The 60,948-nt window shown below is 38.6% G+C and overlaps 2 protein-coding genes across 9 annotated transcripts; both read right to left on the bottom strand.

Moving 5' to 3' along the window:
• Nucleotides 1-632: 632 nt before the first annotated feature.
• LOC135750331 (serine/threonine-protein kinase DCLK2) lies at nucleotides 633-17,490 on the bottom strand. Of its 6 annotated transcripts, none has more exons than XM_065269129.1 (17): nucleotides 16,569-17,490; nucleotides 15,012-15,355; nucleotides 12,364-12,496; nucleotides 12,203-12,289; nucleotides 11,962-12,044; nucleotides 11,803-11,866; nucleotides 10,695-10,797; nucleotides 10,532-10,589; nucleotides 10,326-10,445; nucleotides 9,574-9,720; nucleotides 8,778-8,911; nucleotides 7,098-7,272; nucleotides 5,327-5,407; nucleotides 5,197-5,241; nucleotides 4,682-4,774; nucleotides 4,572-4,587; nucleotides 633-1,601 (listed from the first exon to the last, which is right to left on the bottom strand). In XM_065269129.1, exons 1-17 carry the CDS (start codon nucleotides 16,978-16,980, stop codon nucleotides 1,594-1,596), a joined length of 2,103 nt encoding a protein of 700 aa, XP_065125201.1. In that variant the 5' UTR covers nucleotides 16,981-17,490; the 3' UTR covers nucleotides 633-1,593. The 6 variants fall into 6 exon arrangements, with proteins under 6 accessions (XP_065125201.1, XP_065125200.1, XP_065125199.1 ...); XM_065269128.1 differs by having other exon boundaries at nucleotides 4,566-4,587; nucleotides 16,569-17,489; XM_065269127.1 differs by lacking the exon at nucleotides 4,572-4,587.
• Nucleotides 17,491-17,951: 461 nt separating this feature from the next.
• Nucleotides 17,952-28,936, bottom strand: LOC135750322 (F-box only protein 41). Of its 3 annotated transcripts, none has more exons than XR_010532690.1 (14): nucleotides 28,730-28,936; nucleotides 27,199-27,943; nucleotides 26,934-27,132; nucleotides 26,541-26,605; nucleotides 24,270-24,484; nucleotides 24,003-24,130; nucleotides 23,150-23,233; nucleotides 21,421-21,536; nucleotides 21,153-21,305; nucleotides 20,891-20,986; nucleotides 20,701-20,819; nucleotides 20,446-20,604; nucleotides 20,258-20,399; nucleotides 17,952-19,325 (listed from the first exon to the last, which is right to left on the bottom strand). XR_010532690.1 is itself a non-coding variant. In XM_065269115.1 (14 exons), exons 2-14 carry the CDS (start codon nucleotides 27,825-27,827, stop codon nucleotides 19,266-19,268), a joined length of 2,139 nt encoding a protein of 712 aa, XP_065125187.1. In that variant the 5' UTR covers nucleotides 27,828-27,943; nucleotides 28,730-28,936; the 3' UTR covers nucleotides 17,952-19,265. The 3 variants fall into 3 exon arrangements, 2 of the variants coding, with proteins under 2 accessions (XP_065125187.1, XP_065125188.1); XM_065269115.1 differs by having other exon boundaries at nucleotides 20,258-20,373; XM_065269116.1 differs by having other exon boundaries at nucleotides 20,258-20,373; nucleotides 28,734-28,936.
• Between the last annotated feature and the right edge of the window lie 32,012 nt (nucleotides 28,937-60,948).

The raw sequence follows: 60,948 nt of genomic DNA, 5'->3' as shown, positions 1-60,948 counted from the left end.
ATGAAGATAGGATGAATATTTTCCCCCGGTTTGTTTGTAAGCAGAGGGTCTGTTCTTTCATTTGATATATTTGTATGTTTATATATTTATATAAGAAAATGTTTCTGAAAGGCATTTTGTGAAACTTTTGTGGAAAATCACCAAAAATACTGGCGGGGGAATGAGTTAAGTAAAGATGTTCCATTTGTAAATTTCTTACTGTAAATATATATATTTTTTTATTAATCATTAGAAAATGTGTTGCTAAGGACTTCATTTGGACAACTTTAAAGACGCTTTTCTCAATATTTAGATTTTTATGCACCCTCAGGTTCCAGATTTTTTTATAGTTTTATCTCGAGCAAATATTGTCTTATCCTAATAAAGCCAATTTATTTAGCTCAATTTTAAAAAATTTACCTTTATGACTGGTTTTGTGGTCCAGGGTCACATTTGTACTATTTGTCTTATTTTTTTCGACAAAAACAACACATTAAAAACTATATTTGAACTGTAAAGCAGTGATTCGTAAGGAGCCCCAGTAGGTACTTAACATAAAAATAAAATAACGTCGGCCTACATTATTAGCATGTAATGTGACAGTCATGTTTACATCAAACACACACACAAACACACACACACACATACACACAGGTGTTTCTGGTCTCATCCAGTGACTCGATGTATTGTTGCAATACAAAACAATGAAAACATGAAATAAATCCAAAATAAGAATCAATAAGAGGAGCTTCTGCACTAAACAGCAACTGTACAAAAGTTAATACGACACAAGCAACCGTTCAGATCTGATGAAGTTATTTGAGCAATTCTAAAAAGAGGCATCTCATGGATAAACACACATTACAATAATTCACTGAAGGCTGAATGTTTTGGTATAAATCAACAAGACACATCAGGCTTTCCAAAATTTGGTCACACGAATCGAACTCAAGTAGCATTCAATGACACAATTTAAAACTCAGTTCTCATTCATTCATGTTCACACTTCAAATACTTTCAGGAACAAAGAGAGATAAGATACTAATAATGGATTACACACCAATGTTAACGTTATATACAGAGAGAGAGAGAGAGAGACATGATGAAAGGCAGTACAGGAGAGAGAGAGAGAGAGAGAGAGAGAGAGAGAGAGGAGCGAGCGGCAAATGGCAGTAACAGTTGAGGTCGCTGGTTTAGTTGAAGCCCCTGCATTCAAACACCGAACATTAACATACTGTATAACACAGTAAAAGATGGTGCTGGTTGCCAGGGTGTTGCTATGCAGTTCCTGATGTACTTAGGATGCTCACTTGTTTCTACGGAGTCATCAGGATGCTGTAGATGGTTGCTAGGGCGTTGCTAGGTTGCTCCTGGGCTTTCTGGTGTAAAGAGCCCCACTTCATCTCTCTCTGTGATATTCTGGTCTGTAGATGTGACTCAGGTCCCTCTTTCATTATCAGTCTATGAGCGTTTTCTTATGATGTGAGATGATTCACATGCAAGATGTTCATGGGTTTGTTCAGACGATTTAAGTATGAACTGGATGAAGTGGTATAGGTCTGGTCTGGTCTGAGTCTTGGTCAGGGGCTTTTCATCTGCTGCACGTCCACAGATTCACCAGTCTATTGACACACAAGCACACACAAACAACAGTGATGTCAAAACACATGCAAAATATCCTTAAGTTTATACTTAAGTATGTTACTCATGCATGTAATATTTATAAGTACGGCAGTATTATTCAGTCTTTGCAGTACCTTACAGCACCATTTAAAGGGCCCCTATTATGCAAAATCCACTTTTACAAGGTGTTTGGACATAAATGTGTACTGGCAGTGTGTGAACACAAAAACCCTATCATGAACGAAATTGACCTTCTCCTTCTTTTATAATTCCCATTAAACCAAAGCAGTCTCATTAGACATGCATGTTTGAATTCTTTTGTTAATGTGATGTCACACTGATAAAGCCCTGTCCACGGCCACTGACGGACTGTTCATTTTACCCAAAAGCTTTACTATACTGTGTTTGTTAGTACATTGAGCTAAAGAGACTATTGTCTCAGTATTTACAGTCTGTATGGGAGTGAGGCGCTGAAGCTTATTTGCATTTAAAGGTACACACATGCAATTTGAACATGCTATAAAAATGATCTGTGGGGTATTTGTTATATTTTATCACAGACACATTAAATTATATTACATCTCATTAAAATGGGCATACTATGTGCCCTTTAAGTAGCCCTATATATAGCACCTTATTTTCGAATGCAGAAGTAAGAGATTTGACGTATTTCCCTTTTTCGTGCGAGACGTCTGTTTCAATAGCGGGCCAGTAGAAAACAGTGTAGTGGGAGCACGTATAAAACATCATTTAAACAGTTATGGTAAATATTTACTACACCTGGCTTGTATAACCCAGTGTGAGGATGAAATTTAGAAGTGGCCTGATATATCATATGAAGATATATTTAATCAATTCATGTTGTTGCTTAGGGGCGACGGGTCTTTAATGCTCAACTATAAAAGCACAGAGGTATACCAATATCTTTACAATGGTGTTTGTACATGAAATAGACCACGACTTCATGTTTTTAACCTTTTCAGGCAATGGTTTAAATGTCACAACTGTCCCTCTGGTGTGAGGTTTTTTAAACGAAATTTTTAATGGACTTGTTTGAGTCTTTATGGCGACACATCAAGCTTCACGCGGTCCGACAGTCAGCAGCATCTTTCTCAACTTCTGGCCGATACCGATGCCGATATTAAACACTTGTATTCAATACTATGCAGTTGGTCTATTTGCTAGTTTATTTCTGCAACAAATTATTTTTACTGAACATGTATAGGATCTAATTAACATTCAACTGACCAAAATAATAAGAGAGGCACAAATGAAGCTAAAACAAATATAATAAGACAGCATGACAACCTTCAAAGGTGTTTTTTCTATTCAGCATTTCTTTTATTAACAACATTAACTCATTTTTTGCATATAATGGATTTCTTTATGCAGTTAATTAATAAACAATCGGTATCTGCCTTTCTCGTGCTATTGCCGATAGGCCGATGGTTTCAAATTCATCAAAAAATCATCCGATAAATATCGGCGGCCGATACATTGATGCATCACTAATAATAAACATATTAAACTATTACATTTATTCAGTATTGTTTTTGTTTTATGAAAATATTATTATGCCGTAGATAATACATGAGCTCATGAAAGTATTTGCTTATTTTTTTATTATTTGCTTTTTTATTTAAAACAACAAAAGTACACACAAACACATTTAGAAATGTTATGAACATTAACTAATTAGCAGTTTATGTCTCAAATATATTCTGTTTTGTAATCGCATTTTGTAATACTATATAGTAGCAGAATAAATAAATCAGCATATTTTATCAGCATAATATTCGTTTTTTTTTTTTGTAACAATTATTGTATTTATTGTTTACTAGCAGTGTCTATGAAAGGTTTTATTGGATGGATGTGTGGATACAGATTCACATTTAGTTCTTGTATTATGGTTAAAACAAATGTTTTTTGAGAGATTTACTGTGTTTGTACTAGTGCTGCACAATTAATCGCATCGCAATCGCAATGTCAGCTTGTGCAATTATATGACAGCAAAATGTTGCAATTATATTAAATAAATAAATGTGTGGACTTGTTAACACAAACTTTCTGATAACAGTTTGAAGATTTTCCTTGCTGTTTAAAAAAGAAAGAAAAACTAACAAAAAAGGCAGTGCATGTGTGGCATGCACGTGTGTGGTGTGCGTCGTCACTTGTGTGTGCGAAGCGTAGAAATACCAGAGCGAAGATGGATGCAGAGGAGGTTGACAGTGATCTGGTAGCTAAAAAAAAACTCTATGTCTGTTGTATGGCGGTATTTTGGATTTAAGATTACTGACACTAGTTTTACAAATACACATTTTAGCATTATCACTAAACTGTGTGTGTATTTTCCTTAAAACCTATCAAGTTGACTCATGATACCATTTATTATAATCGCAATCGCACATCGCAATATTACCACGAATAACCGCAATGGGAAAAATTACCCAAATCGTGCAGCCCTAGTTTGTACCAGCTATTATGGCATTATACCTCTAAACTAGCTGCACAAAATATGCCGGTCTTCCTGGATTTAAAATAAACATAAAAAAAATCGTGTCCCTCGCAATACGACTATTAGCTATAATGGCTCACCGGAAATCTTACACAAAGAAGCTCAAAGATGGCGGTGCCCACATTTACATCAAAATAAGATGGATACAATATCCCCAAAACTTTATTTAACTTTAGTCACAACAGAGTAACCACCGTAATTCATAACTCCATGAAGATGATCTACTAATGTTTGACAGCTACAAAGACTCAAATGCTTTGCTTTTTTTATGACATAACAACTGTCGTATCATTTATTTTGGTAAAATGTTTGGTGTGAAAAGTGACTTGTGCTTTTTACTAAACATTAAATATATTTTTTTAAACACTGACTGTGAGATTTGGTTTTCATTTTTTGAGACTGTAATACAGTTGTTAGGGTGCAATGAATGAGATGAGAGACATCTCACCGTTACCATGGAGATGATCCACCTGTAACAGATGGGAAGAGAGATACAATGAATCAACTGAATGTGATTATTGTATCTCACTGTGTGTGTGTGTGTGTGTTTGTGTTCTTACGTACATCCGCCTCTTCTGCTGTGTTGTTGTGTGTGATTTCTAATTCCACAGCATCTTCTGTGTCACATGGTGTGTTGGAGTCCATCAAAGCATCATCCTGCAAATACACACCGAGTGTTTGATTTTCTTCAGCACATCACATAAGAAGTGCCATGTCTGCAGTAATCTGGGCAGACTATGTGAGGTTTTTACACATAATAGGATTAAAAATTCAAAATAACTCTTATGCATTTCTAAGATGACAACTGGGACAGCGTGTGTTAAATGCAATGAAGTGAGGTCATGTGGCAACACTGAATACTGCATCAATACTTCAACAGGCGGTCCGGGGGCCATTCAATATTGTTTAGCATCCAACAAAATGCATTAATTAAAATTAAAAATGAGGGTTCCCATGTTAAAATCTATTCAGTGCATTTAAAATGTGACTATGCACAACAAAATTTTTTATTTTTATATATTTGTAACACAACCATCATCACAAAGTATGTAAGTCCAGTCTTAAATTGACTCATCTACCAGGTGTCCCTGCTCCTCCTCTCTATCCATTAAGGGTTCCCTGACCTGAAAAAAGTTAAAGACCTCTGCGGTAAGCAGTAGACTAGTATTCGTTTTGAAAATGGTGTGCGTGTGTTTTTGTGCGACTCACCAGCACCCACGGGTGTGCCAGCACCTCATCAGCTGTGTAACGCACACCAACATTCACCTGCAGCATCTTACCAATTAAATCCTGACAAACACACACAATAGATCACATTCAACATGTCTGTGTTTAACAGGTATTAGGTCTGTTTAACTTAAAGGATAATTCCGGTATTTAACACTTTGGGTCTCATTTCTGGTTTGTTTTGGATGAACTACAGTGATGGACACAGAAATTTTGACAAAGGGTCGTGTCTTGAGTTTTTGACTTGTTTAGAAGCGTCTCTTGACTGCTTCAGAATGGAAGTCAATGGCCATGCACAAACATGTCATTAAAACAACACTTAACGTTCATTTTCAAAACTGTGCTACTCACCGAGTGGTGCGTGGTGTTCGTTGTTGTTTAAAAACAAGTTGTGAAGCGAAATACAGTTTCTGTCGTGTTTTATTTGGCATTTTGTAAAATTCCATTGATCTCTCTTGTAAGACTCATTGCTCGCTGATATATCACTCCGCCACTGGGAAACAGAAAAGAGTCAGTTTACATGTGGTTGTAGTTTTTTCGCTCGGTTTCTCTCAGAAGAAATTTTTCCCATATTTGTAGGGCTGGACCAGAATATTTGAATATTTGTTCCGTGGGTTGACATTCGATTTTCAGTTTTGAGTTTCTCATATATATAGTAATATTTCACAGCGTTAATGCAGAGCTTTTGCCAAGCAGGAAGTGCGCTTCCCGCTCCCGCTCTATAGGTGGCGCAGAGAGACCAACATCCATAGCCAACAGCCACCAAACGCCACCAGTGGAAGAGATCGCCTCGAACGGAAAGCGCACTTCCTGCTATGGCATTCATGCTAATAGTGTTGTAAATAACGTTCAGTTTCTTGCAAAAACTTATTGATTTGCTTCACAAGACGTCAACATGTCACACGGAGTTATGGGGGATTACTGTTGTATTGGATATATATGCTTTAACTCTTATAGTGTGCGGATCGGTTGACTTGCATGACGGAGCACTGGGGTTTCTGCAAATATTTTCTTTATTGTTCTGCTGATGAAAAAACATATTGGATGATGTAAGTGTTATAAATAAACTTAATTTGGAAAGTATGCTACCGTTTTATTAGTTTGTTGAACTTCGTTCATTTATTTTCGTTGTTTTATTTAAATAGCCTACCCTTTACGTTGTCAGTAATTACTGTGCTGTTAATTTCTGATACGGGAGTGTTTGTTTGTTAGAAAAATGTAAGGCTACCTTATTAAAAGTATTGATCTTGTGTTTTGTTTCACTAATGCTGTTCTCGCAGGACGCGTGACAGGCATGCCGAGTGTGCTAACGCTTCTGACTCAAATATAGAGCGGAAGTATATACGCGGTTGTGAGGTATCTGAAAAAATAGTTCCACTATAGCAAATAACACGGATTGAAATCATACATTGCGCCAATATATTTGTTTTTAATCATCAACGAACACCACAAACTACTCGGTGAGTAGTACAGTTTTGAAAATGAACGTTAAGTGTTGTTTTAATGACATGTTTGTGCATGGTCATTGACTTCCATTCTAAAGCAGTTAAGAGACGCTTCTAAAACAAGTCAAAAACTCAAGACACGACCCATTGTCAAAATTTCTGTGTCCATCACTGTAGTTCATCCAAAACAAACCAGAAATGAGACTCAAAGTGTTAAATACCGGAATTATCCTTTAATGCAGTCAAACAAGGCTTTTGACATCCAACAGCGGCAAGTTAACTCTACTGTTAATGTTTATTAGTGAAACCTTAGCAGAAGGGCCAATGTTGTCCCAGTACGGTGAAGGAAACTCCAGTTTTCCCAGTAAGATCTGTTCAAACAACTCTTCCTGTTGATTCTTCTCGCTGCGGAACGGAGGAAAACCGCACAGCAGTATGTATGTGATCACACCCGCCGCCCAGATGTCCACCTTTAACCCGTACCTGCAACACAAAGACATATATCACATTACAAAACAACACAAACACACCAAAGCAGAATATGATCGTCATTTTTATTTTCGGTATTTAAGGGTTCAGCTGCTTATGGAAATGAGTCATGTGATTAAAATCCACCCTCATTCGTGTAAACTTTGATTTGAATGGTAAAGAAATCACCAAGCAGGTGTAAACGCTGAACCAACATCACATCCCCATGTAAAATAATTACTGAGAACAAAGCAACGCATTCAACAGAACCTACACTGCAAAAAAGTGATTTTCAAGAAAAAAAATTCTTAGTATTTTTTACCTGTTTTCAGTAAAAATATCTAAAAATTCTTAAATTAAGATTGCTTGAAGAGCAAAACGACCCAAGAAAATAAGTCTAGTTTAGTTAGACCAATAATATCAAATTTAAGTGATTTTTTGCATAAAAAATAAATAAATAAATAAATTCTTAAACACTAATTAAAAAAATCCAAGAAAAATTTGCTTTCCCCATTGGCAGATTTTTTTGCTCCTTTTATGCACAAAATCACTTAAATTTAATATTTTTGCTCATCAAGAAAAAGCATCTTAAATCTAAGAATTTTAGATATTTGCACTGAAAACAAGACAAAAATACTAAGAATTTTGGCCGTTGACTTCTCTTCCAAGGGGCGTGAATTCAAAATACGTGTTCGGTGTGTCATGTGCATCACGCGTCGTCAAAATAGGTACCTGCTGCACATGCATGCAAAGGCTTTATAAATAAAGAGACGCTCACGTTTACAAAATACTCGCAAGACACTTACTTAACATTAAACTCTGATTAGACATGAGATTAAGCGAGTATCTGGCAAACACGAGCATCTCTTTAAATCCTTAACCCATTCGAAGCGTATTGACAAGACGCATGATGCACATAGGTTCACATGATGCACCAAACACATATTTTGACACCGTGTGCCCTCAAAAAAGATGTCAACGCCCACCACTGTTTACACCATAGACTGTAAAAAAAGATGGACGACGCGACGTCGCCTCCCACCATTGTAATGAATTGAAGCCAAAAATGTCCGACCACGGTCGCCGCCATGTTACGTAAAAACATCAGTTTGGAGCCAAGGCATGCGCAGACGGAATCGTCCATGGAGGCGGAGCTGCGGTATCAAACTTCCGCCCAAACGCTCGCGCGACCAATTCAACCACGCCAATCATAACGACACGCCCCATTTCTATTGCATCAAATTACAAGCTAAAATGAAACTTATCACAATATTGAACACTGGAACATATATCAGCGTGATAACAACTACTTGAAAGGACCAAAAACATATTTTGGAAACTTTTATTGGATGTGTAAATATTTTTTTATTTAGAGCAGAGTCCCGTTCGTTTGAATGGAGAGGGCGGGGTTTATGACTTGTACTGCAGCCAGCCACCAGGGGGCGATCAAAGAGCCAGCGGCTTCACTTTTTAAGGCTTATGAGGCACACCCGGTTTACACACAGACAGATATATTTTACCCTGACTCAGCGATGATCTCAGGAGCGACGTAAGTCGGTGTTCCACAGACCGTATACAGCGGTCCCTCAACGACTGTAGCCAAACCAAAATCACCCAACTTCAGAGACTTGGTGCCATCTGGGTATTCACAAACCTATAGAGAAACAGACAGATGTTTAATCCAGTTCTGCTGGAAACCAGAAAACTAAAATAATAAACCCCGTGTCTCAATTCATTCCCGAGATTGTGAATCAGTATATCGTGTACACAGGTTTGGGCACGTAAGGACCCTAGCCGACTTGACATTGGGACACTGTTCACTTATTTTTCTGTCACGTGGCTGCTTAAGCGTGTTGTGATCACTCACAGCTGTTACTCATCAACATCTCTCGGACTTAATTTTAACGAGTACATTTTGAAAAACGCTGTCAATATTCTCTTACATATCCGTGCATAAAATTTGAGGAATATAATTACATTTTAAATATATTTTTTTTCAACAATTTTAAATAAATAGTATTATTTTACATATTTAGGAGATTGTGGTTCCTTACTGTGTAGCGATATAAATTAAAACAAATATTTGTCTTTAAAAAAGTTCTGTCACATTTCATAAAGTTTTTTGAGTTGGATCGTTGGATCATTGAGTGCACCGTAAGGATTTCGCGATTGAGACAGCCCTTAAAATGGCCGACTCCCTGATCAGTGTCCTGACTACTAAACAAGGGAGCTGATTGAGACACACACAAAGTTTACATAGCATACATTTCATGTAATATTATTACTTTATTGTTGTGTGTGTGCATGTGTAAATACCAGCAGATTTTCAGGTTTAATATCCCGGTGGACGATGTTCATTCTGTGCAGATATCGAAGCGCTCCGGTCAAATTGAACAGCATGGCGCTGGCGTCTCGCTCTGTGTATTTTGTTGAGCAAGTGATGGCATCAAACAGATCACCACCCTAAAAAACAAACAACAGCATACTGCCATACTACAGCCGTGTATGTTTACTGTGAATCTTCTGTATGTACTGGATAACCACACGACCAACAACATGTGCAGAAATGTGTGTATCCCACAATGCAATGTGCTTTCTAACTTCTTGACTGCCAATATTTAGGAGATTTTAACACAACACATAGTGGATGCTATTTATGAAACAAGACTTTACTTGCTGAAATAAACTTCCATGTAGTGTGGCCATGTTTTTATGGTTTCATCAAAGGTGGACACTACTTAAGTATTTTTACTTTCCACATAAAATAAAATTTTTAAGTGTTCATGTTTTATCAGTGTTTTTCTTTGGGAAAGCATATTATCATCATTTTTACTCCACATTTTTTATTACATTTTTTTCCAAAAATGGAAAATGTACTTAAAATACTCTTGTAGTGTCAAGCGCCTCAGGGTTTCATACATATACTGCATACTATTTGAAATAAGCATGCAGTATATAATGCATACTGTAATGTTGTACAGTTGTTGATGCGGTGTCATGTTAGTCTCTGTGATGTCAATCATGTTAATAATGTGTTATTTAGCTCAGATCATGTGATGTGACTCTACCTTAACAAGCTCCATGACCAGATACAGCTCAGTGGGCGTGTCCAATTCTTCAATTAGCATAATGATGCTGGGGTGTCGAACCCTGCGTAATATTGCCACCTCATTGGCTATCAGATGCTCCTGTTAATATTAAACCATCATTCAAATATCTTTCTCTCAGATATTCACCAGCTCACACACATGATGTGTTTCATGAGTAATCTTACCTTGCCGCTGCATTTTGCTTTGTCTATGATCTTGAGTGCAAACTCCTGCCCTGAAGACCTGAGACGACATCATTAAACATTTCTGTTCAATCTCACACGGTCAGTTTTAAAACACATCTAGTGAATTCATAACTTTGTGTATTGTCTGTGTGTTTGTTTTTACCTCTCCACACACTCTCTGACAACAGCAAAGTTACCATCTCCAATAACTTTTCCTACTTTATATTTCTCTGTGATGACAGGTGACTGAACTTCATTACCATTTACTGCAGAGAGAGAGAGAGAGAGAGAGAGAGAGAGAGAGAGAGAGAGAGAGAATGAACTTTTTTAAATCAATTAAATTAAATAAATTAAATTTTAATTAAAAATACTGCCATACTGTGTGTGTGTGTGTGTGTGTGTGTGTGTGTGTGTGTCTCTCTTTATGTGTGTGTGTGTGTGTGTGTGTCTGCGTGCATTTTTGTGTGTCTGTGGATGCGTTTTGTGTGTCTGTGTGTGTGCATTTTTGTGTGTCTCTTTGTGTGTCTCTTTGGGTTCCCACACCTTAGTTAACTTCAAATTCAAGGACCTTTAATGACTTTCCAGGTCCCATACCCTCAAATTCAAGGACTAAATGTGGGACACATTTCAAGTGAGAGCAAGATTACATTGTGTTACATTTTAAGATACATTGTTACAGTTCCCTTTCGAGGGAACTCGCGCTGTGTCACTGCAGTGATACTTTGGGGACGCCTCCAGGGGTAAGTGCGTCTGATTGTGTGCTTCAAATTCAACCAATGGTGAGGCTTAATGACAAAGATAGGGTGACGCGGGAGTCACGAAGTATATCACTATCTGTAATATTGCCAAAGACGGCGTTACATGGACGCAGGAAGTATGAAGACGCAGCGTCTCGTTCCCTTCTCAGGGAACAACAGTTACATACATAACCAGAGACATTTTCATGTGTCAATCACAACTATGCAAAAAAGCATTTTGGTATGAATCAGCATTCACATACAGAAGATATAAGCATTTAAAGTGAACTGTTTAGCACGTGTGCTTAAAAAGTCTAGAATTTTTATGATATTATCCTACACTACACAGGGAATAATATGGATTTTTTCCAGAAAACTTTTTGCATAAAATAGATTCAAGCACTTTCAATGACCTGTATCTATTTATGTATATTTTCAAAAACTTGTGCTTGTGTGTGTGTGTGTGTGTGTGTGTGTGTGTGTGTGTGTGTGTGTGTCTGTGTGTGTTTATATGTTTGTATGTGTGTGTTTTACCCTCTGGACTGATGTCGTCCTTTTCATTGAGGTCTTGGGTGGGAGACGGCTGATGAACAGAGCTCTGAAAAAAAAGAGACAATGTCAAAAAACACACATATAGGACAGTCATCTATCTATTTCATAACACAAACAGTACAAAAACAAACACACACTTACATTACGACTGCGTTGGGTTTCCGGGCTGCACGGGGGCTTTGATGACATCACAGGTGGAGATTGACTCCTTGGATCCTCATTGGCTGACAAATGACAATAGCATTTAAATGCTGTGATGATGCTTAACCATAACCAACTTAACATCACTTTATTTTTGTGTATTTTCCATAATAAAAAATCTTGTATTTCCATGTTACTTTATCATTGCTGTCTCATTTAAAATGTGTTTGTGTGTGATTACCAGATACAGGTGATTTGGATCTTGGTGCTCCAGGGCTTTTGGTTCCACATGTTTTCGGAGGGACTGGAGGTTTGGACTTCTTACATTCTGATAAACAGACAGGTTAGTGTCAGACAGACTGAGGGCAGATAGTGTCTGTCTCTCACACGTGTCTATCTCACCATTAACAAATGCAGCCGCCGCCCCCTTTCCAGCGTGTCCAATGGCAGCGTCGTCCTGAGCGTAACGGAATTTCTCCAAACCGCACGCCATAAACACATCATCATCACCGAAGAAATCCTGTAGACTGGTCAACTGTAGAGAGAAAGCGAGTCATTTTTATTGTTTCTACATAAAACATCCTAGATAATGTAAAGAACATTCTGTGAAAATATAACTTTGATATCTTTAACTCTTTCCCCGCCATTGACAAGGTATCTCGTCAATTAAGACAGTCCCTCCAGAAAAACGCGATTAAGTGATCGTATGATTCAATGCATAATCTGCATAATTATGCAAGGGCCGCATTTTTTAAATATGCCGCACTTTCGCCACATAAATTGCAAATTTCTGCATTTTAAATATGCGGGGCTTGCATGATTTCATAATCCCCACATTTTCGTAGCAAAAAGTCACATATATCTTAGCAGAAAGTTGAAAAATGTTGCATTTACTTCACACATGCGCAGCCATGTCCCCTGTAGTCATGAGAATGTTAGGAAGTGATGTAATTACGCTACATGACTATTAATGAAAAGCTGCAAACTATTTTTGCAAGTTTCCGCAATTTTGGCAAATTCACGCAATTTCATTGCATAAGATTGCATATATATCCCGCATATTCTATCACATTTTTTTTAGAAAACGTGGCGCAAGATCAAGGATTTTTGCCTGCAACAATCACAAAAAAACTCACTTCCCTGCCAATGCCGAGTTTTTACGGCAATGCATATTTTCGCTATTATCCACTAGGTGGCACTCTTACCCAACTTATAAAACAGTAAAGCATCCACTGATCCAAAAACAGTAAAAACTCTGTGTATGTTTAAATCATTGCTCTGAATCTGATCTGTAACAAAAGTCCTTCACAAAAATGCAATTATCTCTATTTTGTTATTTTAAAGAAACCTACCCATATTTGAGAGGTGATAAAAAGGTAGAATTACATTTTTTTGGTGGGGGGGTTCTTTTATTTGATTTATTGTATGTTTATATATTTAAAAAAGAAAATGTTCTGAAAGGCATTAAGCTTTTGTAAAAATAAATAAATAAAAAATGCTGGCGCTGGCAAAATTTTTTTAACAATGACGGGGAAAGAGTTAATATTGACTAAGATCATGTCAAATATTTGACGCTCCTCATCATTACACTATGAGACTTCAACCTGGGTTTCACAGACAGAGTCGCAAATTGTCTATCATTTCTGCATGAGGTGTCAGACGGAGCAATGCATTATGGGGAAACGAATGTACAAATGAACACTGCACTTAACAAAGACAAGAGGACTGTAACTGTGGTTTTGTTGCCATTGTCATTATCCGATTCCGGACTCCTGATCGCCATGATAACATGATTACAGTCATTAACACACACACACACACACACACACACACACACACACACACACACACACACACACACACACACACACACACACACACACACACACACACACGCACGCACGCACACACACACACACACACACACACACACACACACACGCACACACACACAGCATCACACAGTACAGGCAATGAGTCGATTTGCTATTGCCGCTGTCATCATTTGATTCCTCACTACTGATCGCCATGACAACATGATTACAGTCATTAACACACACACACACACACACACACACACACACACACACACACACACGCACGCGCACGCGCACACACACACACACACACACACACACACAGCATCACACAGTACAGACAATGAGTTGATTTGCTGTTGCCATGGGAGACCGGCCGTTTCTCTAATATCCAACACAAACACACACACACACACACACACACACACAGAGCTTTTTAAGGAAACCCCTGTGTCTCTGCAGTAAGAGGTGTGCGGCATACAAATGAACACACACACACACAGTGAGTGTACTGCTGAGACATGCATTGGGACGCACTCAAGTGAACAGGGGAGAAATGCATGTTACCATGGCAACCAGCCTGCAGCCAGACTCACTGGTTGGACAAAAGAGGTGTGGTTTCATTAAACACACACATCACTATCAGACAGCAGTGTTACTGCGCAGACAGAAAGACAGATCGGCTCTGCTCTAATAAAACACTGTGATAAATGCAAATGATTAAATGCAACTAATCATATAATCATGCATATATTATCATAATTAATTGAGTCTCTTCTGCGCAGACCTACAGGTATTTTGATCACAGAACTCAAATATCAGTTTATTTGTCTGTTGCAATAGACAAACAAATTCCTTGCATGCCTAAAATGTGTGTGTATGCCTTCAGCTTTATTATTTACCACAATTTGATGCTTTAAGCCCTAAATAAGACTGTAGTACTTTCAGCCCACTCAACACTTTCCTTAAATAAAGCTCTATGTGCACCGACTGCGCATACCAAAATCATTTCCTTTTAATAGAATGATTATTGATTTATTTCAGATGGCTGCAATCCAATAAAACCTGTCCTGAGCTGATACAGTACATACACACACGTGCAACAAAATAATCAATAAACACGACAGCATCCATTTATTAGTAATCGACTGAAATATCGATCATATCAGCAGTTTTACATTGCAAACAGTGATTTTAGGCATGCAAGGAATATATATTATAACACACACGCACCTGTTTCCCATCCAGAGTGTAAAGTCTCTTCACCACACCTGAGTCCAGTTTAATGGCCTCTGTGATGTCAGCGAGCACCTGATCAAACGAGTGTGCCGTCTTCTTGTTCAGCAGAATCCTTACGGCCTTCCGAGGCTTCACTCCGCTACGGATCACCGTCACCAGTTTGGGTTTGATGAAGTCTTTACTCTCTCTTGTTTCCCCATCCAGGCGCTGGACCCCCTGACGCGGGGCTCCGGACCCCAGCCCCATCCCCGCCATCCGAGAGCCCCAGTTCGGGTTGACATTTTTAGTGTAGTCCACCTTCCTGTAGGGTTCATTCGAGGCACAAACGTAACTCCCACCTGCAACAGTCCACAAGAAGATCAAGTTTAATGTTATCAAACGACCACCAGCTCAGATCATTGATTTTTCTAGCAAAGTTTAATGTTGCCATTTAACCCCATTCATTATTCAGAGAGTGACCACTACAATAAAACATCAGCAGATGCTGATTCCTGACATGCACAACAGATTTATTATAGAGGTCTACGGCTGTATAATATCATTTTATCCGCCTTACCCCGGCTCACCGTGACCACACGGCCCCAGGGATCAAACCAACATCAATACATGCCAGGTGTAAATGTGTCTGCACTTTAATCTGACAGATAACACAATATCCAGCTTTATAAACTAATCTCATGATTGCACCGTAAGTGTGTTTGTATAATATCAGCTACACTGAAATTGCAATGTTATCTGTAGTTTATTTTCTTATCTCAACCTCTGAAAATAAACACAGTTGAATATTTCTGAATGACTGACAGGTGTTTGACATCAGGAATGTGCTTAGGGTTAATGGTTCCCAGTGGCAGAACCAGAATATCTGCTGAAGTCTTTGAAACCTTTATCCATTTACATCTATAAAGCCTTAGGTGTGGTGCTGAGCAGTTTTTAGATATGAATATTCATGCATTTATTAATAGTGATGCAGCCTATCAATAGAGAAAGAAAGCCATCTGTTCTGACCTGACAGCAGGTTTAAACTCGTCTGTAATGCGTCTATCAATGATAACCAATATCAACAGGCATGCACATGTGCTGCATTAAGAGTAAAGTGCAAACAAGCTTTAAAGATTGATGATATTGATTGTGTGCTGCAGTTTGTCCATTTAAATGAGTAATGGAGCTCTGCAGGGTTCTGATGGACTCAGACCAGATGAGACAGACAGTCGGTACCGACCCCCAACTCAAGACTCCACCCATCAGACTAATACACTGTGACTTTAATTGATCTTCATTTACTAATTCATCATCATCATCACATAATATTCATCCATCCTGAGCATTGACTGATGGCAATATAACTAATGTACACGAATCTCACAAAAAACATGTTTGAGCAATTTAGATAATCTGGAGTAAATATAATGTAAATATGTGTATATTTAACTGGATATCAATAAATTGTAATATTGGCATTGAAAATCCCAGTATATGGGTCGACCCAAGGACACAATGGTAAAATGGTTTCCATCATTTGACCTCAGGTGGCCCTAAACTCAAGTGTCTGACCTTCCACGAGCTCATCCAGGCTCGTGATCTTCCTCGCGCCGTCCAAGGTATAGATGTTGCGCACACCTTGCGGCAGGTGCAGGTTATCCGTGAGTGAGCGCGTCAGCTCCGCATGCAGCGCGTCCAGTGAACGGAACCGGTCTTGCGATACCGCGTACACCAGACCCTTGAAGTACCGATCTCCGTTCCGGTAGAAGCGCACCTTCTTGGCACGTTTCTCGGAGCTGAGCGCTTGAAGCGTGCGCGTCCGGTAGAAGCTGCAGTTCGCGCTGTGCGCCGGACTCGGTACCAGACTGCTCGCCCGGGAACCCTGCTGAGAGCCCGAACCTCCTGAACCCGACGCCCGTTTGGAGCGGTGCACCTTGTCCCGTTCGTCAAAGTGCTCGAGCTCGATGGTTCTGCTGAGAGACATGTTTTCTGTGCTTTGGAGCGCACGGCTCCTTTATTCTTGTATGATGAGTGACGCGTCGTTCAGTATAAAATCTGCTACTGTATCACCCCGAGCGGGCGCTCCGCTCTCTCCGCTGCGCGTTTACTGGACAGACAGGGCGCGCCAGCATCATTTACATTAACACAAAAGCAGACGATTATTCTATAAAACGCGTCACGTAAAACGCAGCCGGGCACCTGCAGCCATTCAAAGAGAAAATATTCCAGACGATTCCAATAATAATCGAATTTATGTCAACGTCACTCAGTCCGGAAGCCGGTTGTTGTCTGAGATTAACGGGAAATCTCCGGTCAGATGAGGAATGCCACTGAGGCTATAATAAAAATCTCGACCCGCCTCTAAACGCGTGCGGATTTTAGGGGCGCGCCGCGCTGTAACCGGGCAGCGTGGCCACAGACGGGAGCGCGCAATCCCTTTTCTCCACCTCGCTGTAAGCGCGCCACCCCCTGCTGCAGGTGAGAGCTGCAGCGGGGACGCGCCTCGGCTGCCAGACAAACTGTTTTCCGCCGGGTCCTAATGCTTAAGGTTCAGCCACGCCAAATTGAGTCGCGTGCTGGTTCCTGGAGTATAAAACAGTATTTTTAGAGAAAGACAAATGATAAACATAAAACTATCACTAAACAGAAGAAGGTATAATGAAATATATACAAATAGAAATATAATCTTGAGTCATGTTTTTTATTTAAAATACTTAAAAAAAAGAAAACAAATAAATAAATTATAATATTATATTAATAAAAATAATGTAAATCTGACCAGACCCAATAGGAAAGATTGGAGATTTGTAAACAGGATTTTTGTATTTTTATTTTGTTATCTTTTTATCTTGGCCATGTTACTTACAGAAATGTGAAGCTCTGTGTTTCGGGTAATTTTTCTCCTTGTTAATATGTTACTCCATAAAAATGACAAAAACACAAAATGCATTTAATCTTATTTTATTATGTTCAGTGCCATTTATTATTTCAGTACAGTACATCAGATCTTGGATATGCACCATTGATAAAGGTTTTTCATAAATGAGGTAATATTGACCTGGATATCTCACATCTGTTGGTCATCGTCTCATTTGTTTGAGTTGTCATTTACTTTAATAAGCACTGTACAGAGTTTATGAGCCTCACATGTGTGCATTTGTCTTCTCTCTACAACACACAAAAGATACTAGAGAGTCAACACATATTGCTTAACATCTACACTGTTTTTAATGTGCTTCTTATTAAAAAACAAAAATGCTTTTCTTTGATATGACATTGGCATTATAATGAAGCTATTAAGGTAGATGAAAATAAAATGTAAAGTGAAAAGTGCAAGAGTTTTTATGCTCTAAAGCATTTAGCACCGCTGTTGTGTGATGATATTATGGTGTAATGCAGGATTCACCTCCACCGAAGATTGACATTTTAATAATTGTCTCTCATTTCAGACAATTAAACATTTGTTTTATTAATATGACAGTTTAAATGCCATCTAAATGTACTGCATAACTGCATCGATCATAAGCGCTCTGAGACACATTTCAAAGGTCAGAGAGACAGATTGACTAAAAGGTTTTTTGGAGGAGGCATCCAGTTTAAGGATGTTTTAGAGATTATTATTTGGATTATTAAGAATCGCTTTGGTCCACAGAAGGTCAGCCAATCATTGATGAGCAAAATCTTTCAATCTGGATTAAACAAAATGCTAAATATTAAACTTTGGCATCTCCCACAATTTGTCTTACAGAAATAACTGATACTCCAGTGCTGTTATTGGAACCAAGAAAGCTACAAACCAAAATATTAGGATATAGTGCAAATGCTTAAAAAACAACAATAGCAATAATGGTCTTAGCAGTTAAAAACACATTTATATATCATAACAGAAATTCCTGTTTTTACAGATCTGATGTGTCAGGTTATTCTAAAGCCATCAACAACTGATGGAAGACACACATATGTGTGTGTGCGTGTGTGTGTGTGCGTGTTTGTAAAAACTGTACTGAGGGAAAACATGTGTTTATATAGTTATTGCAACATCTCTACAACTTTAAATACACCGTATTACATCTCTAGTCTACACGTAAACCTAAATTTATAAACAAAGGACCTGAGGAAGATAATGTGCTGTAATTGTGCATCTGTTCACTATCACAAAACACTTAATATTAAAAAAGTGCTTCTATTGTTTCTGTGCATCTATGTGTGTTTATGTGTGCATTAGATTGTCAATGTGGTGAACTAACACCGACAGATCAGATGTCATTATCAGGGTTTGTCCACCTTGATGTGCAGGACATCAGCCAGGGCAGCTCTCTTTCTCAAACACTGACGAAATAAAACACAGTAAACACAGATTTACTTTTATCAAATGAGATTTTAAAGGGCACCTATCATGCAAAATCCAGTGTGTTTGGACATAAAAGTGCATAATGTGTAAACACAACAACCCTACAATGAATAAAATAAAGACATCCTGTTTTGATGCTGTTGTTAATGTGATGTCACACTGATAAAGCTCCGCCCACAGCCAGGGACTAATGGTGCATTCACACCAGCCGCAGTAGAGGCGACAAAAACGCGCTATTCACACGTAATTTGACACATTTGAGTTTACTCGCTAGTCGCTTCATTCGCGAGTGAAAGCCAAGCATGAAATTCTAGCCGTTTGAGACATTGACGCGGATATTTGCATCATGGGAGGGGCTTCTGCAACTCCACTGAGACTCCGCTTGCCTCCTGTAATCACGTCACTACTACAGCAAGGTCCTGATTGGTTAACATGACACGTAATTCCACCGAAGTTCAGATTTTTCAACTCGCACGTTTCCCGCAGCAACGCTCAATTCGCACGGAAAGCGCCATCCGCGCCTACCTACCTCCCGCTTGCCGCCTCTACTGCGTCTGGTGTGAACCCTGCATGACTGGTTAATTTTACCCAAATCCTTTTCGAAATGAGCTTGTTAGCACATTGCAGCGCTATTGCTGCTAAATATCTATTTTTAAGCGAAAGCGCTCACTGTCTCTTTTGGTAAAGGAGTGAGGGCAGTAGCTCATTTGCATTTAAAGGTATAGACACGAAAACAGTGCGTTATTGCTCCCACCCAAATAGGGTCATTTTGCAGATGCTATAATAAATGATCTGTGGGGTATTTTGAGCTAAAACTTTACAGACAATTTCTGGGCACACCTGAGACTTATATTACATCTTGTAATAATGGGCATAATAGGGGCCCTTTAAATGAACTGAAGTAATTTACCTGTAAGTTACAGATGATTTCTTCAAACAGCCTCTGAGCTTCTTCATTATCTACATCCTCAAAATAATCTGCTATACTCAACCGTACCACAATCCTCTTCAGATTCACACAAACACCTGCACACAGACACAAAATTTTATTACTAGATTAATTAAAATCATTCAACAACTTGAGCATGTGTGTCTCACTTTTAAAGTGCAGTATTGCTTTAGCAGTGATGGGCGTTGAGATGAAGGTCAAGGTGTGAAGTTGTTGTAGTCCATCTTTGCAGATCTCTGCCGCCCCCTCCTGGTTCAGTTCATTCATATGATTCAATTCCAGCTCACACAGATTCACACAGTTTCTCACTGCACATGAAAACATAAAACACATACTGTACATCTATAATTCAACGTTTATTACTCTGATCCTCTCTTGTCTCAAGCATCATGTGAGTCACTCACCCAAAGAGGTCAATCCCTGGATACCACATCCGGCTCCGCCCACACCCACCCTACACAGGTTTGGCCAGCATCGACCAATCGTCTGCAAGCAACGGTTACTGAACCGATTGGGCTGCAAACTGACGAAGACAAAATCACCAGACGTGACATAACACTGAACCTTAAGACGATTCATGAGATGATTTCTCACCACGGTTGCAGCGGTGCGATCCGCAGGGTGGTGATGTCTCTACATCCCGCACCCAGAGCCCAAATCACCTCCTGACCCACCGGATCTGATGCACTTCTGCCAGAACCAAAGCACAAGCGATTACACATTTAGCAGTACATTAAAGCTTTCCATTTTTTGACTATGTGTGTTGGCTGGGATCAAACCCATGACCTTTTGCATTGTGAATACCAATGGAGTATTTGTGTGTAAATGTGTGTTAGTGTGTTAGTGTTTATCTCACCTGTACGTGAGGGACTGCAGTGATCTACAGTGACAGCTGATGAGCCACAGAGACCTGTCCGTCAAAATGTTGGGACAATGGGAGATGCTCAGAGTGACGAGACTCCGCCCTGCTGACTTAAGCACCGCCTCCAGTCCCACCTCCAGACCGCCTCTGAACAAAGTAACATTCAGCATCTTATGTGTCAAAACAATTATTTTAAACAAGAAATAAAACTGGTCACAATTACAGAATAAGTGTATGTGTAAGTAATATGTGTGCGTGTTACCTTGTGGTCTTTAAATATTCATCTTTGCTTTCTTTCTTGTTGCGAGAGCGAGGTTTTAGGTTGTGAAGAGCAAGAGACTGTGTTTGACAGCACCACTGAGACAGGGTTAACAAAAACTACACAAAAACACACCACAAACACAGAGTTACATTAAGAAGTGCTGCATTACTATTAGAGTTTATTATTTATATATATATATATATATATATATATATTGACACGGGGTTGACACGGGTGGTGCAAAATTTTGTACTTAACTATTAAACAGTTAATATCTTAGTCCAAAACTAAAATAATTTTGACAAATGATACATTGTTGGAAAGCTCTAAGTGTCTATTTTTTTTGTGAAAAGTATAACGTAGTGAGAGTAATTTCTAAAATGTCACAGGACCACAAGTGGGCCCAATTTGTGATTACATATTTAAAACACTATTATTCCATTTGAAACCTAAAATAATATTGACAAACTATATATCCATGGAAAGCTCTAAAAATGTTGTTTTCATATTTTAGAACTGGTTTTATTTAGAAAGGAATGATTTGATGACAACAATTTTTAAAAATGTCAAGTTTATTTTTAAACTTTTTATTTGATTTACTTTTGTCAATGTTAGTAAACTTAACAATAAAGCTTTAAGTGTCTCCTTTAAAACGATACCAAGATTAGCTGTAATAAGGTTTTAATATGAAAAAATAAAACTTTCATTACAAATAAAAACAATGCAATTTTTTAATATCACTCTTAAACTGGTGGTCTTCTTCCTTCGCTTAGTTTTTTAGTTTACAAATTCTGCCAAAATAGGGAACTAGGATGGCGCCAGCGCAACTGGCTTTTAAAGAGGATGAGAGATGAGACTCTTATTGGTTTATTGCACATTGTGCTTAGATTGTTAAAATAGGGCCCAGACAGGCTTTTGTTCTTATTAAACGGTGATATATTGAAGCTGGTGTAGTTGTGTGTTTGTATATTTTGATAACAGATGCTTTTTCGGGTAAGCCCACCTGATTTTCTCTGGGCCCACCCTCATTGTGAATCCTGGCTACAATAGTGAACTGTATAGACAAAAGCAGTCCCAAATATCATTTTCACCTTTTCAGCCTCACACTTAAAAAAGACGGGGGTTATCCTTAAATTTGGGAAGGGTTTTATAACGGTTATACTGCCCTCTATAGGCAGAGTTAAGTGTTGTGCATTTACTGAACCTGAGGATTGTTGGTGTGATTCAATCTCTGACAGTGTGATCCAGAGTGGTTGCTTTTGTTAATGTGTGTGCTTTATGTGTGTGGTTTTTTTATATAATTGAGAATTTATTAGTACTATAAAGATGAAGTTGTTTGTGTAGCTAATATCTGTCAATTCAATGAGGGACAAATATACAACATTCATAGTTCATGTGGATAAAACTGATCATCCTAATTTTTGGTAGTTTAGGCCAAGTGCATGGATTATGCGTCAGAGGCTTGCAGATTGCTGAACCGAGTAAAAAGACCTCTAAGCAAATAGCCAGATATTATTCTGTGTCAGCAATCATTGGCAGTCTGCATGTTAGGAGAAGACGATGTCACCTCTTTCCATAGCCTATTTATTTATGACGTTGTGACTATTTGCATTGTTCGATTGTCAGGTGAAAAATAATAGGCTCTTTGTGAACATTTGAATGCTGTGTTGTTTTAATTAGTATTGGTCATTTTAAATAAAATAATTAAACTGTGCGTGTGTTGTCTTGCCTTAGATGAAACTCGTGCATTCTCTAGTGTTACTCTGGTCCAGACAGCAGGGTGTCGAGCAACACTACACCAGTCCTTACACACCTGTAACACACACACACACACACACACACACACACACACACACACACACATTCTGGTTTCCATGTTTTGTGGGGACATTCCATAGACGTAATGCATTTTATACTGTACAAACTGTATATTCTATTCCCCTTACCTACCCCATTCCCTAACCCCAACCATCACAAAAACCTTTCTTGTACCTTAGATTTTCAATAAACATCATCTTGTTTGATTTATAAGCTTGTTTCCTCATGGGGACATCAAAATGTCCCCACAAGGTCACAAAAACACTGGTATTCCTATCTTTGTGGGGACAATTGGTCCCCACAACGTGATAATTACCAGGTACACACACACACACACACACACACACACACACACACACACACACACACACACACACACACACACACACACACACACACACACACACACACACACACACACACACACACACACACATTTTGGTTTCCATAAACGTAATGGATTTTTTTACTGTACAAACTGTACATTATATTGGCTTCCCCTTAACCAAACCCTAACGCCAACCATCACAGAAAACTTTCTGATACCTTAGATTTTCAATAAACATCATTCTGTTTGATTTATAAGCCTGTTTCCTCATAAGGGCCTCAAAATGTCCCCACAAGGTCACAAAAATACTGGTATTCCTATAATTACCAGGTACACACACACACACACACACACACACACACACACACACACACACACACACACACACACACACACACACACACACACACACACACACACACACACACACACACACCTGTGCAGCAGTGAGGAGAGAGTTTGTGTCCAGATACATAAACACACAAAACAATCCGGCTTTTAATCGCAGACGCTCAGAACACACAAGTGATTGACTGGATCTCTTCTTTCTCAACACACCTCCACCTGAACACAAATATATAACAACAAATTACTGTCAATCTGAGATACAGCTGACACACATTACTACACAAAATAATGTTAGTCTGTTACTTATTAATATAAATAAATCTCAGTTTAAAAGCGAAGTAAGCGTATGTTATACCTGTTCTGCGATATGCCCTGTACTCAGTGTCCTCCTGTGATTGTGTTGTGTAAAGTGAGCCGTCATCAGAATCTGTGTGTGTGTGTTGGATCAGCCAGGGTGAATCCAATCCTTCAACCCCCAGACACAACATGTGTTCACACGGCTCACCCCTCCAGTGACCGTCACAACTTCCTGATCCTACAGACAGCGTACGTGGTCTCCTGATATCACACCTGCAGAAAGACCTCTCAGTCATCTTAAATATCTCTGTTTGTTTCATATTAAGAGCAAATAAACACTTCTGTTTATCTTTAAAGGGCACCTATCATGCCCGTCTTTACAAAATGTAATATAAACACGGGGCGAAAGCATTAACGCTTAACAGAAGGCTTGTCTGAAGCGTGGCCAACAGCCAATCACAGTGGCCGCAACACATGCTCCGGTATTTCATAAACTTAATTGGCTGGCTTTGCCTAGGTTATTTGCATAAGGGGATCTGATTGGCTGATGCATGCGTTCCCATTTAAAAAGTTGAGAAATGTTCAGCTTCTGCCACAAGCAATCGCACTGACATGGCACCGACGGATACACAATTCAGTTCAGCAACGCATGACGTCACCCATTCAAAGTGAATAGGAAGTGTAAACGCGTACACCCCGTGTGAATGTACGGTAAGTCTCAGGTGTGTCCAGAATGTGTCTGTGAAATTTCAGCTCAAAATACCTCACAGATCATTTATTATAGGATGTCAAAAATGCCCCTATTTGGGTGGGAGCTGTTTTTGTGTGTGTACCTTTAAATGCAAATGAGCTACAGCTCCGCCCTCCCTCATCAAAAGAGACAGTGAGCGCTCTCAGGTAAAAGAATACAGACTGAGACACTATTATCACGAGAATCTCACTATTGAGATATGGTGGACAGCGTACAACTCGCTGAGGGCGAAAACTATGGTAATGCAGGACTGTCAGTCAGTGGCCATGGGCGGTAGGGGTGTAACGATTAACCGTGCAAATGCGCGTTTTCTTATGCTGCGTTTACACCAGCCGCGGTAGAGGCGGCAAGCGCGGGTGATTTACATGTTAAGCAAATGCAAAGACGTGATTACACGCGGATTATTATCCTGCGGTGCGTTATGCGCGGCGCGGAATGCGAATTGAGCGTTGCCGGGGGAAACACGCGAGTTGAAAACTTCAGCGGATTTCCGTGCCGCGTTAACCAATCAGGACCTTGCTGTAGTAGTGACGTGATTACAGGAAGCGAGCGGAGTGGCGGAGTCTTCGCGGAGTCGCAGAAGCCCCTCCCATGCCACGAATTTCCGCGTGAATTTCTCAAATGACTAGATTTTCACGCGCGGCTTTCACGTGCAAATGAGGCGAGTGAACTCAAATGTTCAAGCGTCCAACTACGCGCGAATAGCGCGTTTTTTGCCGCCCCTACCGCGGCTGGTGTAAACGCAACATTAATGAATGAATTTGAATGAATTACGGTGAAATCCCGGCACATCCCAAAGCCAGGGGGCGCTCTCGTGCATAAACTCCCTTTGTGCCACAGAAGAAGTAGCATTACAAACGCTATTCCAGGAATTGTCTAAAGGAATATTTATATCGCTGTTCTTCAGATTGTTTCAAGTATTTTCATGATAATAAAGAATATTTTGAATGATTTTATTTAACGAGTGTTGCTTTTTTAAATGCACATTATACGACCCCGACTCATAATGATTTTAGATTGATAAGGACTTCCTTCTGACCAAATGCCTGCGATTCAGAATCGATTTCAGACAGGCATTTTTAATGGGACACACGATTAATCATTACACCCCTAATGGGCGGGGCTTCATCAGTGTGACATCACATTAACAAGAGAATCAAAACAGCTAGTCTAACGAGACTGCTTTGGTTTAATGGCGATAAGAAGTGGGTGGATTTTATTCCTAGTATGGTGGTTGCGGTCACACACTGCCAACACATATTTATTTCCAAACATCTTGTAAAAGTGGATTTTGCATAATAGGTGCCCTTTAAAAAGAGCCCCAGAATGTGTCTCAGACTCAAACTCTTCTCAACAATCTTTATAAGTCTGCAATCAACAGCCAGAGATTTCACAATGAGCTTAACATTTCCCATCAAATTCTCCTTTGATTTAGGCTCTTTACATAATCTGAATAGATATTTAATTATAATAACATCATACCACCCCTCATTTGTAATGTTTCTTTCCTCCAATTATAAGTAAAAAAAATTCTTTGAGCTGTTTGCACGTCACCATTCTGAATCCTTTCTATTTTACCTGCAGCATGGAGAAGATCTGTGATCACACAGTTGAGAAACTCGACCAGAAACACTGTTACTCCTCTATAAGAAGACAGAGAAAAAGATCTGAGGTGAATCCATAGACAGAGGATTGTTTCATTTTGTTGGCTTGACAGAGATGTACAAACTTGCATTAGAGTTTCTAATTCATTTAATATAGAGGATGATGCAGGTAGAAGAATGGACACAGATGGAAAAATCAATAGCTCTCTACTGAGTTAACTCTAACAAGCAAATCACTGCTTTCAAAACTATTCAAGGCCCAAAAACCTTTTTGTCATGCAGAGATTATCTTGAAAAGTGTTTTTGTTAGAATATAAACACTGAAATCATGATAGCTCTCTCTTTGCAGAATTGGATTAACTCTCACCAGGTACCCCGATGCTCTGCTTCCTGCCAGGTGTCTGTGAGAGGAAGTGACATCATCGTGTAGATGGATGTTCTCCAGCTGAATCTCAGCATTCTCCGCTCTCTCCAGAAGATCTTCAATGAAACGCTGCAGACGAATCTTTGCGCTCGCCTCACGGAGCGCCGTGTCCCGTACAAACCGATCCAGTTCACACACCTCCCTAAAACACACACATGCGTGTTAATGTCCTTCTTTGACACAGACGCACACGTCTACACACACTTACTGGTGTTTGCGCTGAAGCTGTTCTTCTCTTTCTCTCAGCTCATATCTGAGGTTGGCCAGCATCTCTACAGAGATGTCCACCTGACGCTCGAGTCGTGCCGCTCTCTCTTCTGCTTCGCGCCTTTCTCTGTCCATCCTCTCGCTGTCTCTCCTCGCTCTCCTCACCTCCACGCTCCTCCTCTTCACCTCCTCCTGCAGAGCCTCCAGTCTGAGGGACACCTGCTCCTGCACCTCCAGTGCCAGCCGCTGAAGCCGGGCCTCCAGCGCCAGCCGACCTATCCACGGCACGCCCAGCCGGGTCACGGCGCCTTCCGCGTCCCCCTCTGCCTCTCCGGAGGTGACCGCGACGGCCAGTATCGGAGAGAGAGATGTGGTCAGGACGGACGGAGTGTCTCTCTGGATGAAGATCTTTTGGAGGGGATGGGTTGCCGAGGTTGCCAGACTGAGGGCATCTAGGAGGTCCAGCGTCTTTCCTGCTGTGGCTGCTTCTCGCTGGGTGTGCAGGAACGTCAGCCCACCCTCAGAGCTCCGTCGTGGAGTCAGACAGAATGTCGGGCAGGTGTGGCCTCGTGACGGGCACACCTCACCACAGGTAGGGCAGCATAGTGGCAACTTTGTGCTGGCTGACATACTGCAATCAGACGCCCATTAGAAAACCTCATGATCACCTTGATGACCTCATGATTACACGGTTACGAGATCACAAGTGTTTCAGGAGGGTTTCAGTCTAATAGAACCTCATGCACCTGCAGAACATGAGACAATTGGACAGTCAACAATTATATAATATACATTTGGGTCTACATTTAAAAGTTTGTGTTTTTTTTTCTGAAAATCATACTGGTGATCCAGGCGATACTCGCCGACTCTACTGCTAGTCCGCTGATAATATAGTGTGAAAACTAAGCATTATAAGCCACAGTCTGCTCTATATGGTGTATGGTATGTATTAGATTCTAGAGAGAGAGAGAGAGAGAGAGAGAGAGAGAGAGAGAGAGAGAGAGAGAGAGAGAGAGAGAGAGAGAGAGAGAGAGAGAGAGAGAGAGAGAGAGAGAGAGAGAGAGAGAGAGAGAGAGATTTGCCAGATGAGGCTCCCATGGAGTGCGTGCAATACAGTCATTGCGCGCGCTCTCTGTGTTATTTCCGCATGAATATCATGAAGACAAAAGCCACGATCACAGTAAAACACAAAATGATGGTAAAATGCACACTATTATATCTGTTAATACCCTTCATAAAGAAAAAGCAAGATTTATAATTTCATTCTCTCTGATTGAAGCTTCATTTACGCGTTGCAGTGATAATTTACATAAGCTTTACATCCAGACTGACTCAATTATCTGTGAAGCTGATGATGTATCGGAATGTGTCGAACGCGACCCAACCCAACCAGTAACTCGCGTAAATCATGCAAAATAATCATAACGAACAGTCCACGACACCTAATATATCAGTGTTGTTATAATGGATTGATGGTTCAAGCTGTTGTTAACATAAATTTCGAGTAAATATCAAGTTTTCATGCAGCCTACCGACTCGCATTTCTTGAATAAAACCTGCAGGGTTCTGGTTCTGATCCGACGCGTTTTCGTCTTGTCCGCCTCTGTCTGTTCCGACTGTGTAAAGAAAACTCGAAACCGTCGATCTTGTGCATGCACGAGCAGCCTCTCTGACGTCACTCCCGTTGCCGGCTCCACAAAATAAAGAGAACTCGAAGCGTGGTAATGAAGAAATGCAAAAATAAATATAGCTGCAAGCAGCAATTGCCGGGTTTCGAGCTTTAAGGCAACGTCAAAAACCTCACACTTCGCTTACCAGGCTGAGCAGTTAAACCCGTACACAGCCACAATGAATGTTAGACCACCTCGCTCCAGAAAATGAAAGAGATGGTCAAAAAAGGATCATACAGACTATGTATGCTTACACACAGGTGCACCTATAAGACAAACATGTAATGTCCTTAATGTGACGTTATGAGGATAATTTGTTAAGGAGAATTAGTTTTTCAGATTTATAACGTAACATACAATTCAGAAATGGCCGTGTTTAGTTGAACTACAAGGCCATTGAGTCGTGGTATGGTGCAATGGTGCAAACAGACTGCACACGTGTACATAAGAAACAAACACAGCAGCGCAGCAGACCGCAAGGACCTACAGTGAACAGCAAACACAGCTGGAAAGATAATGCTTGACTTATTTAATGTCCTCATGAATTGTGTTATGATAACCCCAGGACTAAGCACAAGGCAAAACCGGGCATGTTTGGTATCGTTGGACTCTGCAAAAATTCAGGACTCCTGTGAAAAAAGTCCCATGAAAATATGGTGACTGCAGCCAAAGTTGTAGGCGTGTAAAATATGCGTCCGAAACTGCAGGTTCCCCCAGGTCCTGACTGCCATCAGAATTACCGAGTACCATGTCATTACGCATACGTTTGGTGAAGATACAACCTTAAATACATTAGTTATCAGCAAGAAAACGGCTCTCATTCAGTGAAATCTCTCCGCTCTCTACTCACTTCTAAGTGAAAATAACAAATAAGCGCAGGGTGGCGCTACGACAAAATTGTGCATGCAACGTCAGGTCATGACTTTGTTACATCTAACTAGTATCATGGCTAAACACTTCAGTTTAGTCAAAAAACTGTTGTAAGACCATTGGGCTCGCTCAATGTCAAAGGTTTTGTTCAATTATGAGGCCAACTAGTGGTGCAGGCATATTATTTTTTGGGTATTGCCTCAGACTCTGCTCAGACATCAGTGTATCAAATCTGGTGAAAAAATGACATTTCGTTGCGGAGGTATAACCATTTATGTGTAAAAACGACAAATTTTGGGGTAATTTTTCGTTTTTTGTAATTTTCGGCCATTTCTGATGAAAATTTTAACATAACGCCAATAGACTTTTTTGTTCAGAAGGTAATGCAATGTTCTTCCTATGGTCGTTTCGAGTCGATCGGAATAACCCTCGCGGAGTTATTCGCGCGTGTTTTTTAAGCACTTTTTTCCTGTGCAGAACTAACTGTAAGGTGAAATCTGGCATGCTTGGTATCGTAGGACTCGGAAACAATTCAGGATGCTAAAAAAAGCAACTCCCATGAAAATCTCTTGACCACAGATAAAGTTATAGGCGTGAAAGCTGCAACCATTGCATAATCACAGTATTTTGTGCTATTTTCCCCGTTATAGCGCCATCTAGTGTCCAATCGGCGAGCTTTTTATATCACGACCTTAGACCGATGGCCTACACATATGATTCAAGCCCCATGATGATATCTCAAACGCCTCTCGAGTTATGGCCGTTTAAATGTTTTAAGCTCCGCCCAGTTCGGTTTTTGGCCACTCCTTGCGTGTTTGAATACAAATTTCAACTTTTTTTCGATAATTATTCATATTCCCACTCCACAGAATCAATCAGCTTTCGTTAGGTTCAGATCGGATGAAAAACCTAGGACTAGTTCGCAAAAGTAGGTTTGAACGTTATCGCCAATAACTAACGAACCGTTTGATTGACAGCAACGCTTCAAGAGGCAAAGTTTTTCGTCATGAACCGATCTATCATATGATGTCATGTTTGTGTATGTATGTCAAACGTCACGTGATACAGGCACAGAAATACGGTATTACGCCCCCTAGTGGCGAAATGACACCATAATTCTTACAGACCTTCTGGAGCAGTACACGAACAAGCACAGTGAGTGTCGTTCCGATCGACCTTCGTTAACCCTGTCAAATCAGCCCTCACACTTCATTGGCCGATGACGGCCATGTTTTTGCAGATACGCCAATGTCCTTCTAGACCCTCATGGTACATTGCACAAAGACACACCATACCAAATATGAAGTGTATCGGGCTTACGGTTGTGTAGTGATAGCCATTTTCGACCCTCAAGCTTATTATAGCGCCACCTAGTGGCCAAAATCCGCGTATTTTTTCCTGTGACCCCGGAGTGAGCTGATACACATGTGTACCAAACCGCGTTAAGATATCTCTAACCGTTCACGAGTTATAGCCATTTTCCTGGAGATAGTCTACTTCCGGTATTGAATTTTGGCGCCCCTTAGTGACACTGAAGCGAAATTACACATTCTGTTCGATAATTATTTACCTACTCACTCCACAGATTTCTCCTGCGTTGGAACGATTCCGATCGGGCGAAAAACCTAGGACTAGTTCAGTTTGGCTTGAAATGCATATTATGCAAATTAGCGAAAAAATTTGCATACCGGAAATGAAATCGGAGATATACATTTTTTAAGTTTGGAGCCAGGGATTACAATGATACCAAACACTTGAGTGTAGGATGTCCGGTTTAGGAGTTATGAGCCCCAACGCGTCGGGCATTGCTATAGCGCCACCTATGGGCCGATTTGGCTGATTCACTGTATTTGAGTAGCCTGCTAATATACAACCAGTTGACCAAGTGGCAAGTTTCTACGACTTACGGTTTGTGCTGGGCGACGCGTTTTATGGCGGAAAAATAATAATAATAATAATAAATATAGCTGCAAGCAGCGATTAGCGGGGTTCAAGCTATTTGGGATCACAAGACGTTTAAGGACATGGCCATATAGATATTCTGCATTGTATATTATACACATACACGTTTACCTGAGAAAGGAGAAACAAGACTGTTAAAGAACAAGACTTAATACTGACATGGTTACACACTCATTTTGTATGTAGTTTTTTTTTATAAAAAGCATAAAAATATAATTCTTACTGCAAATGTCGTGTAAGTGCCTCCAAAATTATGTTCATGTTTCACAGCTATCATAAAGTGACATGAGTGATAAAACTGACAACTCAGAACAATTGAAGTGGTAGTCTTTCACTAAATTTGATTTTAATATTATAACAGTAAAATCATGAAGTTAAAGGTGCAGTGTGTACATTTTAGTGGCATCTAGTGGTGAGGTCACGAAATGCAACCAATGGCTTAGTCCACTGCTCACCCCTCGCTTTTGAAACACATAGAGAAGCTACGGTAGCCGCCACCAGACAAACATGTCATCGTCGGAGACAACTTAGTAAAAAATTTGTCCGTTAGGGGCTTCTGTAGAAAAATGGCGCCACAAAATGTTGACTTCCATGTAAGGGGACCTTGGTGTTTGTAGATAAAAAGGTCTCGTTCTAAGCTAATAAACACATACCGGTTCATTATGAAAGGTCTTTATACACCCCTGATAATATAGTTTTGTATATCATTTTGCATTTCTGTCAAGAGATCCTTCTAAAAATTACACACTGCACCTTTAAATGTGAACAGATTTCTATTAATAGTAGAATTAGTTAAAGAGTAATCATCTTCTGTGTTTTCTGTGAGTTCAAATGTCAGCCAGTGATTGATCCTCTTCTGCCATCTAGTGAACATAACGGAAAATTGCACCTAAAATCCACAATAAGGAATTTGAGTATATTGCCTGATCTCAATAATACATTGTATGCTTTGTCATAAGCTTTAGGGGCCGTTCGTCAGGGCCATTTTCAAAATGACTGTGTGATAGCTATACTTTTGCAAAGTTGTTTTTGTATTTGATATATATATATATATATATATATATATATATATATATATATATATATATATATATATATATATATATACAGTGTAGAGAAAATTGTACTGCACTGGCTTTACTGTTGTTTAGTGTAAGAACTGAAACAATTTAATAAAACAACCAGATACGTTATCAGAATGGTGGATGGTGTTATTAAATCCTGTCAATAACAAATATCATTTCATTTAGCAGATTCATGTTCATGTTCTTTAATCGAGTACCATGAAGGCTTTCTGTTTTAATTAGGTAAATAAAGTGAGGTATGCAAGTTATTAAATCGTATATATTTTTATGGACAAAAGGAACATATACACAAACATGCTCTGCACATTTTGTATGTTTCTCTCATCTGAAACAGTCATTTTAGTTCATAGAGATCTATTCTGTAGGTCTTACTAAATGTTTGCTTGTTTAAATCTTTTAGACATTTTTTTAACAAAAGTAATTGTTCTTATAGAACATATATATTCTTTGACATAGATATTATGTGCAAACATACAAGTATTTCAGATAACAGCCTCTGTCATATTATAGTAGGCCTAAAAGTAGTACTAAAGCTCTACATTTTTTTATATTTAACCGCTGGCTATGTCCATACATAACTGATACAGATGTGTTGTTTATATCAAATGGAGTTAATAACCAATGATGTCATTAAGTAAATGTCAGTCAGATTTGCTATTAAGCACTTATTAGTGTTCACACATGTGCTGTGCTAGAGTAAGTTTTCAGCAAATCATTTACATTTGAAATAACCAATTGTATCATAACATTACAATTTCATTGCAATAATTCTATAAACAATTATTAAAAACTTTATAAGATACATCATGACATGTTTATGTTCTGGAAAGTAGATTAGAATACTAAAGCTACTGATAACCAAATATATATTCTCTTTATGTATGACTATTAGTTATTATTTCTAATGTTGGCCTATTATTGTTCTTTAAGGATCCACATATTTACAGCAATCTTTTTCATACCTTTAGGATTTGAAAAATTCTAAGACAACATTTGAAGCTTTATAACTTTATTGGGTTGTTTCCCACAGGTTTAGATTGATGCATGACTAGCTATTAGTTATGTAAAAACATTTAGGTACTTTTTACAAACAAACCTTATAAAAAACATTACTTGTGTACATCTTAAGACAAAACTATGGCCCAGATATATTAAAAGGTAGGCCAGTGTAAGCTATTTTCAAGTAAGACAACTAAAACTTAAGCCTAAATTTTAGTCTGGAACTACACTTAAACCAATGGTCAGTAACATTAATCTCTAAGACTAGTATTCAAAGTTAGTCATACATTTTTATCTTCACGATTGAACACAACTGTTTTAATTATCACGTGAAAAAATATTTAAATTATTTAAATTATATTTAAATCCAAATAGTAAGCAGCGGGCCTCCCAGGGCCGGCGTCATGGGGGGGCATTCGCGGGCAGTGCCCCCCTAAACAGGTTGTTGTGCCCCCCCTACAAAGTTTTTTATTAATTTAATATATATCAAGATTAATTGAAATAAATTAAACTTTGAATGTTTCATGACTTGTAATGTAATAAAATGAGGAAAATATAGTTGATATACGTTTTCTTTAATTAAAACAGACCAGTTTCTCTGATTCGATGTATTGCCGCATCTCACCCGTCTTACGTCTTTAGCATATTTCTGACTTGATACTTGCAACGTGTTTTTTCGCGGCATTTTATGGATCGTGTAAAATATGGATATTAGAACATTTAGAACGAACAAGCACCGCCTGCTTCATCTGACTTCATGCAAACACAGACTGGCTCAAACTCAGAGATTAGAGGTCGAGGTGGAATTTACAAATCTACAGGACACAGTTTTAAGGAAGTTTAATGTTCGTACACGCCGTCTTCAGCTATTTTAAAGGTAAGTTAGCGTTGTTTTAAATTACGTAAGCTTAAATGTGAAGTGTGGCTGTAGACCATTAACAGCATAACGACGTGATTATGGTAAAGCGGCTTTTTTAAAGCTAGGACGCGGTGTGCGCTGCGCTATGAAACCCATTCATTTCAATGGCTTGCGCCGCGTGAGGGCGGTTTGTTGTTGCATCGAGCAAAGCCCGAGCGCAGCGGAGCTCAGCTTGCGCTCACGCCGCGGTCGAAGTTCAATAGTTTTGCGCATAGTTTGTGGTCTTTTGCACTTTATACGGGAAAAGAGCTGACAGTCTGTACCAGTTGTATGAATGTGTGCTTGCTGTGTTTTTAATGTCTTGTTTTTGCAAGTTATTGTTGCTATTGCGTGCCCCTCCGTTGGAAGCCAAGTGCCCCCCTGTTAGTTATGGTCTGGTGCTGGCTCTGGGGCCTCCAGGAATAATTTTGAGAACCACTGATCTAGGGGACAGTTAACGTAACACACGTTGTTCTAGATGCAAATATTTCCGGAATGATGAGCCAAAAATCCTCACAGACACTTGAGAACATAAGACAAACAGGCCCATCAGTTTAGTTGTAATCGCACACCATTACACTGGACTCGTACATGGTTAATGCTGGCTGGCTGTTGGTCTCATGTTTTCTAAGATATGTAATTATCCTAATAGACCCTTATAAGAATCTGAAAGCAGATGTTATGTGCAAAATAACAAGTAGGTCAGACAAATATTTATGTGTCGTATACATATGCTATAGTCATCGTTCTTTGTTCTTAGGTTGTAGCGCCACCTAGTGGACAATCTCTGAAATCTTTTGCATGTGACCTCGGCCTAGGTCTATACATATGTGTACCAAATTTCGTGTTGATATCTGATTCCTATCATAAATGATAGCCATTTAAGTATTTGTGGCACCGCCTCTTCGTACTTTTGACCGTGGTATTGCGACGATGAGTGCAAAGTTCAACTTTTTTTTGATAATTATTGATAATCAGTGTCTAAGGAATATTCCAGCACTGGATTGGTTCAGATCGGTCAAAAAACCTAGGACTAGTTCGCAAAAGTAGGTTTATAAGAAAATGATGAATATCTAACAAACGATTTGACTGAGACAAATGCTTCTTGAGGGAAAGTTGTTCATTATAAGTACCTCTATTAAATGATATGAAGATCTTGTTGATATCTGAAACACTGCATAATACACAATCACTTAAACACTGAAAAAATGTGATAGCGCCTCCCGGAGGCCGAATTTTTTCTTACTCTGCACAGACCTTCATGGCCAAGAGACAAACAGGCCCAACGCGTTTCGTTTTGATCGGCCTCCGTTAACCCTGTCTAATAGCTGCTTTTTCTTGATTGGCCGATGGCGGCCATGGTTTTTGAGCTACGCGAAATTCCTTTTAGACATAGATAGTACCCTAGACAAGGAGCACCGGTGCCAAAGGTCAAGTTGATCGGTCGCATATTTCTATAGTTACAGACCTTCAAAGTTGAGGTGGTGTTATAGCGCCAACTAGTGGTCAAGCGTCGCAATTTTTTGCAGGTGACCCCAGAATAGTCCCCTGTATATGTGTACCAAATATGGTGTCGATACCTCTTTCCAATCCCAAGTTATAGCCATTTAAGTCCAAGAGGCTCCGCCTATTGGGGGCGTTTGGGCGTGGCTTTACGACGGTGAGTCGAAAGTTCAAATTTTTTTTGATAACTTTTGATATTCACACTCCAAGGAATATTACAGCACTGGAACGGTTCCGATCGGACAAAAAACCTAGGACTAGTTCGTTTTTATTTTTTTCGACAAAATCGAAAATAGCGAAAAAAAATTTATGACGGAAATGAAATCGGAGATATACGTTTTGTTCGTCTTGACGCAAGGATTCCAGTGATATAAGACACTTGACATTTGGACAAGATTTGTGGGAGTTATGATCATCAACGCGTTTGTTATTGCTATAGCGCCACCTATAGGCCAATCGGGTTGATACTCTATCAACCTCTCCCCAAATTGGGTCCTACCATTTGGCCAAGTTTCAAGTCTCTAGGCCTTACGGTTTGGTCTGCACGTTCCGTTTTACGGCAAAATAATAATAATTAAAGCTGCAAGCAGCGTTTACCGGGTTTCGAGCATTAAAGCACATACAACATGTCAGATGTCGTCGACCAGGCTGATACACCACATCGCATCCAGAAAAACATAAGAGATGGTCAGAAACGGTTCAGACAGACTATGTAGCTTACACACAGGTGCACCTATAGGACAAACATGTCACATCCTTAATGTTAAGTCATTCTGATAATTTGTTAACGAGAATTAGTTTTTCAGATTTATACCGTAAAATACAATTCAGAAATGGCCGTGTTTAGTTGAGTTTACAAGGCCATTGAGTCGGGTTCAAGCGATTTGGGACCTTAAGACCTTTAAGGGCATGCCTGTGTAGTTTTGCTGAATTGTACAAAATAAATTATAAAAAATAAGCTACCTCACACACCTGTTCAAAGTCATCAGCAAAAAAGGTGCTATCATTCAGTAAAATGTCTCCCTCTCTTCTCACGAAGCATTGACAAATAGAACACTGAAGGAAATGTTTGTGGTGCTTACAGTGGCAAAACTTGGGTCACAAAATGTTAAAATAGTGTAAAAAAGTCAAACGAGCTGAACCCCATATCTCTACGATGTTCTGATACAAAGATACAGCTCTTGCTAAATGGTTGCTAGAGTATTCTGATTGGTTGCTAGGGAGTGAATTGCAATCCACCAATGATTATACTCAAAGCCATGAAAGGCATAATCCACGATGACTCATGATTTTAGATATAAGGTTGCAGTATTTTTAAGTCAAAATAACAAATAACCACTAGGTGGCGCTATGAAAAACTTGTGCATGCAACGTCATGAATGTGTTACATCTAGCTAGTATCATGGCTATACACTTAAGTTTAGTGAAAAAAACTGTTGTATGACCATTGTGCTAGCTCAACGTCAAAGGTTTTGTTCAATTATGAGGCCAACTAGTGGTGCAGGCATACCATTTTTTTTGTATTGCCTCAGACTCTGCTCAGACATCAGCGTATCAAATCTGGTAAAAAAATATCATTTCGTTGCGGAGTTATAACCATTTATGTGTAAAAAACACAAAATTTGGAGTAAATTTTTCGTTTTTTGCAATTTTCGGCCATTTCTGATGGAAATTTTAACATAATGCCAATAGAACTTTTTGTTCAGAAGGTAATACAATATTCTTCCTATGGTTGTTTCGAGTCGATCGGATGAACCCTCGCGGAGTTATTCGCGCATGTTTTTTAAGTGCTATTTTCCTGTGCAGAACCAACCGTAAAGCAAAACCTGGCATGCTTGGTATCATTGGACTCGGCAACAATTCAGGAGTCCAAGGAAAAACGTCGCATGAAAATACGTTAAACTCAGCCTAAGTTATAAGCATTATTCGATTCGTATGACCACTAGGTGGCGCTGTGACGAAACGATGCATGAAACCTCAGGCCATGACTCTCATCACAAGTACCAAGTGTCGTGTTGATACTTCATTCCTGTCCCCAGTTATAGCCAATAATGTTCTAGTGCCTGCCCACAATTCAGACGTGTGGGCGTGGCATGTTGACCGTGAGTCGAAAGTTCAATTTTTTTTTGATAATTATTGATATTCAAACTCCAAGGAACATTTTAGCACTGGAATGATTCCGATCGGGCGAAAAACCTAGGACTAGTTCGTTTTTATTTTTTTCGACAAAATCGAAAATACCGGAAAATTTTTCATGACGGAAATGAAATCGGAGATATACATTTTTTAAGTTTGGAGCCAGGGATTACAATGATACCGAACACTTGAGTGTAGGATGTCCGGTTTAGGAGTTATGAGCCCCAACGCGTCGGGCATTGCTATAGCGCCACCTATGGGCCGATTTGGCTGGTTCACTGTATCTGAGTAGCCTGCTAATATACAACCAGTTGACCAAGTGGCAAGTTTCTACGACTTACGGTTTGTGCTGGGCGACGCGTTTTATGGCGGAAAAATAATAATAATAATAATAATAAAACAGACAAATACAATAGGTTTTCAGCACTTCGTGCTCGAAACCCTAATTAAAGCTGCAAGCAGCGTTTACCGGGTTTCGAGCATTAAAGCACATACAACATGTCAGATGTCGTCGACCAGGCTGATACACCACATCGCATCCAGAAAAACGTAAGAGATGGTCAGAAACGGTTCAGACAGACTATGTAGCTTACACACAGGTGCACCTATAGGACAAACATGTCACATCCTTAATGTTAAGTCATTCTGATAATTTGTTAACGAGAATTAGTTTTTCAGATTTATACCGTAAAATACAATTCAGAAATGGCCGTGTTTAGTTGAATTACAAGGCCATTGAGTCGGGTTCAAGCGATTTGGGACCTTAAGACCTTTCAGGGCATGCCTGTGTAGTTTTGCTGAATTGTACAAAATAAATTATAAAAAATAAGCTACCTCACACACCTGTTCAAAGTCATCAGCAAAAAAGGTGCTATCATTCAGTGAAATGTCTCCCTCTCTTCTCACGAAGCATTGACAAATAGAACACTGAAGGAAATGTTTGTGGTGCTTACAGTGGCAAAACTTGGGTCACAAAATGTTAAAATAGTGTAAAAAAGTCAAACGAGCCGAACCCCATATCTCTACGATGTTCTGATACAAAGATACAGCTCTTGCTAAATGGTTGCTAGGGTATTCTGATTGGTTGCTAGGGAGTGAATTGCAATCCACCAATGATTATACTCAAAGCCATGAAAGGCATAATCCACGATGACTCATGATTTTAGATATAAGGTTGCAGTATTTTTAAGTCAAAATAACAAATAACCACTAGGTGGCGCTATGAAAAACTTGTGCATGCAACGTCATGAATGTGTTACATCTAGCTAGTATCATGGCTATACACTTAAGTTTAGTGAAAAAAACTGTTGTATGACCATTGTGCTAGCTCAACGTCAAAGGTTTTGTTCAATTATGAGGCCAACTAGTGGTGCAGGCATACCATTTTTTTTGTATTGCCTCAGACTCTGCTCAGACATCAGCGTATCAAATCTGGTAAAAAAAAATCATTTCGTTGCGGAGTTTTAACCATTTATGTGTAAAAAACACAATATTTGGAGTAAATTTTTCGTTTTTTGCAATTTTCGGCCATTTCTGATGGAAAATTTAACATAATGCCAATAGAACTTTTTGTTCAGAAGGTAATACAATATTCTTCCTATGGTTGTTTCGAGTCGATCGGATGAACCCTCGCGGAGTTATTCGCGCATGTTTTTTAAGTGCTATTTTGCTGTGCAGAACCAACCGTAAAGCAAAACCTGGCATGCTTGGTATCATTGGACTCGGCAACAATTCAGGAGTCCAAGGAAAAATGTCGCATGAAAATACGTTAAACTCAGCCTAAGTTATAAGCATTATTCGATTCGTATGACCACTAGGTGGCGCTGTGACGAAACGATGCATGAAACCTCAGGCCATGACTCTCATCACAAGTACCAAGTGTCGTGTTGATACTTCATTCCTGTCCCCAGTTATAGCCAATAATGTTCTAGTGCCTGCCCACAATTCAGACGTGTGGGCGTGGCATGTTGACCGTGAGTCGAAAGTTCAACTTTTTTTTGATAATTATTGATATTCAAACTCCAAGGAACATTTTAGCACTGGAATGATTCCGATCGGGCGAAAAACCTAGGACTAGTTCGTTTTTATTTTTTTCGACAAAATCGAAAATAGCGGAACATTTTTCATGACGGAAATGAAATCGGAGATATACATTTTTTAAGTTTGGAGCCAGGGATTACAATGATACCAAACACTTGAGTGTAGGATGTCCGGTTTAGGAGTTATGAGCCCCAACGCGTCGGGCATTGCTATAGCGCCACCTATGGGCCGATTTGGCTGATTCACTGTATCTGAGTAGCCTGCTAATATACAACCAGTTGACCAAGTGGCAAGTTTCTACGACTTACGGTTTGTGCTGGGCGACGCGTTTTATGGCGGAAAAATAATAATAATAATAATAATAAAACAGACAAATACAATAGGTTTTCAGCACTTCGTGCTCGAAACCCTAATTAAAGCTGCAAGCAGCGTTTACCGGGTTTCGAGCATTAAAGCACATACAACATGTCAGATGTCGTCGACCAGGCTGATACACCACATCGCATCCAGAAAAACGTAAGAGATGGTCAGAAACGGTTCAGACAGACTATGTAGCTTACACACAGGTGCACCTATAGGACAAACATGTCACATCCTTAATGTTAAGTCAATCTGATAATTTGTTAACGAGAATTAGTTTTTCAGATTTATACCGTAAAATACAATTCAGAAATGGCCGTGTTTAGTTGAATTACAAGGCCATTGAGTCGGGTTCAAGCGATTTGGGACCTTAAGACCTTTAAGGGCATGCCTGTGTAGTTTTGCTGAATTGTACAAAATAAATTATAAAAAATAAGCTACCTCACACACCTGTTCAAAGTCATCCGCAAAAAAGGTGCTATCATTCAGTGAAATGTCTCCCTCTCTTCTCACGAAGCATTGACAAATAGAACACTGAAGGAAATGTTTGTGGTGCTTACAGTGGCAAAACTGAATGTTAAAATAGTGTAAAAAAGTCAAACGAGCCGAACCCCATATCTCTACGATGTTCTGATACAAAGATACAGCTCTTGCTAAATGGTTGCTAGGGTATTCTGATTGGTTGGGAGTGAATTGCAATCCACCAATGATTATACTCAAAGCCATGAAAGGCATAATCCACGATGACTCATGATTTTAGATATAAGGTTGCAGTATTTTTAAGTCAAAATAACAAATAACCACTAGGTGGCGCTATGAAAAACGTGTGCATGCAACGTCATGAATGTGTTACATCTAGCTAGTATCATGGCTATACACTTAAGTTTAGTGAAAAAAACTGTTGTATGACCATTGTGCTAGCTCAACGTCAAAGGTTTTGTTCAATTATGAGGCCAACTAGTGGTGCAGGCATACCATTTTTTTTGTATTGCCTCAGACTCTGCTCAGACATCAGCGTATCAAATCTGGTAAAAAAATATCATTTCGTTGCGGAGTTATAACCATTTATGTGTAAAAAACACAAAATTTGGAGTAAATTTTTCGTTTTTTGCAATTTTCGGCCATTTCTGATGGAAATTTTAACATAATGCCAATAAAACTTTTTGTTCAGAAGGTAATACAATATTCTTCCTATGGTTGTTTCGAGTCGATCGGATGAACCCTCGCGGAGTTATTCGCGCATGTTTTTTAAGTGCTATTTTCCTGTGCAGAACCAACCGTAAAGCAAAACCTGCCATGCTTGGTATCGTTGGACTCGGCAACAATTCAGGAGTCCAAGGAAAAACGTCGCATGAAAATACGTTAAACTCAGCCTAAGTTATAAGCATTATTCGATTCGTATGACCACTAGGTGGCGCTGTGACGAAACGATGCATGAAACCTCAGGCCATGACTCTCATCACAAGTACCAAGTGTCGTGTTGATACTTCATTCCTGTCCCCAGTTATAGCCAATAATGTTCTAGTGCCTGCCCACAATTCAGACGTGTGGGCGTGGCATGTTGACCGTGAGTCGAAAGTTCAACTTTTTTTTGATAATTATTGATATTCAAACTCCAAGGAACATTTTAGCACTGGAATGATTCCGATCGGGCGAAAAACCTAGGACTAGTTCGTTTTTATTTTTTTCGACAAAATCGAAAATACCGGAAAATTTTTCATGACGGAAATGAAATCGGAGATATACATTTTTTAAGTTTGGAGCCAGGGATTACAATGATACCGAACACTTGAGTGTAGGATGTCCGGTTTAGGAGTTATGAGCCCCAACGCGTCGGGCATTGCTATAGCGCCACCTATGGGCCGATTTGGCTGGTTCACTGTATCTGAGTAGCCTGCTAATATACAACCAGTTGACCAAGTGGCAAGTTTCTACGACTTACGGTTTGTGCTGGGCGACGCGTTTTATGGCGGAAAAATAATAATAATAATAATAATAAAACAGACAAATACAATAGGTTTTCAGCACTTCGTGCTCGAAACCCTAATAAATAAAAATCTTAACAATTACAATAGGGTTTCAGCCCTACGGGCTTGAACCCCTAAATATAGCTGCAAGCAGCGATTAGCGGGGTTCAAGCGATCTGGGACCTTAAAGGGGTCATAGCGTGAAAATCTCACTTTTCCATGTGGAAGTGCTATAATTGGGTCCCCAGTTCTTCTATCAACCTAGACAACGTAAAACAGATCAACCCAGTAACTTTCTTTGGGAAAACCATTCTCTGTAAGCATGTGAAAATTTACGTAGTTCAAATTTGACCTGTTTTGTGAGGTAGGTAGCAAAGCGAATTACAATAATACTGCCCCCTTTATCTGCACTATCCAACCACAGCACTGCCATTTAGTGCAGAGAGAAAGAAGGGAAAAAAATAATTGACCTCTCAATTGAGATTCAATTACAACAAACCACCATCATTGTGATTAGTGTTTGCATTTCATCCACTCATTTGCATTTTAAAGGAAACAGCCAAAAACGGCACACTTTTGCTCCGGCCTACAAAGTGTCAATTTTAACATGCAATCATAAATGGTCTGTGGAGTATTTTGAGGTAACACTTCACATACACACTCTGGGGACACAAACAATTTATTTTACATCTTAATAAAATCTCATAATATGACCCCTTTAAGGGCATGCCTGTGTAGATTTGCTGCTACTTAGAATCTGGAATACTAACATGTTACCAATTTTCTGTAGAGAATATGATGTGGTGCATGCAAGGGCAAGATTTGCCACACAAAAGGTTTCAAAAATTGTTAACCAGAGACAAAACAGCCCACCACAAGTTCTCTACGATGTTCTGATATAGAGATATACGTCTCACAGGGCTAACCTATAACACAGCAATGGTGAAGAATAAGCTAACACACACACAGAAGCAGAAATGGCAGGGTTAGGAAATAATACTTTGAAATAAATGACCAATCTCCATATGCTTGGTGTCCTTGAAGATTCCATCAACCTATTTAAATGTTTAACCCTTGTCCGATTGTCACATGACTGTTAAAACGGATACCAACAGAATGATTGATGAAATGTTATTTTAACATAATAATAGGGACTTCATAAATCATGTATCCATTGATGAAACCTGTGAACACATTTTGGATTTGGAAACAATAAAGCAATGTTACATATTTTAATAAAAACATTTTCAGGCTCTGTCATGTTAAATTGTCAAATAGTGGTATAGCTCTGCAATCATTGTTATGTGATTATAGGCTGGGCCAATACATAACTGATCCAACTATGTTTTCAATATCAAATTCTGTCAATAACAAATGTCATGTCATTTAGTAGACTTGCAGCATATTTGCTGGTGAGCATTTGTCTGTGGTCACTTTCATAAAGTGCAGCCATTTAGTTGGGTTCTGGCAGGTCATTTGTGTGAATAATATCCAAATGCATTATTACGTGAAGTTTTGGGCTGCAATATTTTAAAAAGAACGTATAAAAATGTAACTACTTTGTATTATACATCATGTCATGACACGTTTATGTCATGGAAGGTAGACTAGAATCCTAATGCTACTGATGTAAATACAGCCAGACATACAGTCTTGTTCAAAATAATAGCAGTACAATGTGACTAACCAGAATAATCAAGGTTTTTAGTTTATTTTTTATTGCTACGTGGCAAACAAGTTACCAGTAGGTTCAGTAGATTCTCAGAAAACTAATGAGACCCAGCATTCATGATATGCACGCTCTTAAGGCTGTGCAATTGGGCAATTAGTTGAATTAGTTGAAAGGGGTGTGTTCAAAAAAATAGCAGTGTGGCATTCAATCACTGAGGTCATCAATTTTGTGAAGAAACAGGTGTGAATCAGGTGGCCCCTATTTAAGGATGAAGCCAACACTTGTTGAACATGCATTTGAAAGCTGAGGAAAATGGGTCGTTCAAGACATTGTTCAGAAGAACAGCGTACTTTGATTAAAAAGTTGATTGGAGAGGGGAAAACCTATAAAGAGGTGCAAAAAATGATAGGCTGTTCAGCTAAAATTATCTCCAATGCCTTAAAATGGAGAGAAAAACCAGAGAGACGTGGAAGAAAACGGAAGACAACCATCAAAATGGATAGAAGAATAACCAGAATGACAAAGGCTCAGCCAATGATCACCTCCAGGATGATCAAAGACAGTCTGGAGTTACCTGTAAGTACTGTGACAGTTAGAAGACGTCTGTGTGAAGCTAATCTATTTTCAAGGATCCCCCGCAAAGTCCCTCTGTTAAAAAAAGGCATGTGCAGAAGAGGTTACAATTTGCCAAGGAACACATCAACTGGCCTAAAGAGAAATGGAGGAACATTTTGTGGACTGATGAGAGTAAAATTGTTCTTTTTGGGTCCAAGGGCCACAGGCAGTTTGTGAGACGACCCCCAAACTCTGAATTCAAGCCACAGTACACAGTGAAGACAGTGAAGCATGGAGGTGCAAGCATCATGATATGGGCATGTTTCTCCTACTATGGTGTTGGGCCTATTTATCGCATACCAGGGATCATGGATCAGTTTGCATATGTTAAAATACTTGAAGAGGTCATGTTGCCCTATGCTAAAGAGGACATGCCCTTGAAATGGTTGTTTCAACAAGACAATGACCCAAAACACACTAGTAAATGGGCAAAGTCTTGGTTCCAAACCAACAAAATTTATGTTATGGAGTGGCCAGCCCAATCTCCAGACCTTAATCCAATTGAGAACTTGTGGGGTGATATCAAAAATGCTGTTTCTGAAGCAAAACCAAGAAATGTGAATGAATTGTGGAATGTTGTTAAAGAATCATGGAGTGGAATAACAGCTGAGAGGTGCCACAAGTTGGTTGACTCCATGCCACACAGATGTCAAGCAGTTTTAAAAAACTGTGGTCATACAACTAAATATTAGTTTAGTGATTCACAGGATTGCTAAATCCCAGAAAAAAAAATGTTTGTACAAAATAGTTTTGAGTTTGTACAGTCAAAGGTAGACACTGCTATTTTTTGAACACACCCCTTTCAACTAATTGCCCAATTGCACAGCCTTAAGAGCGTGCATATCATGAATGCTGGGTCTTGTTTGTTTTCTGAGAATCTACTGAACCTACTGGTAACTTGTTTGCCACGTAACAATAAAAAATATACTAAAAACCTTGATTATTCTGGTTAGTCACATTGTACTGCTATTATTTTGAACAAGACTGTATATCATCTTGATAGCAGCAATTCATTTCTGATTATGCTCAGAGTTTTGGGGATAATGGAAAACTTTAATCCATATCTTTATGATTTCCTTTAAACATGCATGCTGCAATTCAATCGTACAAATGGCACCTACACCACTGTGTGACATCACATGAAATCTATGCATACAACAGCAGATATTCAAATTCATTACATTTTGTACTTGATAAATCTATACACACAGAGGACAGAAAAAATTTACTACACTGATTTTATTTTTGTTGACTGAAAAACCTAGGATGAGTTTTGAAAAATTGTTTTTGTAATTCAAACTTAAACAACTAAAGGAATAAGACTTACAATTGGTGATCAAAATTTGGCATTTATATTGGCTCACAGACTACAGGAAATTGTACTGCATTGGCTTTACTGTTGTTGAGTGAAAAACCAAGTATTAGTTCACAAAATATTTTTTTTCATATAAACATGAACATCTAGAGCAATGGTTCTCTACTCTGTTTCTGGAGGACCACTGCTCTGCACATTTTGTATGTTTCTCTCATCTGACACAATCAGTTTAGTTCATAGAAATCTCTACTATTGTGCTGATTATTTGAAGCAGGTGTGTTGAGAACCACTGATCTGTTTACTTTGCACACATTGTGTTAGACGCAAAGATTTTCAGAAAGATGAACTAAAAATCCTCACAGAGACTTGAGAACATAAAACAAACAGGCCCATCAGTTTAGTTGTAATCTCACACCATTTCGCTTGACTCGTACATGGTAAATGCTGGTTGGCTGTTGGTTGGCATGTTTTCTAAGATATGTAATTATCCTAATAGACCATTATAAGAATCTGAAAGCATATGTTATGTGCAAAATAACAAGTAGGTCAGACAAATATTTATGTGTCGTATACATATGCTATAGTCATCGTTCTTTGTTCTTAGTTTATAGCGCCACCTAGTGGACAATCTCTGCAATTTTTTGCATGTGACCTCGGCCTAGGTCTATACATATGTGTACCAAGTTTTGTGTTGATATCTCATTCCTATCATAAATGATAGCCATTTAAGTATTTGTGCCCCCGCCTCTTCGTACTTTTGACCATGGTGTTGAGACGACGAGTGCAAAGTTCAACTTTTTTTTGATAATTATTGATATTCAGTGTCTAAGGAATATTCCAGCACTGGATTGGTTCAGATCGGTCAAAAAACCTAGGACTAGTTCGCAAAAGTAGGTTTAAAAGAAAATGATGAATATCTCACAAACGATTCGACTGAGACAAGTGCTTCTTGAGGCAATGTCGTTCATTTTAAGTACCTCTATTAAATGATATGAGGATCTTGTTGATATCTGAAACACTGCATAATACACAATCACTTAAACACTGAAAAAACGTCATAGCGCCCCCCGGAGGCCGAATTTTTTCTTACTCTGCACAGACCTTCATGGCCAAGAGACAAACAGGCCCACCGCGTTTCGTTTCGATCGGCCTCCGTTAACCCTGCCTAATAGCTGCTTTTTCTTGATTGGCCGATGGCGGCCATGTTTTTTGACCTACGCGAAATTCCTTTGAGACATAGATAGCACCCTAGACCAGGAGCACCGGTGCCAAATCTTAAGTTGATCGGTTCCATATTTCTCTGGTTACAGCCCTTCAAAGTTGAGGTGGTGTTATAGCGCCAACTAGTGGTCAAGCGATGCAATTTTTTTCACGTGACCCCAGAATAGTCCGCTGTATATGTGTACCAAATTTGGTTTCGATACCTCTTTCCAGTCCCAAGTTATAGTCATTTAAGTCCAAGAAGCTCCGCCCATTGGGGGCGTTTGGGCGTGGCTTGACGACGACAAGTATAAAGTTCAACTTTTTTTTGATAACTTTTTATATTCACACTCCAAGGAATATTACAGCACTGGAACGGTTCCGATCGGACAAAAAACCTAGGACTAGTTCATTTTTATTTTTTTCGACAAAATCGAAAATAGCGGAAAAATTTTAATGACGGAAATGAAATCGGAGATATACATTTTGTTCGTCTTGACGCAAGGAATCCAGGGATATAAGACACTTGACATTAGGACAAGAATTGTGGAAGTTATGAGCATCAACGCGTTTGCCATCGCTATAGCGCCCCCCATAGGCCGATTGTGGTGACACTCTGTCAACTTCGCGCACGAATGAGACCTACCATTTGGCCAAGTCTCAAGTCTCTAGGCCTTACGGTTTGGTCTGCACGTTCCGTTTTACGGCAGAAGAAAAATAATAAATAGAATAATAATAAAAATCCATACAAATACAATAGGGTTTCAGCCCTACGGGCTTGAACCCCTAATTAAAGCTGCAAGCAGCGTTTACCGGGTTTCGAGCATTAAAGCACGTCAGAGACGTCAGACGTCGTCGACCAGGCTGATACACCACATCGCATGCAGAAAAACGAAAGAGATGGTCAGAAACGGTTCATACAGACTATTTATGCTTACACACAGGTGCACCTATAGGACAAATATGTCACGTCCTTAATGTTAAGTCATTCAGATAATTTGTTAACGAGAATTAGTTTTTCAGATTTATACCGTAACATACAATTCAGAAATGGCCGTGTTTAGTTGAACTACAAGGCCATTGAGTCGTGGTATGGTGCAATGGTGTAAACAGACTGCAGACGTGCACATAAGGCACACACACAGCAGCGCAGCAAACCGCAAGGACCTACAGTGGACAGCAAACACAGCTAGAAAGATAATGCTTGACTTATTTAATGTCCTCCTTAATTGTGTTCTGATAACTCCAGGACTAAGCATAAGGCAAAACCTGGCATGTTTGGTATCGTTGGACTCTGCAACAATTCAGGACTCCTGTGAAAAAAGTCTCATGAAAATACGGTGACTGCAGCCAAAGATTTAGGTTTCTAAATTATGCTTCCGACCACTAGGTGTTGGTGCAACAAAACTGCAGGCTCCCTCAGGTCCTGACTGCCATCAGAATTACCAATTACTGTGTCATTACGCATACGTTTGGCGAAGATACAACCTAAATACATTAGCTATCAGCAAAAAAACAGCTCTCATTCAGTGAAATTTCTCTGCTCTCTACTCACTTTTAAGTGAAAATAACAAATAACCACAGGGTGGCGCTACGACAAAATTGTGCATGCAACGTCAGGTCATGACTTTGTTACATCTAGCTAGTATCATGGCTGAACACTTTAGTTTAGTGAAAAAAACAGTTGTAAGACCATTGGGCTCGCTCAATGTCAAAGATTTTGTTCAATTATGAGGCCAACGAGTGGTGCAGGCATATTATTTTTTGGGTATTGCCTCAGACTCTGCTCAGCCATCATCGTATCAAATCTGGTGAAAAAATGTCATTTCGTTGCGGAGGTATAACCATTTATGTGTAAAAAACACAAAATTTTGAGGTAATTTTTCGTTTTTTGCAATTTTCTGCCATTTCTGATAGAAATTTTAACATAACGCCACTAGACTTTTTTGTTCAGAAGGTAATGCAATGTTCTTCCTATGGTCGTTTAAAGTCGATCGGAATAATCCTCGCAGAGTTATTCGCGCATGTTTTGTAAGTGCTATTTTTGCTGTGCAGAACTAACCGTAAGGCGAAACCTGGCATGCTTGGTATTGTAGGACTCGGAAACAATTCAGGATGCTAAAAAAAAAAACTCCCATGAAAATCTCTTGACCACAGATAAAGTTATAGGCGTGAAAGTTGCAACCATTGCATAATCACAGTATTTAGTGCTATTTTCCCCGTTATAGCGCCATCTAGTGTCCAATCGGCGAGCTTTTTATATCACGACCTTAGACCGATGGCCTACACATATGATTCAAGCCCCATGATGATATCTCAAACGCCTCTCGAGTTATGGCCGTTTAAATGTTTTAAGCTCCGCCCAGTTCGGTTTTTGGCCACTCCTTGCGTGTTTGAATACAAATTTCAACTTTTTTTCGATAATTATTCATAATCCCACTCCACAGAATCAATTAGCATTCGTTAGGTTCAGATCACATGAAAAACCTAGGACTAGTTCGCAAAAGTAGGTTTGAACGTTATCGCCAATAACTAACGAACCGTTTGATTGACAGCAACGCTTCAAGAGGCAAAGTTTTTCGTCATGAACCGATCTATCATATGATGTCATGTTTGTGTATGTATGTCAAACGTCACGTGATACAGGCACCGAAATACGGTATTACGCCCCCTAGTGGCCAAATGACACCATAATTCCTACAGACCTTCTGGAGCAGTACACGAACAAGCACAGTGAGTGTCGTTCCGATCGACCTTCGTTAACCCTGTCAAATCAGCCCTCACACTTCATTGGCCGATGACGGCCATGTTTTTGCAGATACGCCAATGTCCTTCTAGACCCTCATGGTACATTGCACAAAGACACACCATACCAAATATGAAGTGTATCGGGCTTACGGTTGTGTAGTGATAGCCATTTTCGACCTCAAGCTTATTATAGCGCCACCTAGTGGCCAAAATCCGCGTATTTTTTCCTGTGACCCCGGAGTGAGCTGATACACATGTGTACCAAACCGCGTTAAGATATCTCTAACCGTTCACGAGTTATAGCCATTTTCCTGGAGATAGTCTACTTCCGGTATTGAATTTTGGCGCCCCTTAGTGACACTGAAGCGAAATTACACATTCTGTTCGATAATTATTTACCTACTCACTCCACAGATTTCTCCTGCGTTGGAACGATTCCGATCGGGCGAAAAACCTAGGACTAGTTCATTTTGGCTTGAAATGCATATTATGCAAATTAGCGAAAAAATTTGCATACCGGAAATGAAATCGGAGATATACATTTTTTAAGTTTGGAGCCAGGGATTACAATGATACCAAACACTTGAGTGTAGGATGTCCGGTTTAGGAGTTATGAGCCCCAACGCGTCGGGCATTGCTATAGCGCCACCTATGGGCCGATTTGGCTGATTCACTGTATCTGAGTAGCCTGCTAATATACAACCAGTTGACCAAGTGGCAAGTTTCTACGACTTACGGTTTGTGCTGGGCGACGCGTTTTATGGCGGAAAAATAATAATAAATATAGCTGCAAGCAGCGATTAGCGGGGTTCAAGCTATTTGGGATCACAAGACGTTTAAGGACATGGCCATATAGATATTCTGCATTGTATATTATACACATACACGTTTACCTGAGAAAGGAGAAACAAGACTGTTAAAGAACAAGACTTAATACTGACATGGTTACACACTCATTTTGTATGTAGTTTTTTTTATAAAAAACATAAAAATATAATTCTTACTGCAAATGTTGTGTAAGTGCCTCCAAAGTTATGTTCACGTTTCACAGCTATCATAAAGTGACATGAGTGATAAAACTGACAACTCAGAACAATTGAAGTGGTAGTCTTTCACTAAATTTGATTTTAATATTATAACAGTAAAATCATGAATTTAAAGGTGCAGTGTGTACATTTTAGTGGCATCTAGTGGTGAGGTCACGAAATGCAACCAATGGCTTAGTCCACTGCTCACCCCTCGCTTTTGAAACACATAGAGAAGCTACGGTAGCCGCCACCAGACAAACATGTCATCGTCGGAGACAACTTAGTAAAAAATGTGTCCGTTAGGGGCTTCTGTAGAAAAATGGCGCCACAAAATGTTGACTTCCATGTAAGGGGACCTTGGTGTTTGTAGATAAAAAGGTCTCGTTCTAAGCTAATAAACACATACCGGTTCATTATGAAAGGTCTTTATACACCCCTGATAATATAGTTTTGTATATCATTTTGCATTTCTGTCAAGAGATCCTTATAAAAATTACACACTGCACCTTTAAATGTGAACAGATTTCTATTAATAGTAGAATTAGTTAAAGAGTAATCATATTCTGTGTTTTCTGTGAGTTCAAATGTCAGCCAGTGATTGATCCTCTTCTGCCATCTAGTGGACATAACGGAAAATTGCACCTAAAATCCACAATAAGGAATTTGAGTATATTGCCTGATCTCAATAATACATTGTATGCTTTGTCATAAGCTTTAGGGGCCGTTCGTCAGGGCCATTTTCAAAATGACTGTGTGATAGCTATACTTTTGCAAAGTTGTTTTTGTATTTGATATATATATATATATATATATATATATACAGTGTAGAGAAAATTGTACTGCACTGGCTTTACTGTTGTTGAGTGTAAGAACTGAAACAATTTAATAAAACAACCAGATACGTTATCAGAATGGTGGATGGTGTTATTAAATCCTGTCAATAACAAATATCATTTCATTTAGCAGATTCATGTTCATGTCCTTTAATCGAGTACCATGAAGGCTTTCTGTTTTAATTAGGTAAATAAAGTGAGGTATGCAAGTTATTAAACCGTATATATTTTTATGGACAAAAGGAACATATACACAAACATGCTCTGCACATTTTGTATGTTTCTCTCATCTGAAACAGTCATTTTAGTTTATAAAGATCTATTCTGTAGGTCTTACTAAATGTTTGCTTGTTTAAATCTTTTAGACATTTTTTTAACAAAAGTAATTGTTCTTATAGAACATATATATTCTTTGACAAAGATATTATGTGCAAACATACAAGTATTTCAGATAACAGCCTCTGTCATATTATAGTAGGCCTAAAAGTAGTACTAAAGCTCTACATTTTTTTTTATTTAACCACTGGCTATGTCCATACATAACTGATACAGATGTGTTGTTTATATCAAATGGAGTTAATAACAAATGATGTCATTAAGCAAATGTCAGTCAGATTTGCTATTAAGCACTTATTAGTGTTCACACATGTGCTGTGCTAGAGTAAGTTTTCAGCAAATCATTTACATTTAAAATAACCAATTGTATCATAACATTACAATTTCATTGCAATAATTCTATAAACAATTATTAAAAACTTTATAAGATACATCATGACATGTTTATGTTCTGGAAAGTAGATTAGAATACTAAAGCTTCTGATAACCAAATATATATTCTCTTTATGTATGATTATTAGTTATTATTTCTAATGTTGGCCTATTATTGTTCTTTAAGGATCCACATATTTACAGCAATCTTTTTCATACCTTTAGGATTTGAAAAATTCTAAGACAACATTTGAAGCTTTATAACTTTATTGGGTTGTTTCCCACAGGTTTAGATTGATGCATGACTAGCCATTAGTTATGTAAAAACATTTAGGTACTTTTTACAAACAAACCTTATAAAAAACTTTTCTGGTGTACATCTTAAGACAAAACTATGGCCCAGATATATTTAAAGGTAGGCCAGTGTAAGCTATTTTCAAGTAAGACAACTAAAACTTAAGCCTAAATTTTAGTCTGTAACTACACTTAAACCAATGGTCAGTAACATTAATCTCTAAGACTAGTATTCAAAGTTAGTCATACATTTTTGTCTTCATGATTGAACATAACTGCTTTAAGTATCATGTGAAAAAATATTTAAATTATTTAAAATATATTTAAATCCAAATAGTTAGACTGATTAGCCCTAACTAACTAATAATTCTTCAGACTAGTCCTTAAAACACAGTCTTAATTATGTTTTTTATATTATATAGTTTTTTTAAATAACATTACTAAAATATTAAATGTATCATTTTTTATTACGAGTTGAATTTGAATCCCGAGCAGTTTTAACCTTACGGACATGTCACTATAACAACAACTCTAGGATGACCTTCGAAGAAACAAATAATTCAACATGAAGCTAAATCGTCAACAATGAAATCCAGCTAACTGAGTAATCCACGTATGAACGACAGACCCAGCAGTGAAGCACTACATTAAAAAGTCAATTCTATGCAATCCAGTTGAAAAAGGAGGATACTTTTTTTTACTAGATTTTAATACTGCTAACTGTGTTTTTAAAAATAAGTGGATAAAAAGTTACTGAAGTTGCAAAGGTAGTATATGGAACATCATACCAGAAATGATTTTTAAGAAATTGGGTGGTTTGGAATTTTTTTTGCGATACAATTTTGATATAAACAAGTTTCCCATAAAACTGTCAGGTTTCCATAAACAGGTTTGTTTTCTTGGATGCTCATATAAAAACATAACTTTTCTCCACATAGATCTGTTATTTGGAATAACAAGAATATTCTATACAAGAAACAGATCCTTATTTTATAGAAATTGGTATGATAATAATATAATATTAGTGAGGCAGTTATTTAAAGATGATGGTCACCTCTTTAATTATTGTGAATTCCTCAATCACTATAAGATTCCAGTAACTGCTAAGGAATTTGCAGTTGTATTTGATGCCATACCTAGTGGACTTATTCAACTCTTTCAATGTTATACATCTTATGATTGTAACTCCTTACATAATACTCAGTTATGTATTAATAGAGTAAATATTCTAGAAAAAAAATTATAACTTTTTTATAAGAACAGAAATGAATGTAGAAGTGAATATTTGCCTAGATGTAAACCATACTAATCTGCAGTTCAACCTTTAAACAAGTTTTAATTTAAACTATTTGATTGTAATATTATAGTAATGAGTTTCTAAAATTTATATATATATATATATATATATATATATAAATTGTTCATATTTTAATTTGAAAACAGAAGTGGAGATAATTAGATTTTAATTAGTTTTAATACATTTTGATGATTTGATTATAAAATAAAATAGATATAGTACAGTAAATTCACAAAATAGTTTTTCATATAAACATAAACATCTAGAGAAGTACTTTCAACTCACTGAAACGCGGTGGTTTCTCGAGACCCAATGCTCGGCACATTTTGTATGATTCTCTCATCTGACACAATCAGTTCAGTTCATACAAATCTCTACTGATGATTAAAGTAGATTTGTTTAAAATAGAAGACTTTTGTATATGTGCAGAGCAGTGGGCCTCCAGGAATAATTTTGAGAACCACTGATCTAGGGTACAGTTAACATAACACCCGTTGTTCTAGATGCAAATATTTCCGGAATGATGAGCCAAAAATCCTCACAGACACTTGAGAACATAAGACAAACAGGCCCATCAGTTTAGTTGTAATTGTTGGACTTTAAGGCGTCCATTTGCATGTTCATAATTTAGAGGAAAGGCAAAAGATACAAATATCTAAGTTCAAATATTTATTGATCAGATTGAAAAAGTTTAACAGCGCTGGGTCCTCTCAAGTAGCGAACAACCAGCTCAGGAAGTAACATGCATATATATATAAAATATGTGACGTCGATCTTTCTTCAGAAAATCTCCACCCACAAAGGCCGTTCCCCTCGTCCATCTGACTCCATCACCACACCCAATTTTAGCCTGTAGGCAAAGATGGACACACATAGACAAAGAAAAACAAACTGTTCTCCTCTCATCCCTGGGAGCCCTGCAGTTCCTCCCTAATACTCCTCCACTTTGAATAGCATGTTATAATGCTTTCTTAGAAACAAATCATTAATAAAACATTCATTTATAAAAAACATAAGCTGTAAGATGAAAGTGATTATTACGTAAAACATATTTCAATATCATGACATCATTTCATTATTTGTAAAATTGGTTATATGAATAGGGCACACATTAACTTCTTTAGATAGATAAACACATATTAAATCTTTTACTGCAATGCTACTTCTAAGGAAACACTTTAATCATTATTAAAACCCATCTGTTAGGAAAGAAAACAGACACACAGGAGATTCTGTTCTTCAAGGTTGAGCTGCCCTGGCCCCATTAGGTTTTTCTGTATGCAACCTTCATTTCATTGGTTAATACACATTTATCAAAGACAACATCTTATATTTATTACATCAATTATTCAATGATTAATACTGATTAAGTAAGAAATACATTGCATATTTCATCCTGTGAACATTAAGGCATTAGTTAATGACATAGTCGCCTGTTTGCTTTCCCCCTCAGGCCTCTCTCTTATCTTGATCAATGCCAGGCGTAAATTCCTCAGCATATGCTCCTTGTAGCTTTTACACACATACAAAAACTGGTAACTCTCCACTCTCGAACATAAACACCTCATTTCTACATAATAGCTCAGTGCATATATGAAACACACAATGTTTATAGAATAAAATGAACAATTAAAGAAATATAAAAATGGAACAAAATCAATTTCCACAGTCCTTATTTGGACATCTTTGTAACTTTAACACTTTTAGCAATTAGCAAGATTAATAAAACAACATAAAAATCCCACAATTCCCTCTCTTGACCTCTGAAAGAGGTCACACATTTTCTTCTTCCTCCTCATCCAGGTTCTGTAGGCCTAATAGGGGCATGCTATATGGGGGTGGACTATTCTCTTTTTTCTCTATTGCAGACACTATCAGTCTGTTACACAGGGATCTCCATTGTTTATGCCAAATATTATGGTGACTATAATTGCAGTTATAACTCCTAGGGCCCACAGAACCTTCCAATTTCCATATAGCTTCATCTCTGTGGAAAAAATACACTTATGCCTATTGGCTAATACTCAAATAACAATCGTAAATTCAAAAAGGAAAAGAAAAAATGAAATATGAAATTAATACTCTAGAATTGTATAAGAAACTTAAGAAATTCAAAGATCAAAATTCAAAGGTCAATATGGTATGTAGGTTATAATGAATATATGGTAATTGTGATATTCAGGTCTCTAAATCCTTCTGTCAGGATTTCCAGCACTTTGTGGAAATCCAATTTATCCAGGCCACACCCCAGCCGGGGAGTGCATACACTTGTTATGTCTTCTTTCTCACACCACTCTCTCATACATCTGAGGCTGTAGGTAAAATTCTCATATGTTGGTAAATCAGTACAATTTTGTTTTGTTATTAAATGAAAAATCAATCTGCCGTCATCCTCGTTGGTAACTGCACATTCACCTGTGTGTTTGTTCTGTCTTACAACCTTTTGTGTACCGTACTTCGCTTTGAACTGTACGGCTATACCTGCTCCGTAGGCACAATCTGTGCTCACACAGTGTGCTAGGGGTTCTGTTACTGGGCTGGAAAAAATGTCACCTTTTTTATGCACAATTTTACAGTGTGTTTGTTGACTTTGTTGTTGGTGTTGTGTGAGTGTTACCACTAATGTGTTACCACTTCCTGTTTGTCCTCTCTGTATTCCAGCTGATTCACTTTCACTTTCAACACTCTCCCTCTCTTGGACCTGAGTCCTCAGGTCCACACCTATGACTGTTAGAAACCCAATCATCATTTTTAACAGCTGGGTCGTTCTCACAATTTCTTTTTGTGGTAGCCTGGCAAGAAAAATGTTTAAACATAGCAGTTAGTCTGTAGAAATAAACACCATCAGTTAGTGACGGGATAGGGTCCTTCACCAGGGCATTCCTCGGACCCGGAAACTGACGACCTGTAAGCAATTCAAAGGTTGTGAAACCAGAAATCCTGTTAACAGAAGAGCGAATAGACATTAATGCAATTGGTAATGCGTCAAGCCATGTTATTTTTGTCTGTGCACATAGTTTGTCAAGTCAAGTTTTAATGTCAAAGTCAGGTTCACTATTTCAGCTTTACTCTAACATTGGGGTGATAAGCAGCCCCGAAACTATATGTCAATTCCATTGCATGTTTGTCAATTTTGTCAGATCTAACTTTGTCTTGGGAAACCATGGTTGGGGATATAAGTGGTGTGTTAGGCAGTTGACAACAGCCACTTCATTAGGTACCTTCACAGCCTGTAGTATGTGTCAGGCTTTGCTAGCATTTACTATAGGCCGGCCTTTCCTGGTTTCAAACCCACCTATCTGCCATATGGCAGTTCCATATATACTGCACCAATCACATATGCAGATTCACTATAAACAATCACCCTCTCTTCACCAGTGTAGTGCAAGGCTTTGATAACAGCTGTCATTTCAGCTCTCTGTGCTGACCGTTTACCTTTCAATCTACCACTCAGTCGTGTTACAAAATCACCTTCAACTTGCTCAACCACAGCAAAGCCTGCCTTGAATGTGTCATCTGCTGCTCTGAAACAACAACCATCTGTAAACAGTGTGATTAACGGTGGGGTAGTTGTCAGTGGTACCGCGAACAAACCATCTCTCAATTTATTTGCTTTTTCAGTCAATGGTATAACAACTATAATTAATTACAATAAGAATAATTTGTATATCAGTCAATGGTATACAATCCTGCGGCTCACCCTCAGTGATTAGATCTGCCATGTGAACACCTTCATGCACATATATGATGTCTGGGCTGGCGATTTCCTTAAATACAAAGTTTGTCACAATAATCAGTTATTTTTCTATTGTCACAGCTTTTCTTGTTTACCTTTTATAGTGTTCTATGGTGTTCTTTTTTTCTTTTTCAATTTATTTCTTTTATCTATTTTAATTTCCTTTCTGCCATAGCTGTTCTATGCCATATATATTTGCTTTTTAGCCTAATACCATCAGTGGAATTCTGACTTCCTCTGTAGATACCAAATTTAATTATGCATTTCTTCCTGTCAGATTAATAGGAGTCTGATTTGATTTCAGAACAGGTAGTCACACCTAACAACAAAGTTCTTGATCAGCCTTTAAAAGTGTCTAGCTGATTTTCTCATAAAGATTGTCTGTGTCCCTATAGTAACAAGGTCTTTACTAAACATTGAACGGCTGTTTACTCTTTCCCCTTTTTCACTCAAAGGCTCGTATGAAGATGAGAAAGTTAAGTGTCCAGTGAAATATTGTCCAGTTTCTCTTGCCTCCAAGAACATTATTGTCTTTGTTAGTCTCTTTCTGGATTCCACTCAGTCTTTTTGGTGTTTCATCCTTGTAAATGTCTCTGACCATATGCAGTGCCCCCTTCACCGCTTTAGTTCAAGTATAGTCCCATTCAAATAGAATGTGCTTTCAGTCCAGTTTATGAGTTACTCCTCTCTTTGCAACTCCAGCACTTTGATGTCACACACAGTTTTTCATTGTCTGTTTCTTGCCAGCTTTTATTCACTTTCTTGAATGTCAAAGGATGAGAGCTTTCAGCCTTTCAAGGTTTAACTTAACCCATTGCAAAATATTGCCTTTCAATTTAAAATAAAATTTATCTTGTGACCACCTTCCATCATCAGATGAAGACTCCTCTTCATTTTGTTAAATCTTTTGTCCTATATACAATTAATCTGTGTCATTCACCTTTTAACAATTTTCTGTCCTTTTTCAATTGTTCATCTCTATTTCCACATTTAATAACTTGGTTTCTACTCTTTTTCTCTAATTTGTTGTTTTTTCTTTCAAAGCTTCGCCTCAGTCTTTCTGCTAGATTTTGCTTTATCCCATTTATGGTTTTAACAGACATTATATCACACATTTTCACACAAATAAAATCTACATCTACATTTAATTCACCGCTATTGATTTGAAAAACAGGCTATTGCATTTGGGGTTTTGGCTTTCTCATAAGGAGGAGGTGTGTGCAAGGAGGGGTAGATCGATTTCACTGGGGGTGGAGCTGGAGGAGGAGCCGTAGTTGTCACACTTGAGTCTGGCTGACTGTTTCCTTGTTTAACTTCCTTTTGCTTTGCAGCTGCACCACTGCAAACTTCCCCTTTTCTATTTGATTTAATAGCCTGCATGGCACCAGCAACCAAAGCTAATCTCGTCTGAATTCTCAACTCTTTCTCTAAGCTTGTCACATTTGGTTCTTTACCAAACCACTTTTTCCTTCTGCTTTTACAATCTTAATTTTGTTTACCAGTCTATGTTCCATGGCAAAAATAATAGGCGTGAGAGGAACTCTCTTTTTCTCCTCTGCCTCCCAACAGTTTTCTTCTCTCAACGTGTTCCACGCTAATGCAACCTCTTTTTGTCTTTTCTTTATATACAAAATCATTTGGATCTGTGCGGACCATCCTAAGCCTCACAATCTTTTGCAAATACACATTCACTGTTGGACACTCATACTCATCACATTCTTTCTGGAATTTAGCCATTTTCACACAATTTACAAGCATGCAGAATTTCAAAAAACCACAAAACGTCACTCTAATCTAGCAAAAGAATATATACACCAGTAGTTTTCAGGGGTTTCACCCGCGCGACTACTGACCCGTCTTTTTAGGGAAAGTTGAAAGCAATTAAATAATATCCGGATTAAAATTAGAATTTACGGAATTTGCATCCGAGGGACTTTAACCCACTTGGTACTTTATAATGTCTAATACATTAATGGACTCCAACCACAATTTACCTTTACGGGACTTTAACCCGAGGGCCTCAAACCCAAACTTATTACTTTATAATGTCTAGTACATTAAAGGCCTCTAACCCAAACTTATTACTTTATAATGTCTAATACATTAAGGGCCTCAAACCCAATTTTAATAAATCTCTTAATATCTATAAAAATAAAAGTTTTTCACTCTGATCAATTTACAAAAATGTAAATTTGTAATTCAGTTCGGATCTCCTTATCAACACAAGTAATTTGGTATATGTCCAATAGCAGAATTTGATATAACAGGTTTCTGCTTACCTCTATTTTAGAAGACCGGTCTTTTGTATTGAAATGGAGCCCTCCCTTACTCTGGTTTCTTCAATGTGAAACCCTCCTTCCTCTCACTCTCTCCTTTCCCTCCACAAAACGTCGGTGGTCACCAATTGTTGGACTTTAAGGCGTCCATTTGCATGTTCATAATTTAGAGGAAAGGCAAAAGATACAAATATCTAAGTTCAAATATTTATTGATCAGATTGAAAAAGTTTAACAGCGCTGGGTCCTCTCAAGTAGCGAACAACCAGCTCAGGAAGTAACATGCATATATATAAAATATGTGACGTCGATCTTTCTTCAGAAAATCTCCACCCACAAAGGCCGTTCCCCTCGTCCATCTGACTCCATCACCACACCCAATTTTAGCCTGTAGGCAAAGATGGACACACATAGACAAAGAAAAACAAACTGTTCTCCTCTCATCCCTGGGAGCCCTGCAGTTCCTCCCTAATACTCCTCCACTTTGAATAGCATGTTATAATGCTTTCTTAGAAACAAATCATTAATAAAACATTCATT

The sequence above is a fragment of the Paramisgurnus dabryanus genome, chromosome 21, assembly GCF_030506205.2.
Source record: "Paramisgurnus dabryanus chromosome 21, PD_genome_1.1, whole genome shotgun sequence".
Taxonomy (NCBI): domain Eukaryota; kingdom Metazoa; phylum Chordata; class Actinopteri; order Cypriniformes; family Cobitidae; genus Paramisgurnus; species Paramisgurnus dabryanus.
This window is presented reverse-complemented; position numbering and strand designations above follow the sequence as displayed.

Bases quoted from the DNA above. Each gene is read 5' to 3' on its own strand.
- LOC135750331 (XM_065269127.1), bottom strand. From the start codon at position 16,980: ATGTCTCTCAGCAGAACCATCGAGCTCGAGCACTTTGACGAACGGGAC. The intron at 10,798-11,802 runs GTAAAACACACA...CTCTCTCTGCAG, and splicing joins GGACGACATCAGTCCAGAGG to TAAATGGTAATGAAGTTCAG. The intron at 5,242-5,326 runs GTGAGTCGCACA...AACTTTTTTCAG, and splicing joins TGGCACACCCGTGGGTGCTG to GTCAGGGAACCCTTAATGGA.
- LOC135750322 (XM_065269115.1), bottom strand. From the start codon at position 27,827: ATGTCAGCCAGCACAAAGTTGCCACTATGCTGCCCTACCTGTGGTGAG. The intron at 23,234-24,002 runs GTGTGTGTGTGT...TGTGTGTTACAG, and splicing joins CTCTCCTCACTGCTGCACAG to GTGTGTAAGGACTGGTGTAG. The intron at 20,820-20,890 runs GTGAGAAATCAT...TGTCTTCGTCAG, and splicing joins ATCGCACCGCTGCAACCGTG to TTTGCAGCCCAATCGGTTCA.